The following is a 70,122-nucleotide window of genomic DNA, read 5'->3' on the forward strand; positions in this document are numbered from 1 at the left end:
TGGCAAGCACATGTCACCCTTGCCACTGCTGCAGGGGCTGAGGGGATCAAAGCAAGAGAGCAGAGGGAAGGCTGACTTCCCAGCCTCAGAGCTCCCAAGCAGCAGCAGCTGGCTGTGACACACCCTGAGCTCCAGGGGACTCCAGCCATTCATAGACTCCACACTTTGGCTGTGGCTTAGTGGTGCCTGTCACCTGCAGCCAGCCATGTGCACTGGAGCTGGGGCACCCTGGGCACGAGGAGTGTGTCATTAGGGCTGAGGGAGTAAACAGCAATTCACCTGAAACCAGCTCAGCCAGCTGAAACCAACTCTGGGCAAGAGGCGCGGGTCCACGCTGTATTTGTTTGGCCTGGTAACCAGAGGCAAGCATGGCAGCAGGTGGACTTAGTGGAATTCCCCCATCCAATGGCATTATGGGACACTCCCATTACTGTCCTGATAATTACTGTTAATCATTACTATTACTGAAGTGACCAAAAAAAAGGCTGTCAGGACCAGGCCTTCATTGTTCTGGCTGTTGTCATGAGGAGGTGATGAGACAACCTGCCCCAGGGAACCCATAAACACGGGTGCCCGGTTCAGCACCACGGTCATATTGCAAACTAGGACACTCTGGTCCTCCATGAAGCTCCCCTACAACCCAACCATGACAACAAACCATGGCACTCCCTTGGGGTCACACCAGCTTGGAGCCAGGCTGCTCACACCCCACTTTCTGTCTGCTGAGACGCAGCTACAAGGGGACAAAGTTGACCAGGAGAAACAGTCTGGGGTGGCATCACTCAGGATCCTAGAACGGCTCAGGTGGGAAGGGACTTCAGAGATCAGCTACTCCAACCCCCCTGCCATGGGCAGGGATGCCTCTCAGCTAGACTTGATAGCTCAAGGCTTCATCCAACCTGGCCCTGAGCACTTCCAGGGAGGGGGCATCCACAACTCATCAAGACATTCCCATTCTGTGTTTCCCCTGTCTGGGCCCAGCCTGCTATAAAACTCCCAATTCTTTGATCTCCAGTGAATTGAACACCTCCAGCTCCCAGGAGCCAACTGTGACTCACATGGCATGAGGAAACCTCTGGGCTTTGCTTTGGAAATGACCAAAACTATGTGAAATCATCTTCCAGTCACCTTCTCCTCCCATCCATGCTCTGAACACCACCTCAGGTATCCAAGCCTCCCTAGACACTGTTCCTAGGTCACAGACTGAAGACAAGGATTAACCAGCTTAGTCACGGGCTGGGCACCAACAGGGAGCCCCAGGGAAAGGCTGGGGGCCCCTGTGGGGCCAAGAGGGGCAGAAACAGGCACAGGTGGGAACCACCTGCCTGAAACATTGTTTTTTTCTCCCACAATTGCAGGACTGGCTGCTATCAGCCACCAGGACAGGAGACAGACCTCACTTTTCTGGTCAGAGCTAGCTGCTCCCCAGTCCATCTCAGAAGTGCAGCCTAGTTTCCTCCTGGACTAAAGAGCACAACAAAATGTGTTCAGACCCCACACACTCTCTGCTTGCCCAGCAACGAGCTGTGGGTTTACCCAATGGCCAAGGGGAGGCAAAGGCCTAGGCCTGCCTCCCAGGAGCTCTTCACCTCTCCGCCCATGGAAGGGTGTTGGTGTCTTGCAGCGTGCATGGTAGATGGGACCAGGAGAGGAACCTGGAAGTGGACGTCCTTGGGGAGAGGTGCCAGCAGCTGGTTGGCTGTGACACTTCCTCTGTGTGGTACAACACATCCACCCCCTTGCCCTCCTTCCTGCAGCTTGGTGTTATTTAAGAGGTGCAGGAGATTTGCTTTATGTAAATCAAGTGAGACAGGACAAGGCCAGGGCTGGGTTTAATTAGATTGGTGTTGGTTATTAAGAGCAGAGCTAAGCTGGGGATGGCAGTTCTTGATTGATGCTCCTGCAGCCAGGGTCTTTGTCCTCTGTATAGAAAGAAAGGGCTATGGGTCAATCAGCACATCAATTACACAAAAAAGGGTCAATTAGCCAAAGCTGCCACACACAGGCAGTGGCTTTGACTCCAGTTCAACTTCTCAGCAACAACAGTTGCTCTACAGGACTCGCAAAGAAAAGGCATCCTCAAAAACTGCATTTTTGGAAGAGTCTGGAACAGAGGTTCTGCATCAGATGCTGAGAATGAGGCTTTTTTGGTCCCCAGCCTGTAGCAGAGGTCACCCCTCCACACACAACACCGACACTGCAGCTTCACATAATCCATCCTGCCCAAAGTGAGGGCACCAGTAGCCTGCCAGCAGCCAGGCAAAGAGCATTGTGCCAGAGCAGGAGATGGCCTCTCTCAGGTGAAGCGTGGCAGGCTGTGCAGAGCACAGCCCTGCTCTTCTGACTCCATCCTGCTTTCCTGAGCCTTCTCCTCATTTTGATCTTGTAACACTGCCCCTTGTGAAAGCAGGAGAGAGGCTTCCAGGCAGGGCTGCTGTACAGAGCTGATCACCCATCCTTCCAAAGCAAGCACTTCAAGGCGCCCACAGGTTAACTGTGCTAAAGATGAGGCCTCTCTGCAAGCCTCTTCCCCCTGTCTCCTGGAGTGTTACGCAACACACTGCTGCATGGGTTTGATTGCACTGGGGCAGCTTTGATTGCCACGTCAGGCCCCACCACTGCCCACTGGAGGGGCTGGAGCTGCCTTTTACGCAGATGTAAACACCGCCGGAGCCTGCGGGCAAGGCTCTTCGATCGCTGGCCTGGCTTCCATAAACAGGATGTGAACGGCTTGTAAATATCCTGCTGCTAGTGCTCAGCTGCACTCACAAGCTGACAGCAGGCCAGGCTCACAATTGCCCATCTTTCTGCTGCAACCACACTGGTCCCATTGCACAACCCTTCCTGACCACAGCAATGGCCTCCAATTGCATGGCCCAATGCTTCTGCTTCATGGCTTCTACCAAGCGGGCTTGGAGTGACAGGCTAAGAGGGACTGGGCTGGAGCTGGAGGAGGGCAGATTGAGACTGGAGATTAGGGAGAAATTGGTGACAGTGAGGGTGGGGAGACACTGGCACAGGTTGCCCAGGGAGGCTGTGGATGCCCCCTCCCTGGAGGTGTTCAAGGCCAGGCTGGATGAGGCCTTGAGCAAGCTGGGCTGGTGGGAGGTGTCCCTGCCCACGGCAGGAGGGTGGAACTGGATAATCTTTAAGATCCCTTCCACCCAACCCATTCTATGAATCTAGGAATCTTCAGAGCACTTGCTGGGGCACTGTCAATGAGGGAAACGATCCATGACTGCTGCCAGCATTTTCCTCCCCAGTAGTCCCCAGCATATATCAGAAAAAGGCACTGGACTTGTGAGTCTTGCTCATCCTGCACAGAAGTACAGGGAGACCAAGATAAGCATTTCATCACATTCTCATTCTGCCCTACACACCCCCAGTCTCTGCTAGAAAGGACATCATTCATGCTATGACACAGGCAAGAAAAAACTAGACCATGGCTTGTTTCAGTCCAGTTCCCAGAACAGCCTCAGTGAGGCTGGTGTCACCAAAAGCTTCTCAGACAGGACCCCACCTCCTCCTCCTCTCCCCCTGTGCCAGTCCCTTGGGTGAGGGAGCAGGAGAGGCTGCTCCTGATGTGCTCGAAGTCACTGAGAGCAGCCTTTGCCTTGGTTGGAGCCATGTGGGGACACAGCGTGCTCTGCTGTTGTTCTGCTGCCCCAACCAGTGGGAAATGTTTGACCTGCTATTCACACCTCTGACCCATCCTCAGCAGCACCTGCACAGACAGCCCCATCTGAGAAAGGTGTTTGCTGGGAGCTAAATGGCCATCAGCTTCTCCTGCCCTTAAAAGCCATCAGGAGAAGGCAGTGCAGTCCTGACACACTGCTCCCTGGGCAAATCACTGTCTGCTGCACTCTGAACTCAGTTGGGCTTCAGATTGCTTTGAAGATAAAGCAGGAGGAAACTAACTTACACCCACTGCAGGAGTATCTACAGCTAGGGAATGAGATAACTCAATGCCCTTGAGGAGATATGAGAGGCATTTAAAGCATAAAAATTGCTAACCTTTCCCTTAGCAGGCAGGCAGATAAAGGCAAATGCCTCTGCTCAACAGAGCCTGAAAGTCTGATGCAAGTCCTCAAAAGCAAAGGAAATGAAGGCTTGGAAGCAACCAGGGTGTTAGGATGTGCAACCACAATGACAGAACATTCCCCATCAGCTCTAAACCAAGCAGCTCTGGAGAACTGCAAGAGCTGGCAGAGACCATGGGCAAAGTGAGTACAGGGGAGCAGGGGCTGGTGCCCCTGTGCTGGACAGAGCCTGGCTGTTCCCCAAGGACACTGCCCCTGGAGGTGCTGAAGAGGCAGAGATATGGTGCTGAAGGACATGTTGTAGCACCAGCCTCGAAAGAGTTTGAGAATGGTTGGACCTGATGATTTTAAAGGGCTTTTCCAACTGGAACAATTCTGTGATTCCATGATTTCCAGGTGCTTGCTGCCCAGTGTTCAGGCTCTGCCCCATGGCTGCTGGGCCAGACGCTGCTCACCGCATGCTAACAGAGGCTGGCAGCTTCGCTGCTCCTGCCAAAAGCCTCTGCTGGTTATCTCATGAAAGCTCCAGAGATGCAAAACAGACCTGAACCCACTTTATTAAGATGAGTAATGCCTGAAACTCCCCCCAGCTGTTGATGGGCTGCAGGAGGCAAGCAGCAGAAGCTGGCAGAGAAGCCTTCACTGAGTGTGACAGGCCAGGGGAGCCTGCCTCCTCCACCAAGCACACTGCAGGTCAGGCCACTTCTCCATCCACAGATGCAAGATGTCACTTGAAGACTAAGGTTGGGTTTGCCATCCCCCAGCACTTAGCAGCTACCCTTGTAGTCTGCACCACTTTCATCCCCATGGCATCCTTGGAGCTACTTTGACACTTCTCCCATGGCAGCATCAAGACATGCACAGTGCCCACAATGTACTGAATCATAGAGCCACACAATGGGTTGGCTTGGAAGGGACCTCAAAGCTCATCCAGTTCCAACCCTCTGCCACGGACAGGGACACCTCCCACCAGCCCAGCTTGCTCAAGGCCTCGTCCAACCTGGCCTTGAACACCTCCAGGGAGGGGACATCCACAGCCTCCCTGGGCCACCTGTTCCAGTGTCTCCCCACCCTCACTCTCAAGAATTTCTTCCTAATCTCCAGTCTCAACCTGCCCTCCTCCAGCTTTGATCCATTTCCCCTTTTCCTGTCACTATGAGCTCTTGCAAAAAGCCTCTCCCCAGCTTTCTTGTAGCCCCTTGTGATGGTTTGAAACGGTCTTTTTAATTTTTCCTTGCAAAGTTCAGAACAGAGAAAGTGAAAGAATGTAAATAAGTCACTATTGGGTGTAAGAAAGCAAAATAACGATTGTTCTAAACACTTCCATTGGATAGATAGAAATGTTTAAGAACTATTACCCAAAACAAAGTAGGCATTCTGCACATTCTGCACTCTGCAGTGGGGGCAGTTGCTGGGCTGTCTGGCTGCTGTTTTCTTCTTCTTCTCTTCTGGATGAAGATAACACACTGACCTTGGCAGCTAAGTTAACAACTTTCTGCTTAACTAACTCTGCTTCTCTGTCCAGGGGGATCTGGGGGGAAGCTCCTGGGAGAGGGAGGCCCCTTTGGGAGGGTCCCCTTGGGGGGAAGCAAAGGGAGATCGGTTGTGCTTTTTCTGTTGATTGTATATATTTGTAAATGTTGTGAATTTTGTATATTTGTACATATTCATTGCATTTCATCATAGATTGTAGACTCTGCTTGTAAATACAGCTTTCATTTGCTTCCAGACTGGGCTAGCCTGGTTATTGTCGGTAGGGGGGGAATTTCAGCTCACACTGACACACCCCTTCAAGTACTGCACATGTAGAAGCAGAGACCTGAACTTGCAGCTCCCAGGGTCACTCCTAGCAATGTCCAACACATGCTTACATTTATGAGCTGTTACTGAACACCCAGCTGCCTTGGCTCTTGCCTTGCTCTTCCACATCAGGCAACTCCTCACTAAAGAAAGCACCACAAACTAATAGGAGCTTGTCAGAATCCCACGGCACTCAAAGGACTCAAGCACTCGAGGACAGTGCAAGCAGCCCGAGTCTGCACCCACCGAAGACAGCACAGGTTTCACTATAGCCGGCAGCAGGGCTTGGAGTTTGGCCAGAGCTAACTGGGAAAATCACAGATTCTCCTGAAAAGCCTTCAGTGGAGGCTCCAACTGCTACAGAAGCTTTCAGTGGAGACCCTAAATGCTACAGAAGTCTTCAATGGAGGCTCCAAATGCTACATTTCATGAATACTCAATGGTCTAAACAACAACCTACACAGCCCCAGGGCTCTCAGTCTCTCTTCACAGGGGAGATGCTCAAGTCCCCTAATCATCCTCATGGCTCTCCCTTGGACTCTCTAGCAGGTCACTGTCCCTCTTGAACTGGGGACCCCAAAACTGGACACAATACTCAAGGTGTGGTCTCAGCAGGGCAGAGTAGAGGGGGAGCAGAACCTCCCTAGCCCTGCTGGCCACACTTTTCTTGCTGAACCCCAGGATCCCATTGGCCCACTCGGCCACAGGGGCACCTTGCTGTTCAATGGAGAACTTGCTGTCCACTAGGACTCCAAGGTCTTTCTCCACGGAGCTGGGAGGTGTGTGAGTGGCCACAAGGTCTGCCTGACTGCCCCTGCTCTGTTTCCCCAAGGTCACAGCCTCAGAACAGTGTGTGTGTGGCTGGTCATGCCCTTTGCCTGCGTCACTGCCTGCTCCTCTTGGCAGCTGTCAGGAAGAGCCTCCTGGTGTTTCTTGGCTCCTGCACACGTTTTTCACGCACAGGGGAGCACCTAGCTCATAGAGAACATTTTTTTTGCTGCGGTAAACTTGATGGAAAAAGTAGTTAGTGATGTAGAAAGGAATTCAGGAGATGGCTGAGAAGTGCCCGAGGGAGGAGAGCTTTCAGATGTATTTGCACATGAGAAGTCATAAACATGCCACCAGAAACGTCAAGTGAAGAATTAACGAGGCAAGGGGAAAGGGCAAGGGAATTTCCTGCCTTTCAGCTCCTCAGGAGTCCTGCCTGCATCTCACTGGGGTGAAACCAGACAGCCAAGAAGGCACTGCCCTGACAGAGGCAGCTTCCTCTGGACCTGCGTTATCCATGGCATAGGAGATCCTCAGCACTCACAGCTCAGCACCAATGCTGCCCACATCAGTAAGGCTGTGCTCACTGAAAGCAGCCAAGGTTGGGACCAAAGCATACCCAAGTCCTGCTCATCTGAACAGGGTAGACATGATGCCCTAGTCAGCAGTCCAGCTGCAGCATCTGCCTTCCCATCACACCAGTCATGAGCATGGAAGAGAGAGGAAGGGCTCTTGCCTTTCACTAGGGAACCTTTATAAGGAAAGCTGATGGCCAACACTCACCAGACAAACTCAGCATGCAGTTTTTGTTCACTATTAGTGTTGAAGTGACTCAATGTTAGATATGGAATCAGAACCTCCTGTTTGGCTGCCTCTGGCCTTTCTAGGAGTTGGAAAACTGAGCCCAGAGCTCAGCTCAGTTTCACAGAGGGCTTTATTTCCACACACACACAAAAAAAACCCCAAACCATCAGAAGGAAAACCTCCCAAAATGGCTAAGCAAGACATGAGTCAATTTTCAAGTTCTGCTCATGTTGAACTGCTCCAGAGAATATTTAAACCAGTTTTTACCCAAATTTGTGTGTGGTATTTTTTGTCATTGACTGGTGTTGTGTATAATTAAATCACAACTTTAATTTGACTCAAAGAACCTAACAGTTGGGTCTGACCTCAGCCTCTGTGTTGTGATGTGAACTGTTGCTTCTAGGTGAACTTAGCAGCAGGTTGTGGACCATAACTGCTCTTTAAAATCCACCACACAGAAAACTCCACCACAGAAGCCTCCTGAGTGCTATGCTTTGTTTTGTGTGTCACTTACTGCTTACAGTTGGACTTCTCTTCCTTTATCAATTTGAAGCCCCCACAGGATGGATGAGATCTAGCCTTTGGTGCTCAGTTTCTATCCTTCCACTAACATGGTGTCCACCAAATCTGACAAAGGGCAACTTGTCTCTCTGTCTGTCTGTCCAGGCTTTAGGCTTCTGCTGTTTCCCTGAAATATAAAGATGAAAGTTGTCTGCAAGCAGGAGGAAAGCAGGCAGCTAGATCCTGTCGAGGCCCATGGTCGATGCCAATGTCTGGCCTCATGTAGCTTAGAGGAAGCAACTTGCCATTTCCTCTGCCTCCCGACCTCAACCAGTCCCTGCCCCTGCTGAGAGTGCTCTTCCCACTGGCACAGCAGCTGGCACAAGAGCCTGGTGCAACACAGCTCCCAGCAACAGCACAATAAACAACCTCCTCTGCTGCACAAGGCAGTGGTGTGGGCTGTGCTGTGTGACACCTCCCTCAACTTGCTGAGAGCTGCTGCTGCTGCTCTTCCTCCCATGCAGAGCAGCCCAAAGCCCTGGCACAGTGCAAGGCTTTATTGCTGCCATGCTCACACTCAGCTCTTAATGAGCACCTGCACTTTGTTGTTGGACTGGGTCTCAGAGGAGTCCCACAGGGTTTGCTGGATTTGTGGTACAGGAGGGACCTCTACAGGCGTCTCCCTTTTCAGGGCAAGGCTAAACACAGGGCATGCAGCAGCAGCTGATGCCACACAGGGTCCAGAAGCTGTTCAGCCCAGGAAGTTTCAGCTCCGTGTCAGGAGCTCCTGCAATGAGCAGGGCTGAGGAGAACCCCACAACTCCAATTATTTCTCTGCACCAGGCAAGTGGCCTTCTTGCAAACACACCACCCCACATCACTGCCTTGCTCCCAGGGATGCTCTCAGGACAAACCCACCAAGGTCTGCAGGCTGCAGGGCTGATGGGTACTGCTCTGAAGGCAATAAAATCAGCTCCCTTGCCCAGTGAGCCTGCTCTTCGTGGGCTCCTTTTCCAGCTACAGCCATTTCACAGAGCAGAAATGAAACAAAACATGAAATGGGTGTACAGAATGGCAGAGCTGGAACATCACACTGAGAGCCACCTAAGGTTTTAGGGTTTGTTTCCTGTTTTTTTGTTTGGATTTGGGTGGGTGTTCTGCATAAAGTCCAGGGTCATTGGCAAGTAACCAGTTTCCCAGTTAGCTCTGAGGACACAACCCAGAGCTTACATCCTTACACCCATCCCCATGCTTGGTAGCCTTGTGCTGACCACATGAGCACAAACCACTTCTGTGCACTAGAAGAAGCTGTGGGAGGGGGGCAAGGTAAGTGGGAAGGAGCAGAAACGCTGTTGTGCTATTATGCAAAATATACTCCTGGTTACCAAGGATAAGAGAAAACCTCTAAGGGAAAGCTGTCTCCTACCTGCCTGCCTGCCACCAGAACTCTGAGATCTTCTGCAGCAGCCCCTGGCACTGTCTGCAGTCACTGGCTGGCTGTGTGGCTGCTGCTCTTGTGCCCTTCCATCTCAGATGGCTTCACCAGCTCATCACAGGCACTGCTGGTACTACTCTGGGGCAGGCAGGACACCAAACACCAGCTATCAGCATGCTTCCTGACATCTCCTTCCAGGGCTAAAGGTAGAGTTCTCAAAGGCCAGTCCTTTCCCACAGCCTTGCACCTCGCCACTTCCACAGAGCTTGCTGGGGCCAGGGAACTGCAGGCCACCCACACAGCTCAGCAGAAGCTGGGTGTTGGATTCAGAGTAGGGATTGGAGTCCCAGCCAAGCATCAGCAACAAAGTACAGCTGCGTGGTGGCTGCAGGTGCCAGCGAGGCAGGCTGAGGGCTGGGTTGCTGGAGGGCAGTTACGCTGGAGATGTGCTGCAGGAAAAGCCAGTGTGGTTCCACCAGCCACACACAGAGCAAGGCTTTGGCCCTCAGAAAGGCAGGGCCTAGTCTTGAATGCTTCTCTCTTGGCCCTGCTGAGCTGGGGCTCCATCAGAGTTGACACAGGGCTGCCTAAAAGCCACACAAACATGGGGGTCCTCTGGAAGTGACGCTGCTGAGCACATGCAGCTGATAGGAAGAAGAAGCTTACAACCCTGGTAATGATGCCATTACTGAAGGAGTCTGAGCCTGATAAATGAGCCAGGTAAGATGATCCTGATCCTCTGACAGGCCAGTTCTGCAGGAAATTCAGCCCTGTAAGCAGCAACACATGATACTGGCCCAGTAGCATCTGTCACTTATCAAGGCAGGGCTCAGCAGGGCTGACTCCTCAAAGCCTTCCCCAGCCAGGTCACTGCATCAAACAGCAGCATGATTCACTCCTGCAGCGATGCCCCAAGCACAGCCTGGGCTTGCTGAGTCCCTCAGAATGCAGTGACAATGCCCTGCTCCTGCATGGGCTACAGCTGATGGAGCCCCAAGACCACACAGAAAAAGAAAACTAAAATAAAGCAAGGACCTCCTTCTCCTTCCTTCTCCTCATTTTTGTCTCTCTGTTATAGTCTCATTCTGTCTCAGAGTCTCAATTTTGCATTGCACAGACTCCTCTGGTGCTTCACTCTTGAGCTTTCCTTCCACTAGCAGCAAAAGCTCCTCTGGTGCTTCACTCTTTTCTTCCACTACCAGCAAAAGCACACCTTCACTGCTGGCCCTTCCAAAGCTGCCTTGGACCAGAAGCCAAACTAGAAAAAGTCTTTCACTTTTTAGTCTCCTGCTAAATTGTGGCCTTGAAATAAGCCTTCCTTGCAAGCTATGTTTAAGCAGACATTTACAGCAGGAGGACAGTGTGTATTCTGTAGGCACAGTCCCACTGCCACCAGTCAACATTTCTGCAGAGGCATTTGACCTGCATGGCCACTGGTATGCAAAGGGTCTTCCACAATTCAGGCAGATGGTTAAACCCAAACAAACCCCATCTCTGCCTGCCACCTTTGCTTTGGCCTAGTGCAAGTTCAGTTGTCTGAACTCCTGCCCTTAGGTACCCCCTGAGCAAGTTGCATTCCTGTGGGTCTGCTCTGAGCCAAGTCTCTGTGCTGCAAAGCCTTGGTCCTCTGGAAGGGAAGGCAACACTCACAACATGCAGGAAGGCAGAGACAACTCACTGAAGAGGAGGAGACTCCCTCCAGCACAAAAGCTTGGAGGCTTTGCATCCTCTGGCCTGCCTAGCTCTAAACTGTTCTCTGGGATGGCTGAGGAGGTGTGAGCTCCACCTGTGCTGTCCTGAGGGCACACGTTTCTAGCAGGCATTTCCCCTCACCCTGCCCTGGGGCTGCAGGGGATGAAGGGTGGGTCTGTGTCTGTGTGTGGATGCACAGACTGCAACTCACATCCAATTGCCCCCTCTTTAGGGCAGCTACTGGGAGCTGACTGGAAATGATGAAGAGCAGAAGCTGCCTCTTGGTGGATGCAGCAGAATGGACAGGAGCAGAGACATCTGAAGATTTACTTGAGATGAAGAAAACAAAAGGGCTGAGAGTTGGACAGTCAGCTCCATGCCTTGCAGAGCTCCCAGGGCACAGAGGACAGGACTGGTGCCTGTCTCCATCCAGCTCCTCTCCAGCCCTCCTGTCTGTGTCACACAGGGCAGCCTGTTGCAGGGGGACTCCAGCCAGGTGTGTGCTGTGATCTTTTACTGACTGCCACCAAATGGAGAGCCAGGAGGGCTCAGCTACTGACCAGGGCCCCCTCTGTGAGAAGCCCACAGAGCTGCAGCCCACCAGAGTGCCAGAGGTGCAGTGGCACTTTCCAAGCCCAGCCTGCAGACATGGTCTCACAAACACACAGGGAGTTTCAACAAATGACATCCATCCTGTTGTGAAAACTCCCTTACAGAACAAAGCAGCTGAGCCTTCCAGCAGGGTACCTAGGAGCCTCTGTCACCCCAGAAAATCAGACAGCACCTAACTCTTTTTCTCACAGGTGACAAAGCAGAGCAGATGTGTCTGTGATGTGCAGCAGCTGAACTGAGACCTCCTCAGAGCCATCCCCAGTCTCACCAACACTGGCAGACTCTCCAAGTGCCAGTGAGGAGCCACAGTTAGTGCCACCATCTTCAGAATCCATTTCCTCCCCTATTCCTTGAAGAAAATCTTTTCACTTTTGTGATTCTTCACAGACCAGATGAAGAAAAACCATCATCAGAGATGTTCCCTGTTTGTCCAGCGTGGAATAAAATCCCTGTGGTCATTTTTTTCTTCCTTGAGTGGTCCATCACGCAGAGAATGCGAGAGCAGCATAAAGGGAGCGTTTCCTGAGCAAAGCTACACTGAAGTTTCACAGCAAAATGCCAGCTTCTCTAGCAAGAGGAGTCCTGTGCTGCAATCACACAGCAGCCAGCTCATGTTCTGCTGAAGTTCTGATGAGCTGCTCCATGGTGTCAGGGAAGAGCAGAGCTCCTTGTTAGGAGCAAACTCTATAATCCGTATGGGGGAAGATGTCCAGTTCCTCTGCTTAGGACAACAGGCCCAGAGGTGTCCTGAGCTTTCCTGATTTTCCAGGAGTCGCTTGCTCTCTGTTGTAAGTTCAGGTAAGCTTTTGAGAGCCATCCATTGCCCTCAGTCCAAAGAGTTTGATGGTTTTGTCCTTCATGGCAGGAGAAGCCTACACCCTGCTTAGCACACTGAATCATAGAACCATTTAGGTTGGAGAGGACCTTCAAGATCACTGCTGTGCTGGAAGAGGGCTCTTTATCCACACACACACAGGCAGCAGGCACTGAAATCAGAACCCAGCTGGCTTCTTGTCAGCACATGGGGTTCAGAACACAGCTCTGCTGTGGGACAGTTGTGATTTTCCTCCAGAGGAGACAGAAAGGAAAAAAAAATATTTAAAAAAGAGAGAAAAGATCAGAGCAGAACACTGTAGGAGGGAACACTGTAGGAGGGCTTGAAATGACTGAAAACAGCTGAAACCAAGCAGCCCTCCCTTCAGCAACACCAATGAAGGGGAGCACTGAGAGGGCTGCAGGTATCCTCAGCTGCTGGGACCTGCTCATCTCATCTCACAGCCTTTACTGCAAAGGGGGAGTCTGTCTTCAGAGGCAAAGGGAGCCCAGCAGTTCTGCAAGAGATCCTTTTAGGTACTCCTGCTGTCATTCCCTTCATTTCATCCCACCAGCCAGGCTGGGGTAGCTGCCTGAGGGCGCAGGGTGGCCTCCAGCAGGACTTGCACTCGTTGCCAGGTGAATTGATGCCAGCTCCTCACAGTGCTGTCTCGCCCATGCAGACTTTGTAGGGGGATTTCAATTTCCTGCATCTGGAATGGACAACAGAAGGGGATTTAATTACACAACCACAGAATGGCAGGGGTTGAAAGGGAGCTCTGGAAATCATCCATTCCAACCCCCTTGCCAAGGCAGGGTCACCTAGAGAAGGTCACACAGGAACACAGCCAGGTGGGTTGGGAATGTCTCCAGAGATGGAGGCTCCACCACCTCTCTGGGCAGCCTGCTCCAGGGCTCCAGCACCCTCACATTACAGAAGTTCTTCCTCATGTTTAGATGGAACTTCTGAGGCTCAAGTTTGTGTCCATTGCCCCTTGTCCTGTCACTGGGCACCACTGAACAAAGCCTGGTGCCATCCTCCGGCACCTCAGGATGTTCTTTTCCAGCCTAAACAGCCCAAATTCTCTCAGTTTCTCCTCATCAGAGCTGTTCCAGTCCCCTCAGCATCTCTGCAGCCCTTTGCTGTCCCCTCTCCAGCAAGTCCCTGTCCTTCTTGAACTGGGGAGCCCAGAACTGGACACAATGCTCCAGATGTGGCCTTAACAGTGCAGAGCAGAAGGGGAGGAGAAACTCCCTCAACCTGCTAGCCACCCTCTCCTTGATGCACCTCGGGGTGCCACTGGCCGCCTGGGCCACAAGGGCACATTGGTGACTGTTGTAAGATCAGCAGATCTTGTATCACAGCTGCAGTGCCCTCAGCCCCCTGCCCAGTGTGCCTCCATGCCCAGCCTAACTGGGCTGAGTGAGAAGGCCCCAGCCCAGCAGGTACCTTTTCCTGACGTAGCAGTAGATGATGGCGAGTACCCCGCTGGTGAGGATGCCCACCCCGATGCCCACGGCGATGTAGCGCTCGTAGGAGTTGTGTGCGTAGGAGTTGAGGGTGAGGTGCTCACACCTCTCTCCATTGTAACCTGCCAGGCACCTGCAAAGCCAACACACAGCAAGCAGAAGTTACTCACAGCTGCTTGGGCTTCATGCCCCAGAAGGACACCTTAGTTTTCATCAGCTCTAAATGATCCAGGACAAGTCTAAAGGAGGAGCCTGGTGCTCCATCAGAATCTCTTCACTCCACCATGGCTGCCAGCTGGCCCAGTCTGTGTAGCTGAAAGCCAGCTCAGGTACTGCAGTGACAGCAGCCAGCACAGCCTAACCATACCCTTGTCCTGGAGGGTGTGGAAGAAGAGCACTGTGCTCTGCTGACCCTTAGCTGCTGCCTCCAGAGGCCAAAGCTGCCCAGGATGGAGCCTAGAAAGTCTTGAGGACACCCTAGTGCTGACTGGTGTGTAAGCAGCTGCGGAATAAGGGCGTTGCAGGTGACATCTTGGAAGATCCTGCCTCCTTCATTGTGCCCACTGTGAAAATCTGCTTATTCTTCTACTACTTACTCCAGCACCAGCTGTGACTTGAGATGCCACCACAGCAGGGGTGAATTTCCCCTCTCCCTTCCCCTAGCCCAGCACTAGTGTCTCATGAAGAGTCCTGAGGGACCACACTCAAGCACTCAAGCCTGTGCCAAACTGGAAGCTTGCAAATACCTGACTGGCACCTGAAAGCTGTGCTCTGCTGACAATGAGTCAGAGTAGATCAGTGAGAGGCAGCAGCCCAAGAGGCAGTGCCACTGCTGCTATTCCCTAGGAGGAGGTTGTAAGGAGCTGTTTACTTGCAGATGGGTTTCCTCAGCTCGCTGTGGAAGGCACAGAGCCCGTTGATGCAGTAGCTGTGGTGCTCTTCAAGGCAGGTCTGCATCAGCTTCAAGAGCTTTGGCTGCTCTGTGTAATCTGCTGTGAAAGGGGAAAAAGCCACGTTAGATCTAGGCCAAAACAGACCTCTGGAGGGTGTTCTCACACCTCAGGTGGAGTAGACACTGCCTGCAGAGGACACTCAACACAGCTTTACTGTGACATGGTAGAACAAGCTTCTAAGCCATCCCAGCACAGCTGTAGAGAAAGCACAGCCTGGACCTGCTCTTGAGAAGTGGTGTAAGAAATGGCTATGGCAGATTCATCCAGGGAGACATCAGCACAATCCAATCTGCAATCCAACCAGAAATCCACCCCAGGGATCCCATGGGTCTAGGACACAGGAAGAGCATTGAATTGTTCTCACCATGCTTCCCAGCCTGAATGCAAAGAACGAGTTAATTTCTTTTTTCTTTCCCCTTACTATTACATTTCTAACCCCCCTGCTGGTGTGAGTCTAAGGTTAGCTGAGTGTCCAGTTATCCTTGCAAGCAGCCAGGACTGCCCAGATGTTCTTCCCATGCAAAACCACTGTCCACAACTCTTTAGTTTCTGACCCTGTGCAAAGGCATGCAATCCCCAGCCACCACTCCTCAAGCCTGCATTGGCTAGATTCAGAGCAGGACACCTCCTCCCACACCACACTGCTGCCGAGAGGTGGCAGCCTCCCGTCTGCCAAGGGCTCGGAGAAGCCTCGCGGGGTGCAGGCACAGGAAACCTCTTCCCTTAGTGCCCTGGAAGTCAGCACTGTCATCCGAGACAAAGGTCAGCCAGGAGCAGGAACCTGCCTAGAAAGCATCTCGCTAGACAAACACCTCTGTGCTGCTGACAAGTGAACACTTCAGTTCTCTCTCCTCAGGAGCAGAGCTTTGTCCAGCCTGGGCTGCAGGATCAGCTGTGAAATGTGCTCACAAAAATCCCAACTGCTGGTTATTTTGGCACTGCAGGAGTACAAATTACCTCTGAAAGAATGATCACAGAATCACAGAATTGTCAGGGTTGGAAGGGACTTCAAGGCTCATCCAACACCTCACACTAGATCAGGTTGCTCAGAGCCACATCCAGCCTGGCCTTAAAAACCTGCAGGGATGAGGCTTCCACCACCTTCTTGAGCAACCTCTTCCACTGTCTCACCACCCTCATGCTGAAGAATTTCTTCCTAACTCTCCCCTCCTCTAGCTTGGATCCATTCTTCCCAGTCCTATCACTACCTGACACCCTAAAAAGTCCCTCCCCAGCTTTTTTGTAGCCCCCTTCAGATACTGGCAGGCCACAATAAGGTCTCCTCAGAGCCTTCTCCTCTCCAAACTGAACAACCCCAACTCTCTCAGCCTGTCCTCACAGGAGAGCTCCAGCCCTCTGCTCATCCTCGTGGCCTTTCTCTGGACACATTCCACGATGAGTCCTGAAAACAAAAATGAGGACTTTCTAACCCATCCCAGAGCATTATGCTCAGTCATATCACACCATCCACCTAGATACTGCATGGGCTGTTGAATAAACACATCCATGTGCCCTTTCATGTCACGTGAGGAGAGCCAAGCATGCTGTGTAAGCACTTGACAGCACCTGCCCTGAGTCACTCTCACAGATACACTTGGCAAGACCTGACACGAAATCCAAACTGCAGGTATTTGGGAGCCTGGGCATGCCAAAACTGACAGCCCTGCCACTGAGGGCAGGACAGCTCAGTCCTCAAGTATGGTGTGTCGAGGAGGAGCAGCAGAGTCAGAAAGGGGAGGGAAGGAAAGGGTCAGCCCTAGGGTCAGGGCCTGCTGTAGAGACTGCAGCTCATGGCAGTGAAGGGATCTCATTTTTGCCCCAGTGAAGCCAAGCCCTGCCCTACTCCTAGCTGCCCCTTTTGCTACACAGACTCCCCTTCAGCCCAGACAGCCTCAGAAGTTCTTCATCCTTGCTATTCCAGCTGCCAGCCAGGCATCCTCTCCATGTCCTTTCTCCCTCTGGCTGATCACTGAGCCCAGCATTTCTCAGCCCCAGCACTGGTAATGAATAACAGAAAATAAGGAAATGGGAGGCAAACAAAGTGAGCAGAAATGAATGGTTTTCCAACAACTGTCCCTCAGTCTCCTGAGGACTTGCAATCCCCTGAGAAGCTGCCAGTTCTTCCAGTGATGCTGAACCAGGAATTAATTTTCTTAGGCTCCTTGGCTATGAACCTTACTATAAACCTAACTTGCACAGGAACAGGAGCCACAGGAAATCTTCAGAGGCACTGGCAGGTTTTTTGGTGACTAAGCATTTCTTGACAACTTTCTTTCTGGAAATGCTGTTTTACAACTTTCTAGTGGCTTTGTAAAAGATCTGCTAACCCAGACTGCTAACTGCCCAAGTGTGCCTGTAGGCTTGTGAATCTGCTCCTGCCTTTGAGGGGAGCACACTCCTGGTGTCCAGCTGACCTGCACAGCCACAACTAGCAGAAAGGTCCAAGGGACAGTCACAGGCATGGCTGTGCCCTGGAAATAGGCCTCTTGTTTGTTAAAACATGACCCGTGACTCCTGCTTTCTACAAATCCTACAAAGGGGGTAACTAAACCCAGTAACCCAGCCCAGAGTGCTACACTGCAGCCAAAAATCAGCTGCTTCTTCACTTCACATCCAGAAGTGTGTGTGTATTATCCATGCTTTACATACAGAGGTGTGAAACCCACAGGTGGATGAATCTCTACCACTGCACCGCTATGACAAATTAAACACAAGAAAGAGAACAGTTTGTCTTCTTTGGAGAAAAATAAAGTCTGTACATCTACTAAACAAAGAGCTGTTAAGACATCCTGTGCTGACTGACAATTACAGCAGATGCTCTGTATGCATGTTTTTGTCCTTTTTAAAGTACAAAATACTTTGTACTAATACTAATGAGTATCACAGTTCCAATCTTTTCCTCCTTTACTGACCTGCCAAAACCTCATCTCCAGATCTTACAGCTCTCCAAAAGCAATGACATCACTAGCACACCTCAAGTAACATCAAGAATGCAGCTTGCAGGATAAACACCATGCTCTGGTCTCAGGTGCTGGCAGGTAAACAGCTTGAGTTCACATGTCAGTCAGGAAAGAAGACAGAAAAGAGAGAGGCAGCACTCTGCTGAGGGCTGCGGAAGCTGTGATAGCCAAGAGTAAAACTGCAAGAAAGGAAGAAACTGCTGAGTAACAGCAATGAGAGACATCACTGCTGGCTGTGCTCTCACTTGTGTGCAGAAATATTCACACTGCAGACAGCTGCAAACCAAGAGCTGGCTCAAAGGCACAGACATGGCCAGCAGAAGCCCAGGGCAGCCATCCCAGTTAGCTGTTTCAAATGGCAACTGGCTTTGGACCCTCCAGCTGAGGAGGATCTGTCTCAGCTCCATGCTGAGCCTACCCAGGTGAGCAATAATGGCTTCAGAGAGGTTTTTAAGGCTCCATGAAACAAATCAACTACAGCAAGAATTCAGCAGCCTCTGAGTGACAGGAGCATTACAGCACCTAGCACCCTAACAGATTTTGTTGGAGATTTTTTGGTTGGGGTTCTTTTGCTTGTTTGTTTGTTGGTTTGTTTAGTGACAGATTAACAGAGACACACAGAAGAAAGAGGAAATACCTTCAGCGTGGTTTTTGGTCCAATTATTCCATAAGTCTGTGCTGAGGGATGGACCAGTAACAGCTGCCTCTTCGCTCAGTGCCCCCATTGCTGTGCAAAGCAAACAGATGCTTACTGTAAGGGAAAAACTCAGCATCTCCACTCCAGCTGCATTCCACCCAGAGAAGCTGGACCTGCTCAACACAGCTCTGATGCCATGCAGCAACACAACTCATTTCAGTCTCGCCTCAAATTTCCCTGTACCACATAATTAGGATTGTGGGGAAACAAAACTGTTGTTTGAAAATCTCCAAACTATTTCTCCAGTCTCTTCTCTCCTCTATTATCTCACAGGGTTTACAACACAGCTACTACAGTGTTACACCTATTTACCAGCCTAAGTAGCTTCTTTTCAAAGCACCTAAATTACAGCCTATCAGTTCAAATCTCAGCCAGGTTTAAAACTGCTGAAGCAATTCTGTCTCTGCACGCTTCCCACCCTTCCCCACCTGCTGCTTTCAGGAAGAGCCAACTCTTGTCCAACACAGCCTCCTACCTCAGGACACCCAGCAGGCTGCTTCAAACCTACCTTTCAGCAGGATGTAAATTAGCATTCCAAATGCCATGGCAAGCAGCAGCTTTAGCACCTTCTCAGCTCTCCTCTCCAGATGGCTGGCTTGCTCAGCTTATCGCTGCTCCCGTGTTGTCTCTTGCACTTATACGCCAGGAAGCGTCATCTTCTCCTCTCACCAATCACAGAGAGGTGCATCTGGCAACAACCTCACCCCTGGGGCAACCACACATTTATTTAGGAAACTGCTATTATCTTGCAATGGGATCGGGTTTTCTTTTGAAACCCTGGTTTCCTATTACCTGTGGGCATCGTTGTGCATGCGAAGGGAGAGTTTAGAGAGGGAGAGCGAGCTGGTATCTGCCAGAGCAGAGCAGCGAGGTGCAGCACACCAAGAGGTGAGCAAAGTGAAAAATGAGGTGTGGTGAGAAGGGTGAGCTCTCCTGCCCCTAGCACGTGCCTCTCTCACTTCCAGGAGGACAGTCAGCATTGGAGATGCTGCTCTGGAGGTCAGGGTCCAGGGATCAGCCCCTGCTTTTCTTCCGGTCCTTCCTTGGTCCTCTTTGTGCCTCAGCTCCCTGCCATCCAGAGGCGGCACGGTGAGAACAGCTAGTGCAGAGATGAGAAGTGATCAGACACAAAGATAATGGATGATGTTCTCCACCAGTGACTGCCAGCAAGAGGCCTTTGATCCCAGGCTCTAGTGAGCACATTATCGCTGCATTCAGCCCTGCCACCGGCCCTGCACAGAGCCTGGCTGCAGCTCCACACCGTTGTGCAGAGCACTGGCAAAGCAGAGGCGCTGAGAGAACACACAGTGGAGATCAGGCAAGCTGTGGCCTTCTGTGTTAGGTGATCCCTTCACTGCTCCTGCCACAAAAGCCCATCTCTACCTTCTCAAAGCAGATAAACATCATGAGAACAATCAAGGTCATACACAAAGTGTTTGTAAGCCGTACCTGTGGTACATGTCTTGCACTAAGCCTCTCTCCACAGCCCGAAACCCTGCCCAACTTCCTCAGTCACAGGCAGCTTGGAAGGAGAGGGACTGGTCTCTCTGGAGGGTTCTTTGGTAGGCAGACACATGTGGCAGTTTTAGGCTGACACCTAGGAAATTTTCCACAGATCCTGAGTAGGAAGTGGTAAAATGTAAATAAATTGCCACCACAAGCCAGCAGAGCAGAAAGGCCCAGTTCAGTGGAGCACACGCTGAGGGCTGACTGTCAAGAGGGTGGGGACAGGCTCTTCTCCATTGCACCCTGTGACAGGACAAGGGGTAATGAATATAAACTATAGTACAGGAGGTTCCACCTCAACATGAGGAGGAACTTCTTCACTGGGAGGCTCACAGAGCACTGGAGCAGGCTGCCCAGAGGGGTTGTGGAGTCTCCTTCTCTGGAGACTTCCAAGACCCACCTGGATGTGTTCCTGTGCGACCTGTGCTGGATTCTCTGGTCCTGCTCTGGCAGGGGGGTTGGACTTGATGATCTTTGGAGGTCCCTTCCAGCCCCTAACATCCTGGGATCCTATGATGATGAACAGCCAGCTCTCACCAGAGGAGAGCTGCACTCCTCACCCCACTGGCAGCTCTTACTTTCTCACCTGCGAGCTCCAAGCAACACAAGCATGCCACCCTTTTTACATTTTCAAGCCCAAACTCTTCTGAGAAACGCTCCAACAGCTCTGGTGGGCTCAAGCTCTCCCTCTCCCCTGCCCTCTGCTCCGAGGCCTGCAGGATTACACCGAAGCACCTCCCGCGTCAAGGGACAAACACAAGATGGTTATGCACACTGTAATTATGCCCTGCTCAGGGACTGCATTCCAGGAGGCTCTTCCCTTCCATGGCAATGTGCTTGTGTGCTGCTTGGAGCAGCTTCTGCTCTGCCAGGAGTGTTTGCGCTGCCTGGACACCCCCTGAGTGGGACTGAGCCCCAGCAGCTCTGCTTTCCACACCAGGCCACACAATGGGAGCCTAGTGCTGCCTGCAGCCCTGGGAGCCCTCAGTGCTGGGTGCGGCAGGCCTGGGAGTAGGCTTCGGTGGGTCAGGTCCTGCCTTTGCCCAAGGCAGGGCACACCAATGTGCCCTGGGGGTTGGTTAATCAGAGAAACACAGAATGGTTTGGGTTGGAAAAGCCCTCCAAGGTCATCCAGTCCAACCAACAACCCAATACCACGATAGCCACCAAACCCTGGCCCCAACTGCCACGGCCACAGGTTTCTGGAACCCCTCCAGGGATGGGCACTCCACCACCTCCCTGGGCAGCCTCTTCCAGTGCCTGACACTCTTGCAGCAAATACATTTTTCCTCATCTCCAACCTAACCCTCCCCTGGCACAATTTCAGGCTATTTCTTCTCCTTCTGTCACCTGATCCTGGGGAGGAGAGGCCAACCCCACCATGACAGAGGCAGACTCACTCAAGCCATGTAAGCAAAACACCACAAACTGTTATTCCACCCCAAAAAGGCAGAGATGAAGGCAGTTAAATCAAAGAGAACAAACACGGATCTAGCAGGGCAAACATGAAAAAATGACTGCACAGGTAACAGAGCTGCATTTGCTCCATCTTAGCATACTGACAAAAAACAACCAGCCACTCCCAGAACAACATTAAAACTTGTCACCAAGATGAGCATCACAGTGACCAAGGTTTGTTCCATCTTAGCCAATGGTGGGCTGACCAATCTAAATATGATCTCCACAGGCACCTTGATCCTCCTGACCTTCACCCTTTCAACAGCTAAGCAAGTGTCTGTACTACTGGTGCTGAATACTCAGCGAAGATTCTGTCACCCTCTTTTGATCTTGGACCAAGCTCTCAGGAAGTCCACCAGAAGAACAATCAACACATCAGTGACAGGCCATCTCATTTCTTTTATTACAGCAAGCACATTCTTTGTTTAACAGCAGTAGTATTTAGCCACAATTTGGATTTTTTTTTTCCTTTCAGTCCTGCTGGCAAACCCCTAAAGCTCTCAATGAAAATAAACCACAGTTACCCCAACTGAGATAAACCACGAAGAGTCCAAACTGGCTCCCACTGACACCAGAGGGAAGTGGGTAGGCTCTTTGTGTCCATAGTGCACACCCTCTGTTCAGCTGGCATCTTAGCAGTAACTCCAGCTGTTACACTGCATGGGACTATTCCAGATCCATCCTGGAACTAACATTTTTGGGAACAGAAACATTTTTGGGAATAGAAACATCTTATTCTCTCACACAGTCCTTTCTAAGCAGCAAAACATGGTAGCCAAGGATTCACAGGGCTGAGCCTTACACCATGGACTCCAAAACACCTCTTCATGCAGTTTCAGAAAATAAGAGAATAATTAAATGGCTTAAAATTCCAACACAAAAAGATTTCAGCAGGATAAACTTTTGTTTTCCTCTCCCTCTTCTCCCCCCACTATACATCATGTACACACAGAGTAGTTTTAAATACATTCTGTCCAAATCATGCCCATCCAGCCCACCCAGCTGTTCAGGTTTCTTTATGGCTACCGCACACCAAAACATTTTGTCAAGCAAATCCAGACACAGAAAGAAAAGAATTCTGCCCTCAATTTTAGTCACCTCTCCTGTGTATGTTTAAGGTCAGAATGCCACCAGTGCTCAGGTTCACTTGACTGTTTCCACAGAGATCTGCATTCATGTCAGCACTGCTGCCTTGCAGTCAAAACAGAAATTGAAGCCTTGTACCCTTTCTGGATCCAAGATTTCTGCTGCTGTCTCCAAGTACTTAAAAAAAAATAAAAAAGGCATTTTCAAAACTCCAAACTATACCCAGAGCATTTCATGACCTCAGAACCCAAACCATGTTTTTAAAGGGTAACTAGCCTGTTGAAACTTCTCATTTTCATACTGTTTGATCAAAAATGAGGGTCTCAAGTGCTTTAAAGCCCTTGGTAATTGCAGCCCCTCCCCAGATACACAGGCACATGTGTAATTCATGCTTCAGGCTTCATTCCACACACACCACCAAGGTATCTGCACAACTCTCCCTTTGAGCTTTGCTCACAGAAGTCCGTAGGAGGTTACACAAAGTATCTAACTGCTTGTAAACCATCAGGTTCAGTGCACTTCACATGAAAAAATAAATACAATGTAGAAATAAATAATCTTTGTAGTAAAAAATAAATATTTTGTGTGTCAATAAATAGAACAGCTTGGATTCCTCTTCTGAGGCAGCCCAGGGGCTCTAGTAAATGAGCTTTTTAGCAACTAGGAGAGTGTTCTTCAGAAGCATGGCCACAGTCATAGGTCCTACCCCTCCTGGCACTGGGGTGATAAAGCCAGCCTTCTTCTTCACTTCTAAGAAAAAAGAGAAAAAGGGATTGACTCAGAACATTTCCAAAGCCACTGTGTCCCTTCGGTTGCCCACCTATGCCCAGCTGGCAAGGAGCACAGTCCAAGTGCTGCAGGATACAGGAGAAGTTAAGGCAGACTCCTGCTACAGCCACGCTGGGCACAGAACACAGCCAGGACCAGGGCCGCAAGGCAGCTCTCTTTCTCTGAGCATTATCACCCAGGGGTTAGTTTGGTGTCACAACCTGTTCCTGCTGATCTTCCTGCAGCAGGCTGCCCTGTGCTGATGGGAACAACACACACTCAAGCAGCCCTGTGCTCAGACAGATGGGAAGTGAATGCTGTTCCACTTCTTTGGCAAGGGGCAGTGTTTGTTTGACCTGCTGGTCTAAGAACATCTGGGTGACACAAGGGTACAGCATGAGCTTGCATCACATCCACCTGCCAACAGTGACACTGCACCTTCAACAGCCAGAAGAAGCATGGAAGCTGGGGATCTCCTGTAGGGAAAGAGGTGAGCCTCCCATCACACATTCCTGAGAAGCAGCATGCAGAGAGCACAAACAGCAGAGCACCAGCAGAAGCTAAGTCACCTGCTCAGCTTCTTTCCCCCCACTCTGGCCTGCACCTTCTAACAAAGATGTTCTATGATCACAAAAGGGAAATTAAACCACAGAGGGTGAAAAGTTCAGTCTCCTGGTTGACTTGTTTTGCTGCTCCACAGTTTGGACGAGGCACAGAAATGAGAGCTGTTTCCAAGGGAAAAATAAAAAAGATTCTCCTGGCAAAATTCCCACTGCAACTTCAGCCACCAACACTCAGCTCCTCCAAAAGCCTTTTTTTTTTCCTTTCTTTCTGAAAAGTTGGAAACAGCTCCAAGCACCTCAGACTACCCAAAGTTAGTTCACACTTTGAGTGCTCATGTTTAGAAGTAAAGAGGTAGAGATTATTGCTTCTGAAGCATTATTTGACACCTGTCAGGCTCACCTCTGTGCACAAGGAATTCATCTAATGGAGCAATAAATCTCCACTCCATATCCTTATCTGCTGCCCCAAATGCAATCAATCCTCTGCAACTGCAGGTTACTTGCAAAGGAAGGAGCTGCAAAGGCTGGGAATTCATTCATTGCATGACAAGGGCTAATAAGCAGCTATTTGCTCATAATGGTTAGGCCCAGTGGCATCTTACTAACCTGGTTACTACAGAGGTTTTTTTTTTTCCTGAGTGCCACCGGCAGAGGCTTTTTGTTTGTTTGTTTGTGGGTTGTTGTTTTGGGGTTTTTTTGCTTGCTTAGAAATAATTTCATGGAAACTCACACCCTACTTTTAAAAGCATTGTTTATAGAAAGGCAGGCACAGAGAGAGAGGAGAAAACTGAGCAAGCAGAACTCTGACACACAAATATATTTGCAGTGAGGTCACTACAGAGAAGCTACACCTGGCTATGGGAAGAGATCAGTGGATGGGAAACTGGGCCCCTTCTTCTGGAGCAAAAAAGCCAACCTGCTGCTGCTTTAACTGCATCCAACTTGTGTGCATGTGGCTGCTGTGCTGTGGAGAATTCAGGGGCTCACCAGAAACAGCCCAAGAGCATTGAAAAGCTTGATAGTGGGGCTTGGGGACAGAATATTTGCTAATTTCAAGGGGTGAAAATGAAATAACCTCCCCTCTCCCCACCATTTGAACCTCAAGGCAGGGACCTAAAGAGGGCACTAGCAGAAGTTAATGGTGAACATCTCACTTTGCTGAAAAACAGCAGGTCCTGCATCTGGGTCTGGCCAACCCCAGGCACAAATCCAGCCTGGGTGCAGAGTGGGTTGAGAGCAGCCCTGAAGAAAGAGACTTGGGGGTGTCAGTTGCTGAGCAGCTCCCCATGAGCCAGCAGTGCCCTCACGCAGCCCAGCAGGCAGCTGTGTGCTGGGCTGCAGCCAGAGGAGTGTGAGCAGCAGGGCAGGAGAGGGGATTCTGCCCCTTGGCTCTGCTCTGCTCAGACCTCATCTCCAATCCTGCCTCCAGTTCTGGTGTCCCCAGCAGAAGGACACAGAGCTGCTGGAGAGAGTCCAGAGGAGGCCACAAAGATGATCCAAGGGCTGGAGCAGATCTGCTGTGAGGCCAGGCTGAGGGAGCTGGGGGTGTGCAGCCTGGGAAAGAGAAGACTCCAAGGGGACCTTAGAGCTGTGTTCCAATAGCTGAAGGGATCCTGCAGGAAGGCTGCAGAGGGACATTTCCTGAGGGTGTCTAGAGCCAGGCCAAGGGGGAATGGTTTGAAGCTGAGGGAGAGGAGGGTTAGACTGAGGAAGGAGTTCTTCATTATGAGAGTGGTGAGACTCTGGAATAGGCTGCCCAAGGAGGCTGTGGCTGCCTCCTCCCTGGGGGTGTTCAAGGCCAGGTTGGATGAGGCCTTGAGCAGCTGAGTCTAGCTGAGAGGTGTCCCTGCCCAAAGCAAGGGGTTGGAGTAGGTTGATCTTTGAGGTCCCTTCCAACCTGAGCCATTTTACAATGCTAGTTACACCTGGCACATGTTTAATTACTCAGCTGCCTGGTACCCCCAGACACACTGTCACAAAATGCAGTGTGGGATCTCCATGCAAATTGCAAGCAGTGCCTGAAACACTCAAACACAAATGCTGTGCCTTTTCAATAGTGAGGCTGTTTGGAGCTGCCTGCCACTGAGGTAGGAGCTTATGGTTAATGCAGTTACTGCCAGTTCCCAGATCCATGTGATAATTACTGAGATGCACCCACATCTGAGGTAACACAGGGGTATGCTGGGCACTTGGAATGGCAACAAGCTTGTTTCCATGGCAATGTTACAGACCTCTTCCTGTAGTGCTATTCAAACTACTCCTATCTTAGAAAGAGCTACAGTGCACAAGTGGAGCAAGCCTTCCCCAAGGAGCATCACACACAGCATTCATTGCCTCTGGTGTCAGGAACAATGCTCAGCACAAACAGCAGGCAGCTTTCACAGCTTGCTGGGGAATTTCTCTAGTCCTGCTCTGTCATTACGGAAATCCCTGTGGGGAATGTGGCAGCAGACCTGTTTTGTATCAGTGTAAAACCACCTGGAGAGCTCCTGCACACAAGCTGACCCACATCTCTGAATGCACAGCAGGGGCCTATGGATTTTTCTCTAGGGTTAAATATTGTTCTGGTGAATGCCACTGTCCATGAGGAATGCCAGCCACCAAAGGGGCAAAACCATCCTGGCCCTCAAACATGTAAATAGATTTTTCCTTTCCTGCTGGAGTGCAGCAGGTACCTCAGTGTGAGCAATCTCATGCTGACAAGTGGGGTGCTAGTACAAGAGAGGCTACCAGGAAGATGGAGACTCCCTGTTTCCAAAGAGTCCCATGGAAAATACAAAGGGTGATGGGGAAGAGTTACTGCTGTGGAGATTCCCACTGGACTCCAGAAGAAAATGTTTGCCCATAAACACAGTCAGACATTGGAATTATCTCCCAGGGGAAGCAGGGGAGTCCCCTACACTGGACAGTTTTCAGCCTCAGCTTGACAGGGTGCTGGGCCAGCTCATTTCAACTCCCCTTTTGCCTGGAAAGGTTGGACCAGATGAGCCTTGGGGTCCCTTCCACCCTAGCATTCTGTCACTCTGTGTGCTGCACTGTGGGCTCCTGCTGGAGTCCTTGTTTCTGCTGCTCAGCAGGGTAACTTTGTCAGCTCTAAGTGCTCTCTCTGGCTGCGTGCTGCTCTCCCAGGAGCTTCTCTGCCAAGTGGAAAATGCTGGGATGCAAATCAGCTGCCTATGGGGGAGGAGCTGCTATTTTGCAGCTTCTGTAGAACCTTAAAATCTTCCTTTGATTCTTCAGAAGAAATGAAATGTAGATTGTTTCCTTGAAAAACAGGATCCACTGCTTTGGAAGCAGCCCTTCATTCCTAGGCTCCTTTAAAGCTAAGGACATCAGACACCAAGCAGGGTTAATCACACAAACCAGAGGGCAAGTCTCAACCTGAAGGCAGGTCTGGGTCTGGTGCATCTGCACTAAGTGATGCAGAGCAGTTCCTGCCTAAGCACTGTTTCCACACAGCTTTATTGCTCCCTGTAAAGCTCCTCTGGATTGCTGCAGCCCTGCAGAAGTGTCTATCACGTGCCCAGCAGTTGCAGTAAGCCCAAGTTCTGCCCTGCACATTCTGGGTTTCTTCTATGCCACCAGCATAGTCTGCTCCATTTCTCACCCCTGTTTCTCCTACTGCAGCTGTCTTAAACAGCAAACCAAATGAAAACCAAGGAATTATGGCCCAAGGTATTACTACTGTAATTCCAGTAGTGCAAACATCTGTCCTCCTCCAGCACCTCCAGAAGCCAAGCAACAGAAGCATCTTGGGCAGGAAGATCCAGTGCAAAATGATGCACAACAGCTTCTTTGTGTTCAGCTAAGCACAGGCAGGTGGCTGGGATGGCCTCTGTGCCACCTGTTGAAGGACTCTCTTCTGGGCAGCCCTCCCTGCTGCTTCCCTGGGAAGCTGCTCCCTGCACCATTTTCCAGAAGCTCTCACACTGCTTTGGGCTGTGCAGAACAGAACAACTCTTCTTTACAAACCCCTCCACTGGCCCCATATCCCTTGGGCCTTTCCTAAAAGATTTCTTCTCTACAAAGGCACCCAGCAAAGACTCCAAGCCCAGCATTACTGTGTGCTTGTCCAAGGGCTGGGAAGAATCATCAGAAAGCAGAGGCAGCACTTAAAGCAAAGACCCCTGGAGTCCTGCATGCTGTGGTTTCATGGGCATTGCCAGTTGCAGTTTCCAAGGTTAGCTGCTGCACTGGCCTGTTGCTACCCTGCTCTACCAGCCACTACTGGAAGGGCTGCTCCACCCAAAAGAGCTGTTCCAGCTAAATGCTCTGTGTGAGCTGTTGCTTTATTTCATGTTCCTGTCTCTGTAGCCCTCCTTAGTACTGCTGCTGTGGCAACAAAAGCCCTGTAAACCAGGGCCAAGAACACCCACACCTGCATCACCCTGCTCACACAACCACCTCTCCCTTCCTGAGACTGAAACTTGCTGCCCCAAAGGAACTAAAATGGTGCTGGCTAAAACCAAGGGACACCACCACTTCTCCTCCTCTCTGCCACTTCACCCTCAGAAGCTGCAAAGCATCTCCCTGCCTGGACCATAGATTTTGGCTGATTTTTAACAGAAACAGAGGTGCACTGAAAGTGCTGGGTTGGTGATGTATGGGGAGATGGCCAGACAGGTTGAGATGCCCCAGCAGTCCCAGGCTAGGCACCTCAGTGCCTCACAGTGAGGTTTGCCTGTTTGTTCTTCATTACTGCAGAGTGAACTATTCACAACTCAAGAGTCCTGTTGCTCCTCATCTACTGGAGTTTAAAGGACAGCCAAAGTGTGTTCCTTGGCTTGAGAGCATGTCCACACCAGCAGTCAGCCCTCAGCCCACTGGTGGAAGTGGACAAGGGCAAGGTCCCTGGGCTGTGGGTGACTGGATGCAGCTCAGCTGCCTGCAGCAGGAGTGGATGGGACTCAAAGAAATGAAGATTTTAGCTCAGATTTCAAATCTCGTTTTTGAGCAGCTATCAAATTCTCCTGGCCTGTGGTAGGAATTTTTTTTTCCTCCAGGCACTTCTCACATGGAATTTAATAATGAACAATGTTAAACCCCAAGAAATTGCACTGGCATCCTTTTGTGGTTAAAGAGATAAAAATAAACTTCAGTGTCTAACCTAACCCCTGGAGATCAGAGGATGGCTTCCAAGTATTGCTAGGATCTGGCAACTGAATCAAAACAGTTTCCACCCATTTAATAAACTTAACTTCCACTACAGGAGATTTTTCATTCAGATGACCAGGTGAAGAAAGCCACTTTTATCTCTTCCTTGTAAATCTAATGTAACCTCTGCTTGGCCACTTAAATTTCTCCTCCTTCCGCAGCCAGGTGTTGGTGGGCTACAGGAGGTTAAATGGGTGCTGCAAAAGTCATTCTCACTTAGGCTGAAATCAAAACTGGGACTTCTTCCAGGGCCTGAAAGGGGCTTACAAGAAAGCCAGGAAGGGATTTTTGCAAGGGCTTGTAGTGATGGGATGAAGGGCAATAGCATTGAGCTGGAGGAGGGCAGAAAATGAGGGCAGCCAGCGTCTATCCCTCACTGTCACCCTTCATAGAAGGATAAGTACAGGACTGAAGCTTGAGGAGGGCAGGTTTAGACCAGAGATTAGGGAGAAATTCTTGACAGTGAGGGTGGGGAGACACTGGAACAGGTTGCCCAGGGAGGTTGTGGATGCCTCCTCCCTGGAGGTGTTCAAGGCCAGGTTGGAGGAGGCTTTGAGCAACCTGGGCTGGTGAGAAGTGTCCCTGCCCATGGCAGGGGGTTGGAACTGGATCATCTTTAAGGTCCCTTCCTAAACCATTCTATGAATCTATGAATCAATGAAATTCAGCCAAGTGACCAGACAGAGGTCAAGGCTGAAACAGTTTGCTACATGACAACCCAGCTGCTTCCATTTCCTCAGTGCCACATCCAGCAGCTGCCAGGGGTGTGCTGGCCTGCAGAGTGTCCAGGGCTGTGCACCCCAGGATGGGTTTTGGTGGTAGTGGTGACTTACTGAAACTTTCACCGATACCAGCGAACCAACAACAATTTCCCTTTGGCAACGCACACTGAAATGCTACTTGCAACTGTAGTGGCATAATCCCAGCTGAAGTTCCTCCCTTTTTTTTTTTTTTTTTGGATCTTCCCTCCCCCCAGGTAAAATCCTGAGCACAGCCCACAGCAGACATGACAAGACAGATACAGAGCATTGCTGAAACTCTGAGTCACGGCCCTGCCGCTGCATCTACACCTAGGTGAGATGGCAAGAGAAACAAACAGGAGGCTACAATTGCATGTTTCTCAAAGCCAGAGCTTTGCTGCTCCCACACCTGCTAAACAAACCAAAAATCAGGAAAATTCTCTGTACTTCAGCTCTGCAAGCAGAAAACAAAAACAGGGATTCCAGCACCTGAAAGGAGCTACAGGAGAGCTGGGGAGGGACTTTTGACAGGGGCTTGGGCTGACAGAATCACAGAAACATTCAGGTTGGAGAAGACCCTCAGGATCACCAAGTCCAACCAACAGGATTAGGGGCAATGGATTTCAGCTGGAAGAGGGGAGATGAGAATCACAGAATTGTTAGGGTTGGAAGGGACCTCAAGGATCACCTAGTTCCAAGCCCCCTACCATGGGCAGAGACACCTCCCACCAGCCCAGGTTGCCCAGAGCCACACCCAGCCTGGCCTTAACCTTCAGGGATGAGGCTTCTACCACCTCCCTGGGCAACCTGTTCCAGTGTAAGACTGGAGATTGGGAAGAAATTCTTGAGAGTGAGGGTGGGGAGACACTGGAACAGGTTGGCCAAGGAGGTCATGGATGCCCCCTCCCTGGAGGTGTTCAAGGCCAGGCTGGATGAGGCAACCTGGGCTGGTGGGAGGTGTCCCTGCCCATGGTAGGGGGTTGGAACTGGATGATCTTTAAGGTCCCTTCCAACCCAACCAATTCCATGAATCTCTGAAACTTTCACTTGTGGTAGCACAAGCAGGAGAAGAAAGCCAGCCAAACATTCCAAGGTGTGCTCTGCAAGTGCTTTCCTGCTGGAGCTCCGTGGAGCACACACAGTTAGATGCCAGGACAACCACCTAAGCTACACTTGTGCAGGTAATTTCTTCTGCTCCAACAGACAGGGCATCAGATGTGATGAGTAAAAGAAGCAGGAACTCAGGGAGTGATGTAATTACAAACACATACTGCTGGCTAGAAACATTTGGAATATAATTAGGCTTTGAGACATTCTGACAGCCAAAATGTTAATAGCTGTGGAAAAAAAAAAACAAAACAAACAAAAAACCCCAACAACCAACCTGTGGGTGATTTTCATACTTATCAAAATAAGGAACTGTTGAGAACCATTAATAATGTGGGTAAATGCTGTCTAAGCTTCCCACACTCAACTCTGCCAATAAGCTTTAATTTTCAGCTGCAACAATCCTGCTATTCCAGTCTGGAGCTCCTCCAGAGCAGAGATATTTAATCAAGTCACACTGTGAACTTGCTCTGCAATGCATCAAACATAAAAAGATCAATGTGGAACACCAATTTTTATCTACTAGGCTTGCCTGGACCAAGATCAACAGCTGAAGAAGAACCCACACTAAACCCTAGCATGAGGGGTACTCCTGAAGCAGAAGGTAACATTTCCACACATTAAGAGTGAGGGAGGTTTGAGAAGCTGTGGTGTAATGACTTTTGCTGTGAACAGTGGCAGGCCCTGTGCTTGTGAAAGAACAGAAAGCATTTTTATTGCTTACTCTTGAAAGCTTCACAGACTCTCAGAGGATTACAGAGCAAGCATCTTCTGCCACCACACTGCCATAAGGGCTCCTCCGTGGGTGTCATTGCAAGTGACCCTTTCTCTCTCCAACAGCTCACCATTTCTGGAGAGCAGGTACACAAACACACAGTTTGTTTTCCTATTTAAGTAAATAAATCAGCAAATATTCCTGCAAGTGCTGTTCCATCTGAGCCAGTGGCTGCTCCAAGTGTTTAGCATGAATGAATCCCACAATCTCCAACCCAGCAGGCTCCCAGAGTGTTTCACTGACCTTCAAAGTCCACGTCCCCAACTAATTTGGTCTTTCCTGTAAGAGGATCATGGATATGGTTGATGCCTACATCGATCACAGCTGCACCTTCTTTGACCATATCAGTAGTAATCAGCTTTGGGATACCTGGAATCATCAAGAGATATTCGATTAACATGGCCAGGCAGTCTTAGGTCAGCAGTTTCAGACTATGCCAAGGGGTGTGCATGCACCTGTATGTATGCACAAGAAAGAAGACAACTCTTTCCCTTGAGTTTTTCTTGATACATCACACAGAGTAAAAAAACCAATTGCCTCTCACTTGGGCAGCTTCTACAAAACAGCCTGTCCTGCTGCTTCAGCAAACTGGGAGACCTCCCTACTTGATCTGAGGGCCCGGCCTCAACACTACACCCCTTCAGCACCTCTCAGTGGGCTACATCTGTGCAGTGTCCTGGGCTATGAAGAAACTCCAGTTAAACCAGAGTGCTGCCACAAGCTGCATCCTGGGTGAGCAGACATCTGGAAGTCCATGCTTGGACAGCTGCAACAAGCCAAGTGTCTCCTGGAATGCTAAGGCAAAGCAGCATTGGAGACCAAAGTCATTGCGTGCCACTGGAGAGCCAACAGCGCCAGGTCCTTACACATCTCTTCCAGCAGCCCATCACACCTTGACTGCAACAGTTGTGATCTTCACTCTGTATTCACTTCAGATGACCTCCTCGATTTCTTTCCTGCTGTGCAGCCTCCAACTCTGACTGATGGAAAATTCCAACTTTAGGATTCCAATTTGCCTTGCTTCTTGAGCAATTCTGTGAGGACAGCTCATACTAGGAACAGAGCTCTCCAAAGGGGGAATCTAAGCTTCCCTGTCCTCACCAAAGCAGCTTTCTCTCAGGTGGAGAGATGAATAAAAAGGCAGAAGAAAGCAAATCCACAGGGTTGGAGCCTGTGGCTTTACTGAAGGCAAGCACTGGTCCACAAGGACTCTGGCTCCATTTGAAGTGCTGGATGACAGCCAGGCACTCAGTGCGATACAGGCAATACAAGAACCTTCTTGACTCTGCTTTTCTCACTCCCCCATAGGACACAAGCTTGAAACTCTGCTTCTACTGTTGAGCAAGCCAAGACCTCAACTTCTTTCCTGTGCCATCTGATAACATCTGGCTGCGTCTCCTCCAGTGTTGCGCAATCAGCCGGGGGCTGGCTGCTCCCTGGGTCCCGGCTCAGCCCAGTAGAGGGGAGCTGATCCGGGGCCGGCAGGGCTGGGAGCGCCTTAACGGAAGCACCACAGTTACACCCTTTGTGAAAAGGTTTGATAATAGGCCAAATACTTAACAGCAACAAATAAACTAACCCCCAAACCAAATGAGCAGATCTGTTTACTTAAGCCTGCTTTACATAGCAAGCAGGAAGAGATAAGCCTGGAGAGCTGCTGTTCCTCAAATGCACCGGCTGGAGGACAGGGAGGAACCTTGCCCTGGTCATTTTTGTAGGACATGATGAATCAGGTTTGCAACAAGAGGAAACAAAGCCCTGCTTAATCCCATCGTGGGGACAGCGACAGCGACAGCGTGGAAAAAAGCCAACTCCTGGCATGGCTAATCAGTCACTCACTGCCTAAGTAAAAGGGGCTGACAAACCAGCAATCCCTGCTCAAGAGGATCACAAATCATGTCCTGAGGGACAGCAAGTAGCCCCAGAGGAGTTTCATCTGGCATTTAGCACCCCAGCTCCTTCTCCTCTTTATCGCCTCTCCAAACCCAGCAGGCAGATGAGTCTTCTCCCTCAAGGCAGACAGCAGAAGCAGCAGGTTGACTGTCCACTGCTTCCATCACTGCCCTGGAAGGACCTGGGGCTGTGGGGGGGCTATGTAAGCACCACAGGTGGAGCTGCATTTACTCTTCTACTACAGGCCTGGGATGATGGCAAGAGGAACAGACTCCATGAGATGTCTGTATGTGCAGGGACAGCAGGCAAGGGTAGGAAGCTGTGGTGAGGTGCAAAGTACCAGGCGTGTTCAGGAGGAAACATCCTGCTTTGGCTAGAAATTCAAAAGCTGCATGGTACTGAAGGAGCTGAGAAAGCTCCACCTGGAAGTAGAGACACATGGATTTTTAGGGAGGGGTAGGCTGGACAAGAGCAGCATTGTTGGAACTTGTGATGCAAGAAGCTGGGAGGGAATGGGAGGGAAGGAATAAATTACATGGATAGTCATGACAAAAGGAAGCAGGAAAACAGGGGTCCCAAGGCTGGGGGCAAATGAGAGACAACTGCTGAAGATGGGTATTGTCAGCTCAAGAGAAAAATCAGAAGCACCAGAGCTGAAGTGTTACAAAAGCCATGAGTGCAAGCAGACAAAAACTCTCAGAATGCAGATGGCTCTTCCAGAAGCACTCCATGGGCAGAGAGAGTGAGAAGGGGAATCCTGCTCCTACATGCAGCCATATGCAGAGAGCTGCTTCCCATCCAGCAGCTGGCAGGGTAGAAGTTACTTCTGTTTGCAAGAGCCACTGAACAGGTCCCACATTCCCAAGTACTGTGTGATCCCAAAGACACAAGCTGCACAGTCCTCAAGTAGCAGGAGGCACCTCAAAGGGTTTCCACCTTCCTATACAGAACCCACCAGGGCAGGGCTGCACTATCCAGCCCCATTTTTTTTTTTGTCATTTCAAGTCTATTTCCTGCTCTGTAATGAGAGCTACAGCATGCTCCTGCTACACAGGACACCAGAGAACCAGGCAAAGAACAAAGGTGGCTGGATTGCTATGGCACCATTTGACTACGAGCACAGCTGCTGACAAACTGCTTATCATATGAAGTGAGAATTAAAGTGGAAGTTTGGATGCAGAGTTACTCCTTCAGTTCCAGGTAGTACACAGGTTACTATCCTTCATTCATGGTGGGAGTTCTGCTCAGGCCCACAGCTGAGTCACCACCTGTGGGACAAGTGAGCTGGTTCTTGTTCCTGACCTGGCATGAGAAAGAGATAGTGCAGTGAAGCCCTGAAGCAAAGGGCATCTCACCTCAGCAGGAAGTGATGAGCTTCAGACAGGCACCTATCTGTCTTCATCTGGAGGATAAGCAAGCAAGAATTTGGTTTTGAGGATGATGAAGAGGAAGGAAGGGAGGAGAACAGAGGAAAGACACATTCCTCTTGTAGGCTTCCTAAATGGTATGGGAGAAGGAGGACACCCTGAGCTATGAGGGGACACAATTTAGCCAAGGTCTTCAGTGAGCTGGCTTGTTTAGTTTGGGTATTTTAACGCAATTTGTATTTGTAATAACCATAAACAAACCCCAGAGGTTGCTCAGCAGCAGAGTTCTGCCTGTTCCTTTGTTCTAGCCTAGTTAGACTGCAAGAGTTTCACTCTACATTGCTTTAAGAACATGGACACTGATCTTTCTGACCCCTTCCTCCAGGCCATTCCCACTCCCTTCAGAGGATAATGGCAACAGAAGAAAAAGGAAATTCAGGCATTAATCACAAATGTTCCCAAGGCACAGCAAGGGAATGATGCCATTGTTTCATGAAGGCAGCCTCCAGCTGGTAGAAAGAAACCCTCCTGTCCAAACGTCAGTGACTCACAGGAACATTTGAATTTACATAATGAGAGCTGTGTAAACTATGCAGGGACTGGTTCCCAATCTGGAGTTCACTCTCAAGTCTCCCTAAGGGAAAGGTGTCACATGTGAGGAGAAACAGTTTATGAGTCTGCAAATGTGAAGGGCAAGAACAAAGCACCCAAACCCTCACCCTCCTTACAGCCAGAAGCCCTGCTGCTGTGACACCCTCAGCAAGCAGCAGCACCAGCTGCCTGCTGAGACGTGAAAGGGCTGGCAGTGCCACCAGCACCAAAGGCTGCACTTTGGGTGTCAAATATTGTGGCTGGAGCAGTGACAACAACCAGCATTACCTGCAGCCACTATGACAATGTCAGCCAGCTGCGTGTGGATCTTGAGCTGCTCTTTCGGGGTGTATCTGTGAGTGATGGTCACCGTAGCATCTCCTGCAATGGAAGAGATTGGCAAGGAGCTGTCACAGAAAAGGCCTGCAGAGTGCTGACTGCCAGTGCAGACGACTCTGGGACACTGACAGCAGTACAGATGCTCACCAGAGTTGTCTCAGGGTGCAGCACAGGCAGAACACTCACATCACTTGATGGCCACACACAGGAAAAAGCACATTTATACTTAACAATTCCCACAGGATCAATTCACTCAGAGAATCAGAGACTCACAGAATTGTTTTGGTTGGAAAAGACTTTTAAGATCATTAAGCCCAACCACCAACCCATCACCACAGCCACCAAACCATGTCCCTAAGTGCCATGGCCACACAGTTCTTGAACACCTCCAGGGATGGGCACTCCACCACCTCCCTGGGCAGCCTGTTCCAATCCCTGACCACTCTTGCAGCAAATGCATTTTTCCTCATCTCCAACCTAAGCCTCCCCTGGCACAATTTCAAGCCATTTCCTCTCCTATCACCTGACACTAGAGAGAAGAGACCAACCCCCACCTCACTACAAACTTGCTCCTTCACTTGCAGAGATGGTCTCTGGGCCTGCCTACACAATGCCATCTGGGTTGGTAAGGGCTTGAGCAGGGATTGCACCTGAGCAGATGTTGCCATCTGCAGGACACTGCAGCTTCTACATTCAAAACATCCCAGGAGCAGACTCCAGATTTTCAGTTTTGTTTAGAATCTGTAAAAGAAACAACTAAAAGTGACACCAAAACCCAAGCCCAAGATCACACCAGGCACATGATCACGGAACCCTTGTGCTCAGTAACGACCTTCAAGAGGAAACACAGGAGCAGGTTGCCCAGGGAGGTAGCTGAGGCCCCATCCCTGGAAATACTCAAGGTCAGGCTCAAGGCTCTGAGCAACCTGATCTAGTGGAGGATGTCTCTGCTGACTGCAGGGGGGGTTGGACTGGATGATCTTTGGAGGTCCCTTCCAACCCAAACCATTCTATGACTGGACTACATGACCCCCAGAGGTCCCTACCAACTCCCACCTCACTCCACACCTCAAAAATAAATCCATTCCTTCAGAATAAGAAAGGTATCTCCAAGGAGTTAATTCTTTCCACATCTAGATTCCAGTATCATTGTTTTTAAGGGAAGATCTGAATGTTTTTCTGGTCCTGCAGTGAATACCCAGCACCAGTGCCATGGCTGCAGGTGAGGTGTGACATGTCAGCAAACAGAATGGAGGCAGACGACTGGGAAGCACAAAAAAGCTCCTCCACAGGCCAACAAACTCACAGACTAGCCCCTCAAAACAAGCTGTACTGGCAGGCAGTCAAATCAGAACTACAAACCTAGGATACACGCAAACAAAACTGAGCCAAGGAGCCACCTAACACCAAGGCTGACACCTACAGTGTTTAGCTACAGCCAAAAACCATCCAGGCAACTACTGAGGGGATTGTAACAAGTTGCTCCAAGAACTACATGTCACTGTCTCCTCATTTCCAACTGAGAAACTGGCAAGTGGTTTACAGCACCCCTCTGTGTGGCCCAAAGCCTGTTTCAAACACAAGCTCTGCTCTCAGTAATGAACACAAGCAAAGGTCTGCAGCAAAGGGCAGAAACACTGCTCATTTGCCTGGGAATGGGGATGAGACCAGAACCATGTGCTGGTGCTAATTACAATTCAAACACTGAGAGAAGTTGCAAATAGCCACTTTCCCACAGAGGCTGAATGGGAAACCCAACTCTGTGATTAGTAAAGCAGCTTTTAGTGTTTTATTATATTAATAACAGATTTCACTCCACTCCTATTAAATATGCCTAGGATGAAACATTCCTGTTTACCTCATTTGCACACACCACCAGGGCAGCTTCTACTAGCACAATGGAGCTGCAAAAGGTCAGTATTCTATGTAAATTACATTTGGGTTTCTTTCTGCAGCACAATTACAACAGCACATGCATGCATCTCTAAGTAGAATTACTTAAAAGTATTTCAATTCCAGCCACCAATTTCCAGGGAGATATAAAATGCACTGCAGGAAAAAAAATCCCTCAAGCCAACACGAAACATCACAGAGCTCACACTGAAAAAGGCACTTGGTGGCTCACTGGGATGTTTTCAGTCATCACCTAGCCAGCACAGCACAGGAATCATGTCAGGCAGATTTTTTTTATATGTGTGTACCTAGAAGAGTGCACAAATCTATTACAAGCCTGAAATGGAATACTAAACAAGCAGGAAGATAAGGCAAACAGCTCTGGCTCTGCATAAACACCACACCAATCCCTGAGGGTGCTGCCCTCAGCCTTCAGGGCTAACCATCTTCATCTGTTTCAAATGGAGGACAAAATGATAACACAACACCACAGAAAGTCAAGTCCAGAGAGTGAGAATACATCAGAAAATGTATTACCACATTTATTTCCTTGCTCTGGTTGCAAATATTGTACAAGAAATAAAAGTTTTCTCTCTTTATCTGAATCCTCTGGTCAGCTTTAAAGATTTGAAGAGTCATGGACTTACCTCCAGGCCTTTCATGCTCTCCATCAGTGTGTAAAAGCATTGAAATTGGCATTCCAACATTCTTAGATCTTCCAACTACAACAACGTTTTTTCCAAACGTTTGTATTCCTTGTGGGGAAAAAGGAAAAAAAGAGGAAAACAAAAAAGTAACACAAAGAAATTGCATCTCACTGTGCTGCTGTACCTAACCTCTCCTTTCAGTCACCAGGGTACAATCACCTGCTGTCAGGGACTGTTGACATCAACACGGCTGCAAAATCCACATGGCTGAACTTAAGGGATGAATCCACAAAACAACTTTCAGCTTTCAGCTGAGAGAAACACAACTGGCAGCTCGTTCAGGTTCTCTGAATCATCACTCCTCTTCTCTTGCCACAAAGGGCATGGCAGCTCTTAGATCTCTCAGTAAGAACTTGTGTTATACAGTGACAACTACTAAATGCTTCTGTACCCTTTATCCCTTTTGGTGCTAAATTAAATGCTCCCAGTTTTGTTGTTGTTTCTTCCCTTTCCCCACAAGAATTCAAACCTCCTGTTGGATAATCTCACAGGAAGCTGCCTGCAATGTTATAAAGTACAGAAAATAAGCTACCAAAGTATTTCCGCATGTGTTCTACACAGAATGCTGTCTACACTTAATTATAGCTATGCTGCTGGCAAAAAGATCTCATCTGTTTGGCACCTCATTATTATTTAGATTAATCCTCTAAATATTTGTTCTTCAATCAGCCCAATATATTTAGGTAACCCACACCTTTTAACTCACATCTGACTCAATCCTTCATTCATTCTCTGAGATAAAAGGAGCTTCACAGCATCACAAACTTCTGACCTCTAATGTTTTGTGATTCTATGATTTGCTTTGGTTGGAAAAGACCTTTAAGATTCCTAGATTCATAGAATGGGTTGGGTTGGAAGGGACCTTGAAGATCATCGAGTTCCAACCCCCTGCCATGGGCAGGGACAGCTCCCACCAGCCCAGGCTGCTCAAGGGCTCATCTAAGCTGGGCTTGAACACCTCCAGGGAGGGGGTATCCACAACCTCCCTGGGCAACCTGTTCCAGTGTCTCACCACCCTCACTGTCAAGAATTTCTTCCTAATCTCCAGGCCCAATCTCCCTTCTCCCAGCTGAAAGCCACTGCCCCTTGTCTTGACAAGGGCTTGCAGTGACAGAGGTCCCTCTCCAGCTCTCCTGTCACCCCTTCTATCTGACTGTCTCAAGGCCAGCGCTCTCCCTGCCCCTCAGCAGTGCAGCCCTGTGTGTGTTTGGGTGCGGCTGGGGCTCTCACCAGTCCGCTGGATGATCTCCCAGACAGCAGCAGCAGTGGCAGGGATGATGGAGGGCTGGTCCAGGCACAGGCGGCCGACGTTCATGATGTGGAAGCCGTCCACGTCCTTGCCGGGCGCGATGGCGTTGCAGACGGCGCGCTCGTCGATGTGACCTGCGGAGCACAGCGCGGTCAGCAGGCTCCTCACACCCAGGCACACCAGCTGGGGCTACCCAGGGGAGCTGCCAGTGTTCATCGGGAGCAGTCTGCACTCCGCCTGCACAGCACAAGTTGCAACCTCCCTTTCCAAAGCCACCTGCTGCACAGGAAATGATGCCCGGTGGCAGTCACTGTGGTGACCTGGTCAGCCCCAGCCTTTCACAGCACAGGGACACTGGGCCTGTAGTCAGCTGCCTCACAAGTCTTTGCTGCTTACAGCTGAGGGAATGGAGACTTTTTCATGCCGTGTCTCAAACAAACATCTAACGTTTCACAGCCATCTTCCAGGCAATGAAAGGAAGACAGAGGGAGCCCTCCACCAGAGCATCACCACATCAGAAGTCAGGCACTCCAGAGGTGCCTGATATTCGCTGCTTCTATTTTTTATCCCAGTGTTGATCAAAAGCCACACCTGTATGTGGTTGAGTGCAAAAAAACCCCAAAACCCCACACAACAATCTCAGCTCTAGAATAAGCAGCCTCCACTGATGAGACTTTCACAACTTCCAGGCTTTGTCTTCCTCCATTACAATGCAAATCAAAAGAATTTTGGAAAAAGAGCAGGACAGAATAAACTATTTCAGTTGGAAGGGACCCACAAGGATCATCTAGTGCAAGTGCAAGAGCTGACCTAGCCCCTCTGTTTCCAAAGTTCCTTTGGGAGAAATAAAGTGACTCAGTAACTGGAGCTCTATCTGACATCTATTGGGGAAAGAACTTCCTGAGCATCTTCAGTTCACAGTAACTTGGACATTTAACAATGCAACACTGAAAAAGTTCTACTAGTGATTAAATTGTTCCAAGGATTTTATAAGTCAGGCCTCAAGCTAGCAAGTTTTAGAGGCTGGAATAAGGCTGACTAGCCTTCAGGTACCTGCTGTGAGAGACGGGCTGCAGCTTGACAGGGATCCTCAGTATTTAAATATTTAATGTCTAGCATCAGACATTTGAACTGACCCAGCTGGAACGATCTCCAGGTTTGGGTTTTTTAACTTTCAAATGTTGAGCAGGTTTAAACTCACTAAATTTCAAGACATAAGTGGCCAGATTCTACTTATTTGGTGTGCAAGAGCTCCTTACTTGGTGTGCAAGATGCCACGCTCCTCACTTGGGTTACACTTCCACCTTGTGGCCAACTTATTTCAACAAGTGGCTGACTTCAGTTTGCTTTTGGCTAAAATGAAGTTTAATATACCCTTAAACACCCTTAAATACCACTTTGCCAGCTACTGCCTACTGAGATTTTAGTGAGAGCTGGTAACAAATTAGGAGAAGGGAAAAAAACCCCAAGAACACAGTAGATGCTTTTAGGACCTTAGCACAAAGCTCACCTGGAAGATTAGGGACAGCACAGAAAACATGAGCAAGTGTTTAAGGCAAAGCCTGGAATCACTGTGAGAAGGGCCATGACGAATGGGGGGGGGGGTGGGGGGGGGGTTGGGGGGGGGGGGGGGGGTGGGGGGGGGGGGGGGGGGGGGGGGGGTGGGGGGGTGTGGGGGGGGGGGGGGGGGGGGGTTATTTTTTTGGGGGGGGGGGGGGGTGGGGGGGGGGGGGTTTAGGGGTTGGGGGGGGGGGGGTGGGGGGGTGGGGTGGTGGGGGGGGTATTTTTTGGGGGGGGGGGGGGGGGGGGGGGGGGGGTGTTGTGTTTGTTGTTGTGTGTGGGGTGTTTGGTGGGGTGTTTTTGTGTGTGGTATAATTAGTGTATATGGTTTTTATTTGGAGGTTGTTGTGTTTGTTGATTGAAGGTTTTAATGTGGGTTTATATAATGTATAATATTGGGATGAGAAGGGGAGTATGGGGTAGGTGTGTGTTATTTTAGGAGGAAGGTAAGTTGTAAGTTATTTGTTAATAGTTAGGTTGAAGGTAGTAGATGTGAATTTAAGGAAGGTTTTGAAAGTAAGATGTGTGAGATATGTAGAAGTTTTTTAATTTAATGGGTGGTGAGTTTGGGTAAATATTGGCCCTATCTCGCCGGCTTCCTTAAATAACTATGGAAGACTTGCTCACAATTCTGCTTCCCCTACCTGGTCTTCAATGTTCTGTTTCTAGATGTCAAGCACAAAACACAGGAAAAAAAAGGATCTTATAGTTGGACATAGGAGCTCCAAAATTAAACAACAGTTTAGGACTATGTGGAAAATAAATCCATTAACTCTTCCATACACTGACAGCAACCACACTGAAGGTCCCTCTTCATAGTGTCATAGATCAGTTGGAAGAGACCTTTAACATCATCGAGTCTAACCTTCAACCTAAGACCACCATGGACCATCACTTGATGTTTCCTTTTGTCCCTTTGGCTTCAGAAGACGGAGAGGTGCCAGGCAGCAAAGCACTTGAGCAAATCACTATTTGACTTGTCCTTACCAAAGGACCACTTCTGAGCTGACACATACCTACAGCTGCAGCTGCTTTGATCTTGTTTCTGACATAGATGTGACTAGCTGGGTTGTCTCCTACTAGTATGACAGTCAGGTGAGGTCTCTTGTTTCCAAGGGATACCCAGGATTCTACATCCCTTTGAACTTCTTTCAGAACTTGGTTAGCAAGTTTTGTCCCTGAGATAACGGTTGCTTCATCACTAGAAAGACAAAAAGATAGGTCACGTTTCAGTCAAAAATGTCACAGACCAGACACTTTCCAGCATGAGGTTTTCAATGTTAAATATTTGCCAATGCTTTGATTGGTTAATTTCCTGGTATTCCAAATATAATTTCAAGTAAATAAATAAATAAATAAAATTAATAATAGAATTGTTGGGGTTGAAGGGACCTCAAGGATCATCTGTTTCTAAGCCCTTTGCCATGAGCAGGGGCACCTCGCACCAAATCAGGTTGCCCAGAGCCACCTCCAGCCTGGCCTTAAAAACCTCCAGGGATGAGGCTTCCACCACCTCCCTGGGAAACCTGGTCCAGTGTCTCACCACCCTCATGGGGAAGAATTTCTTCTCAACATCCAATCTGAATCTCCCCATTTCTAGTTTTGTCCCATCGCCCCCAGCCCTATCGCTACCTGACACCCTAAAAAGCCCCTCCCCAGCTTTCTTGTAGCCCCCTTCAGACACTGGAAGGCCACAAGAAGGTCTCCTTGGAACCTTCTCTTTTCCAAACTGAACATCCCCAACTCTCTCAGTCTGTCAGGCACCAGGATGAAGCCCCCAGCATTCTAGTACCTCCAAGAGCCTGGAAGGACCAGGGGAAGGGTAAAGATCACCCCCAGGACGCCGCCGGACGCCCCTCGGGGCCGAAGCAGGGAGGGTTACAGAGTCAGCGGTCCCCAGCTCCGTGCACCCCTCAAATCCCCCCGGGATCGGCACCGCCAGCGCCGCAGCCCTCCCTGTCCCCTCCGCTCAGCCCCTCCGTCCTCGGGAAGGGCCGCGCCTCACGCCGGAGGCCTCCCCTAGGCCTTAGGCCCCTCTCATCTCGGGGCCGCTCCGCCGCTCCCGCAGCGCTCCCCGCAGCGCTCCCCGCCGCACCGGGAGGAGAAGGAGGAGGAGGTGGAGGCGGGAATGAGGATGAAGCCGCCCCGAGCGTACCTGGCCGCGCTGCGAGGGGAGCTGCTGGTGCTGTAGGCGGCCCGGGGCACGGGGCGAGAGAGACTCCGCCACCTCCTCAGCGTTGCCAAGCCCGCGCGCGGCACACAGCTGGATGAGCAGAAGGCGGCCGCGGCCGCCGCCGCCATGTCGCGCCCCACCGACGGAAGCGGCGCCGCAAACCAGCGACGAGGGGAGGAGCAAGGGCGAGTAGTGGGCCCGGGGCGGCCGCCCGGGGGGCTGGGCGTGGGAGGAGCCGTGGCGGAGCACGGGAGGAGCCAGGGCGGAGCGAAAGGGCGAGGGCACCGCCCGGGGAAAGCACGGCGGTGGGCATCGCCTGGGTGACAGCGACAGCACAACGTTAGGGCCTGGAGAATAAATCTTATGATGAGCGACCCAAGGAGCGGGGGGTGTTCAGTTCGGAAAAGAGGAGGCTGAGGGGAGACCTCATCGCTCTCTACAGCTACCTGAAAGGACTTGTGGAGAGGCTGGTGCTGGTTTCTTCTCCCAATAATTAGTGATAGAACAAGAGTGAATGGCCTCAAGCTACGACTGGGTAGGTTTAGACTGGACAGTAGCAAAAAGAGTGGTCAGGCATTGGAATATGCTGCCCAGGGAGGTGGTGGAGTCACCAACCCTGGATGTGTTTAAAGGTGGTTTGGATGTGGTGCTTGGGGCTATGGTTTCAGGGTGAACCTTGTAGAGTAGGGTTAATGGTGGGACTTGGTGATCCTGAGGAGCTTTTCCAACCTGAATGTTTCTGTGGTTCTGTGATTCTGTTGCTGGCAGCTGTACAGCATAGGGGGCAAGGAGCCTCCTGTCCCTGGTCTTGCACCCTGACAGGACAGAGCAGCCCTTTTTTATTGCTTAAACACATGCACATGCGTTGGGTTGTCCGGGACAGGCATGCATATGCAGATTATTTCCTGAAGCTAACCAATAAATGCCTATTTATTACAGTGCACCTCTGGAGTGTCCTCTGAGGCATCTCTGGTGGTCTTTGAGGGGTTTATGGTGGCCTCTGAAGGACCTCTGGTAGCCTTTGAGGGGTCTCTGTTGGTGCCTGAGGGGTCTAATATGGTGTCCTTTGGTTGAATTTTGGTACTGAGTTTGCATAGTTAGCTGGAGCTTTGGGTTTCAGGCTTCAGGTTATCTGAGGATGGCCTGATTTGGGCCAGTTTGCTCCCTTATCAAAGAAGCAAGGTTCCTCCCTATCTGCTGTTTGTGGTGAGAACAGCTTTGTCCTGTCCTTGGGAATTTGGTTTACGTAATTTCTCTTTGCTACAGTCTTCATTTCCACTGGGCCCATTTTTTTTCTCTATCAATAGCCTGAGGCTGGTGGACCCTGTGGGTTTGTGTGCTGGGCTGTGACTTTTTGTCCCTACCCGTGGGGACTTTTTGTCCCTGCTCATGCCACCTCCAGGGCAGATGCTGGTGGAACAGGTGGTTTGCATTCACTTCCTTTGGGTCATTTAAGACGCAACCCCATTACCCTGGGGAAGTTTTTACTTTCAAACCACTCGATTGCTGGTCTTCTTTTGCTCTCTGGAAGTCCTACCCCTATCTATAGCCTCTCTTCTTGAGGGACACCAGTAGTGGGGATGAAGAATCATAGAATTGTTTTGGTTGGAAACGACCTGTTAAGATCATCAAACCCAACTGTCGACCCAAGACCAGCATGTCCCAAAGCACCACGTCCACATATTCAATGAGCACCTCCGGGTTGAAGTTGTTCACCTTTCTCACGGTGCCATGACCTGGCACTTGCAGCACCTGCTGCGGACTCAGGCTGGGTGTAAGCTGGGCGAGTATCCGCCTGCCCTGGCCAGCCATGCCATGTGGAATCAAGAATCAAGAAGAATCAAGAATCAAGAATCAAGAAGGTTGGAAGAGACCTCAAGGATCATCGAGTCCAACCTGTCACCCTACACCTCATGCCTATCTAAACCATGGCACCAAGTGCCACGTCCAATCCCCTCTTGAACACCTCCAGGGATGGTGACTCCACCACCTCCCTGGGCAGCACATTCCAATGGCCAACCACTCTCTCTGTGAAGAACTTTCTCCTCACCTCCAGCCTAAACCTCCCCTGGTGCAGCTTGAGACTGTGTCCTCTTGTTCTGGTGCTGGTTGCCTGGGAGAAGAGACCAACCCCCTCCTGGCTACAACCTCCCTTCAGGTAGTTGTAGACAGCAATGAGGTCTCCCCTGAGCCTCCTCTTCTCCAGGCTCAACAGTCCCAGCTCCCTCAGCCTCTCCTCACAGGGCTGTGCTCAAGGCCTCTCCCCAGCCTCGTTGCCCTTCTCTGGACATGCTCCAGCAATTCAACATCTTTCCTAAACTGAGGGGCCCAGAACTGGACACAGTACTCAAGGTGTGGCCTAACCAGTGCTGTGTACAGGGGTACAATGACCTCCCTGCTCCTGCTGGCCACACCATGCCTGATGCAGGCCAGGATGCCATTGGCTCTCTTGGCCACCTGGGCACACTGCTGGCTCATGTTCAGGCTGCTGTCAACCAGTACCCCCAGGTCCCTTTCCACCTGGCTGCTCTCCAGCCACTCTGACCCCAGCCTGTAGCTCTGCATGGGGTTGTTGTGGCCAAAGTGCAGCACCCGGCACTTGGACTTGTTGAATGCCATCCTGTTGGACTCTGCCCATCTGTCCAGCCTGGCAAGGGCCCTCTGCAGAGCCCTTCTACCTTCTAACAGATCAACACCTGCTCCCAGCTTGGTGTCATCTGCAAATTTACTGATGATGGACTCAATCCCCTCATCCAGATCATCAATAAAGATATTGAACAGGATGGGGCCCAGCACTGATCCCTGGGGGACACCACTAGTGACAGGCTGCCAGCTGGATGTGGCACCATTCACCACCACTCTCTGGGCTCGGCCCTCCAGCCAGTTCCTAACCCAGCACAGAGTGCTGCTGTCCAAGCCACAGGCTGACAGCTTGGCCAGGAGTTTGCTGTGGGGGACAGTGTCAAAGGCCTTGCTGAAGTCCAGGTAGACTACATCCACAGCCTTTCCCACGTCCACCAGGCTGTCACCTGATCATAGAAGGAGATCAGGTTGGTGAGGCAGGACCTGCCCTTCCTAAATCCATGTTGGCTGGACCTGATTCCTTGGCTATCCTTCAGGTATGCAGTGATTGCCCCCAAGACAATCTGCTCCATGATTTTCCCTGGCACTGAGGTCAGGCTGACAGGCCTGGAGTTCCCAGGTTCTTCTGTCCGTCCTTTCTTGTGGATGGGCGTCACATTGGCCAGTTTCCAGTCTTCTGGGACCTCTGCAGTGAGCCAGGACTGGTGGAAAATGATGGAGAGAGGCTTGGCCAGCTCATCTGCCAGCTCTTTCAGCACCCTAGGATGAATCCCATCAGGTCCCATGGACTTGTGAATATCCAAGTGACTCAACAAGTCTCAAACTAATTCCACATGGATTTCAGGAGTACAACACTGCTCCTTGACCCCATCAACCAGCTCAGGAGGCCAGTTATCCTGAAGTCCTCCTGCCTTACTGTTGAAAATGGAGGCAAAGAAGGTATTTAGAATCTCAGCCTTCTCCTCATCCTTAGTTACAATGTTACCCTCCACGTCCAATAAGAGTGGAGGCTCCTCTTGCCCCACTTTTTAGCATTAATATATTTATAAAAATGCTTTTTGTTGTCTTTCACAGAAGCGGCCAGTTTAATTTCTAACTGCTTTTGCCTCTCTAATTTTTCTTCTACATGATCTAGCAACATCCTTAAACATATCACTAGTTGCCTCCCCCCCTTTCCAAAGGTGATAAACCCTCTTTTTTTCCCTTAAATCCTTCAGGAGCTGCTTGCTCATCCAGGCCGGTCGTCTTCCCCGCCGGCTCGTCTTACGGCATGTGGGAACTGCCAGTTCCTGTGCCTTTAGGAGCTCCTGTTGGAAGTAGGTCCAACCATCCTGGACCCCTTTGTTCTTAAGGGCTGTTACCCAGGGAACTTTCTGAATAAGTTGCCTGAACAACCTGAAGTTTGCCCTCCGGAAGTCCAAAGTGAGGGTTCTGTTACTGCTCCTCCCTATTTCCCTGCATATTGAAAACTCCACTATCTCATGGTCGCTGCACCCTAGACAGCCTCCAACCATCACATCTCCCACCAGCCCTTCTCTATTTGAGAACAGCAGATCAAGCAGAGCCTTGCCCCTGGTAGGTTCACCTAAGAGCTGCATCAGGAAGTTGTCATCCATGCACTCTAGGAACCTTCTGGACTGTCTCCTCTCTGCTGAATTAAGTTCCCAGCAGATGTCTGGTAGGTTAAAGTCCCCCACAAGGACAAGGTCTGATGATCTTGAGACAGCTTCCATCTGCTTATAGAATATCTCATCGGCCTCCTCATCCTGGTTGGGTGGTCTATAACAGACTCCAACCAGGATGTCAGTTTTGTGTGGCCTCCCTCTGATTTTAACCCATAAGCATTCAATCCTTTCATCTGCAACCTCGAGTTCTGAGGCATCAAAAGATTCCCTAATATACAGGGCCACCCCTCCTCCTCCTCTTCTCCCTTGCCTGTCTCTCCTAAAGAGCTTATAACCCCCCAGTGCAGTACTCCAATTGTGAGAATCGTCCCACCACGTTTCTGTAATGGCAACTACATCATAGTCTTCCTGGTGAACCAAGAGTTCCAGTTCCTCTTGTTTGTTGCCCATACTGCGTGCATTGGTGTACATGCACTTCAGCTGGGCTGCTGATTTCACCAGTTTGTGTGGTCCTCCCTCCTCTCCAGGGAGACTGGTTTCCACACCCACCCCCTTCAGACCTAGTTTAAAGCCCTCCCAATGAGTCCTGCCAACCCCAGTGCCAGCACCCTCTTACCCTTTCTAGATAAATTCAACCCAACTTGGTCCAGCAGGTCAGGTGCAGTAAGAGTTGCCCCGTGATCAAAGAAGCCAAAATTCTGCTGCTGGCACCATCTCCTAAGCCAACTGTTGATGGTGTGGGTTTTCCTGTTCCTCTCAGTGTACACCACTGCTGCTGAGGGAACTGAGCAGAACACCACTTGAGCTCCTGCCCCGTCAATTGATTTCCCAAGGGCCTTAATTTCCTTTTTAATCTTCCTGGTGCTGCTCTTTTCAATTTCTTCACTTCCAGCCTGGATTACCAGCAATGGGTAATAGTCAGAGGGCTGGATTAGTTTAGGTAACCTTTGGGTGATGTCCCTCACCTGGGCCCCAGGTAGGCAGCACACCTCCCTATGGGATGGGTCAGGACGGCATATGGGTCCCTCTGTTCCCCTCAAGAGAGAGTCTCCAATAACTATAGCCTTTCTCTTTTTCTTTGTAGCACTGGTCCTTAAGGTTTGGGGGAGCTGCTTCGTCTTTGGCATCTCCTTGATCGGTTCCTCTACAATACTCTCATCCACATTGCCCTCAGCCTGCAGAGTCTCATAGTTATTGCTCAAGGGCAGCGGGGGAGGGGAAGAGGGTCGGGGTGCATTCCCTTTGCTTCCCCTGACAGGGACCCGTATCCACCCTCCACTGCTCCCCTCAGCTGGAGAGGGTTTCAAAGCCTGTTCCCACAAGGTAGCCACCAGGGGGCACTCATCCCACACCTTAGCCTCGCTCATCGCTGCTGCTGCCGACGCGCTGCTTGGGAAGCCGAAGCTGGTTCGGAAGGTCATGGTCATCACTAAACGGGAAGAGGGCACGTTTAGGCTGCAGATTAGGGAAAAATTCTTGACATTCGGGCTGGGGAGACACTGGAACAGGCTGCCTCGGGAGGTTGTGGATGCTCCCTCCCTGGAGGTGTTCAAGGCCAGGTTGAATGAGCCCTTCAGCAAGCTGGGCTGGTGGGAAGTGTGCCTGCCCATGGCAGGGGGGCTGGAACTGGATGACCCTTCCCAACCCAAACCCTTCTATGACTCTGTGATTAGTGATGGCATTAATTGCATCCAGTGCTATGTACCCACTGCTCTCAAATATCAAGTAGGAGCCTCCAGTCACCCCACTTATTTTAATCTTATTTTCTCTTAGGACCTGTTCCTGGATGGTGGTGGCAGGGAAACAGAGAGCAGCACAAATTCTGTTCCCTGTAGCTGTCAGCTGAAATAGAAAACACAAATTGTTTGTAGGAAATGGAAGAGAAATAGATCCAAGATGGAAATTCATGTTTAGGGTCTTGAAGAGAAAGGCATCAAAGCACAGGCAATATTTTGGAAACTTTTCTCCTGTGCTTACCATTAGGAATCCTCAAGCTACCAGGCAACACTGCATGGCTGGAAAAATCTTGTCTCAAATACAGTTTGAAGGCAGACACTGAAGATCTAAATACCCAGCCAAGTCTGTTTAAATGAGAGCCTTTGGCCTCCCTTTGTATAGATGTCAGTACAGGGAATTAGTGGTCTCAGGATGCTGGAGTTTGTGGATGGGTGAATTTGTGATTAACAACTGACATTTATTGTCTGGCATGCTCTGACTCTGCAGTGACTGACGTGAGTGCCATCAAAATCACTGGCAGACAGTCATGGCTGTTATTAATAGCAATTCCTAAGCAGTAATAAGCCCCAAATTCTATAACTTTAGCAGAAGTACAGAATATTTTTTACTTTTTCATTGCTTTTAATTATTAGTCTATTTGAATTGCAAGGAGTGTAAAATGCTCTGTCAGTTGAAGCAGATCCTATTCAAGTTGCACCACTTCCCAATTAAATTTGTGATAGGAGCATCTGCTCTGCCAGGACTCTTTTGGAATACTGTGATTCATTCCAGAACTTTGCCAAGTCAAAATGAGGTATCTAGTTGATGCCTGAGCTCCTTGCTATGAGCACAACAGCTCACAGCAGGGAATGTGGATTTTCAGCTCAGGGAAGCATCTCTTAAGCTTGCTTGACAGATGTTGATTTCATTTACAACCTCTTGTAGGCTCTTTGGAAATAATCATTAAGAGTTACCAACATTGCCAAGACTTTTGGCATGTGGTCTAACCACATGTTCCCAGTTAAGGCTGATAAAGGGATGTTCCTGTGGCTCTCAGTTAAAGCTTGTTCTGGTAAAAGAAGAAAAGCACCAATTAAATAATTTTTTAAACAACATACATCAGCAAAACACAACCTCAGGATTTTCTTTTGCTTTTACTTTGCCATGCAGATACCATTTGCACTGTTCCTGAACTCAGCAGAAGTCTTTGTGAATTTAAAACAAAGTGAATCCCCACTGAAGTTCCCAGAAAACCCATCCTAGGTACCTTCACTCCTGTCACTTGCCAGACTGTTCTTCAGCTGGCTTTGCGTTTGACAGAGCTACTCACTAGATTTTTTTTTTTTTTTGGTAGAACACTCATTTGTAGACAAGACAAGCCCCAAAAGTAACTTCTCTCCAGTTCATTGGCACAACTAAAGAACCTGGAAATTAAAACAAGGCAGGGCACAACTTCCAATTTTGTTCTCATGTTCAAAATGCAGCTAAGATCACAGAACTGTTTGGGTTGGAAAAGCCCTCCAAGATCAGAGTTCAACCAACAACCTAACATCACCATGGCCACTAAACTATGGCCCCAAGTGCCATGGCCACAGGTTTCTTGAGCACCTCCAGGGATGGGGACTCCACCACCTCCCTGGGCACTGAGTCTGACCACTCTTGCAACAAATATGTTTTTCCTCATCTCCAACCTAAGCCTCCCCTGGCACAATTCAGGCCATTCCCTCTCCTTCTATCACCTGAAACTAGAGAGAAGAGCCCAACCCCTGGTGCTGTATTGCTGGTGTTACGTGTCACACTCTCCAAGCTTGTGGCATTTTCTTTACTGAAAATGTTTGTGTTGTCCCAAAGCTGCCTGAAAATTATGTGGACTCCACATTCTCTCATACATCTGCCCAGTTTCACCATCCTTTGTGAGGAACTGGGGACATGGCAGCACTAATGTGCCACTGGTGCAAAGTTCCTCTCTCTTTATAGTTGGTTTTGGTGGTTTTATAGCACAAAGTTTCTGTCCAACAGAGCTCAAATTCTCTACTTTTCCATCACTAACATTTTGTTATGGATTTCTATTCCTTCAGGCCCAGACTAATGGTTGCTACCTAAGGTTTGCTTCTGGAGGCTGAAGAAGTGTTTCCTTCTGAGCCAAAGGTGGAATGCTGGTGCTCATGGCTGAGGTGAGAGCTGATTGAGTGTTACGAGCAGGGCTGGAAAGGGCTGGAAATCACCTGGGGAGAAGCTGCAGGTTAACTTGGTGGGCTGGGGTTGGGGAAAGACAGAGGCAGATTTGTGTTAGGTTGCTCTGAGCACCCTTTAATTTGTGACACACCTTTCTGTGCTGAGGAGGGCTGGTAAATTGATCTCCATGGCCTAAGGGATGAGAGCGTGTCACTGTTGGAGAGCCTGTGTGCTGCCAACAGACTAGGAGAGTTACAGAAAGAACACTGCAGAGGGTCTGTGAAAATGTGTGTTTCATCCTGGGTCTTGTCTCTTGGAGAGAGGGGCATTGGAGAAAATCATAGAATCATAGAATCAGTCAGGGTTGGAAGGGACCATAAGGATCATCTAGTTCCAACCCCCCTGCCATGGGCAGGGACACCTCACACTACATCAGGCTATGTATGTACAAAGAATTATCTGAAAATGTTCTAGCTTGGTTTAAGTAGAGAAAGGAAAAGGATCCATTTAGGTGGCAGTAAAAATCTAGTTGGATCCCCTCATGCTGAGCAGTGTGGTGTTCCTGGAAAGCAGAAGATGCTGGTCCAAATGAAAGGGCCAGAAGTGAGAAAAGTCTACAGGAAGCAATCTCTAATTTCTCTGCAGCTGTGGAGAACAAAGCACTTAGTTCACCATCCCCCTAAATATCATAGAATCATAGAACTGTTTTGGTTGGAAGAGACCTTTAAGATCATCTAAGCCCAACCTTCAACCCAAGACCTCAGTTCATCAGGTTCATCACAGCACAGCACAAAGCCCCTTAAGCTAATCACTCAAAGCTGGAACTTTACTTGGAAGCCCTCTTTCTGGCTCCGCTTTTTACACCAAGTATCTGCAGGGCTTAAATCCAGTGCAACAATAGTTGCAATGTGATGGTCTGTAGGAATTTATCTGAAACTCTTTAGGGTCCTCTCAAGCTTAACTTTCTTAGTGTCTGGAGAGTTTCAAAGGCCTGATGCTAAAACATTCTAAATCCCTTGAGAACTTAAAATAAAGCCAGGCTTTTGATGTCTCTTGTTTTACTAATTCTCTTGTTGGGCAATCTATGTCCATGCTGAAAATGGGTTGGGGAGGCAAAAATCCAGAGTTGCACAAGATAATTCCATTGCTGTTTCAGTAGATTAAGTACATCTGAAGGAAAAGAGATGACACAGAGCAGGAAGGGAAGAACTGCAGCAGTCTGCACTGAGCCACAGTTTTCCAGAGTAACTTCTATAAACATCTCTTCCAGGAGGTAACTTAGGTCTGTGGACTCTTGGAGCAGTGATTTCAGGTCACCTGTATGGAATGGTGGGAAGGAAAGGGAAGAAGATGTTTCCTACTGTCTGCTTCAGCACTGTGAGGTCAGGGATGGCTTTTGCATACCTGCAGTGATTCCCTAGTGCTGGTGAAGGAGGCAGGTTTTCATCTGCCTTAGTTTGCTCTGTCCTGCCTCATCAAAAAACAGAGTCCTTTGTTGTTGCAATGCAGCAAGGTTGCCACCTATCCATGTCCCTCTTTTCCGTGACAGATGAGGAGGGTAAGGGATAAATTTGACTTCTAACAGTGATAGACTGCAGAATGATAGGGGTTGGAAGGGACCTCTGGAGATCACACAGCAGAGTGAAGTACACATGGCTCCCATAGCAACAGCCACTCAATGGGACTGAAGATCCATTGAGCCCAGATTTCTGTCCAAAAACTTACTTCTAGGAGAAGGTTGAAGAACAGGCTGGGCATTGGCAGGAGTTTCCCAGAACTGCTTCTGTGCTACCAATGACTTTTGTCTCATGGACTGCCTGAGCAAGGCAGCATCTGGGGGTTTTCTGCCTTTTGTCTGCACATTATCCATAGGAGACTCCTGTGAGCTCCTGCTGTTTACAGCATCCTTTGCTTAGCTCCGAGTTCTGTGACAAACCACCTTGCCTTGGGTTCCAGCCTGTCTGCTGCAGTCCTGAGGCAGTAAAACACCAGAGGTGAGGTCAGTTGGTGCAGTGGCTGTTCAGGGTACACCTCTTTGTGAAGCACTGTTTTAAAAGGGATGCCCTTCCTTCTCCACTCTCCTGGGAGTGTCATGGTGCTGTCCTAGCAGAGCCTTGTGTGTCACTCCAACCTGAACTGCTGCATTTTGAACCTCTCATTGCATGAATCAATGCACTTTGCAGCAGACAAGTGGGACAAGATAGGGACTGACCCTGTTAACATTTTAACAAAGTCCTCTGTCAATGTTTTTTATGCCATAATACAGAATCACAGAATGCCAGGGGCTGGAAGGGACCTTGAAAGCTCATCCAGGTCAACTCCCCTGCCAGAGCAGGATCACCTACAGCAGATCACACAGGAACACATCTAGGCAGGTTTTGAATATCTCCAGAGAGGGAGACTCCACGACCCCCCTGGGCAGCCTGTTCCAGTGTTTTGTCACCCTCACAGTGAAAAAAAATTTCCTCATGTTTCCATGGAACTTCCTATGCCTCAACTTCCACCCAGTGCCCTTTGTCCCGGCACTGGGCATCACCCAGCAGAGCCTGGTTCCATCCTCTTAGCACTCACCCTGCACATCTTTATCAACATGAATGAGGTCACCTCTCAGGCTCCTCCTCTCCAAGCTACGGAACCCCAGCTCCCTCAGCCTCTCCTTGTAGGGAAGCTGTTCCACTCCCTTCATCATTTTTGTGTCTCTGTGATGGACTCTTCCAAGCAGTTCCCTGAGGTCCTTCTTGAACTGGGGGGCCCAGCACTGGACACAGTATTCCAGATGCAGCCTTACCAGGGCAGAGTAGAGGAGGAGGAGAAACTCTCTCAACCTACTAACCACAGCCCTTCCAATCCACAGTGAATCACAGAATGACATTAGTATGCTGGAGTTTTCAACAAGAAAAAAACATTTTTATTGCAGTCTATTTCATGACATGATCTCTTCATGAGCAACCCACCCATTGATGTAAACACAAATTTCCAGAGCAGAATATGGGAAACTGCTCTTTCCCTATTGGTTCTGACAGTATGTCATACAAGTAGACACAAAATATTTCACCTCTTCAGAACATTTACTGTTCCCTTACAGCTTGTGTATAAACACCAAACAATTCAATGTCAACTTGTCTGGAAATGAACAAACCACCCAGCCCCAACAGGATTTTGCTAGAAACCAAAACCATCCCAGCAGGAAACCTCCCAATTTCATAGAATCACAGAATCGTTAGGGTTGGAAGGGACCTCAAGGATCATCTGTTTCTAAGCCCCTTGCCATGGGCAGGGACACCTCACTCTAGATCAGGTTGCTCACAGACACATCCAGTCTGGCCTTAAAAACTTCCAGGGGTGAGGCTTCCACCACCTCCCTGGGAAACCTGTGCCAGTGTCTCACCACCCTCATGGGGAAGAACTTCTTAACATCCAATCTGAATCTACCCATTTCTATTTTTGCTCCATTCCCCCCACTCCTATCACTACCTGACACCCTCAAAAGTCCCTCCCCAGCTTTCATGTAGCCCCCTTCAGATACTGGAAGGCCACAAGAAGGTCTCCTTGGAGCCTTCTCTTCTCCAGGCTATACAGCCCCAACTCTCTCAGTTTCATGGAAGTTCTCAAAGGTCTTAAATGTTGAATAGAAAGAGAGACTTAAGGAGCAAGCTTCCTGTCATTCCATTGTGCTAACAGGTCCTAAGGGGTTCCACAGTAACTGCTAAGGAGCTGCAGTGGTGGGAGAAGAACATTCCAAGCCCAAGGCTCCTTCAGGCACCTGAGGCAGCATGTTGAGCATGGCAGCATCACGCTGCACTTGCTTCAACCATCTCATTTCAACCACACCATCACCTAGGAAAGCTGGGCCAGATGATCCTTGGGAACCCTTCCAACCTGGCATTCTTGGATCCCTTTATTCCCATCTAACCCTAAGCAGGCACTCCAGTGCCAAGAGGCAGGCATCAGTCATAGCAGTGTGCTCCCACTCCAACCTCTGTGGTCAGTCTGTCTGCAGACACTGGCACAAGGGTCTCCACTATGGCCCCATCTTCTTTTTGGGTATTAATGCTGTTTGTAAGAACTTGTTGGGAAATAGTATTTGGAGAGGAGGAGCTTGTGCAGAAGTTTTCACTCAGAGGTATCTAGCAAGGTCTGTGTTGCCTTATCAAATCTCTTCAATCACTTTATCCTAGTTAATAAATACATAGGCAGGAATGGGCCTATGTAATAAATATGAGGGGAAGAGAAGGAGGGTCTCAGGGGGATTGAGTATAGAACAGCTGGTCCATAAACTCATCAGAACTAGAGAGCTGGGCTGTGAGCTTCTTCCAGCATCCATCTTCACCAGTAGCTTCTTTTGGGGATGTTTCCTCCTCAGAGCTGCTTATGTGAACTGCAACAGGCATTAGTCAAGCCACAAAGCCAGTCAGATCTCTCCTTCTTGCATGACCTACACACCAAGTCCCACAGGAGATGTCTCCTGGAGAGGTGCCTGGTGGTGGTGGTGGCACAACCAGGCAGATTGCTCTCCAGAGACCAGTGACAGTTACTCCTGGGACACCCAGGCTGATTTCACATCCAGCCAGAAGCTACCTTGGCCTCTAGAAGGGCTGGAGTTAGGGTTGGCGCCTGTTGGTTCTTGCTGAGGATCCTGGTGAGGATGAGCTTGACCCAGGGTGCGGAGGGGTTCAGGCAGAGTGTCTGTCCCTGCTTCGTTGTGGCTCTGCAGGGTGACAGAGGGGGTGAGGATCAGGACAGGGATCAAGGCAGGAGGAGGACCGTCCCGGGTGAGGACTGAAGCCGGGATGAGGATTGGGACCGGATGAGGATTGGAACTGGGATGAGTAATGGGGCCGGGGTGAGGACCGGGTCCGGGATGAGGACCGGGTCGGGCACTTACATGACCTCGGGCACGGAGCAGTGCGGCCCCTCGGCGAGCAACTCGATGCGTGCCAGCCTCCTCGGCGAGACGACCTCGGACACGGTTCGCAGGCAGCGGCAGCGCAGCTCCCCGGCCAGCGGCACCCCTGCCAGCGGGAGGAGACACTTGAGCCCCGGCTCGGGACCCCCGCGGCACCCCCCGAGCCCCCGGGAACCTCCCGCAGCCTCTTACCCCGGCAGACGGTGGCGGCGGCGGCCAGCAGGAGTGCGGCCAGGAGGCGAAGGCGCTGGCCCATGGCGGTTCTGGCTGCGGTGGGGCTGCGGTAAAAGGCTGGGCAGCCACCGTGTCCGCGGGGCTTTTATCCTGCTCCGGGAGCTGCCGGGCAGGAGAAACATGATTCAACCGCCGTCACGGACACTGCCTCCTCCCTGCGGGCGGCCGCTGCTCGCCCGCTCCCCTGCCTGTCACCTGCCGGCTTGGCACGGCACGGCTCGGCACGGGTGCATGGAGGGGCTGCGGGGTCGGGTTCCGTGCCCCGCCTGTCCCCGTGCCCACCGCTTCTGGCTGTCCCAGTGGGCTCCAGTTACTGGGAGCCCAGCAGTGCCGGTGCCAGCTGTGGAGCTCATACAGGGACAGACTTTCGTTTAGATACCATAATTGGGAGGCTAAGGACAGGGACTTGCTGGAGATGGGACAGCAAAGGGTGCAGAGATGCTGAGAGATCTGGAACAGCTCTGTGATAGGGAAAGACTGAAAGAATTGGGGGTGTTTAGGCTGGAAAAGAGCAGCCTGAGGGGAATCTCATCAATGCTGATCAATACTTCAAGGTGGGTGGCAGGAGGATGGCACCAGGTTTTGTTCAGTGGTGCCCAGTGACAGGACAAGAGGCAATGGGCACCAGCTTGACCCTCAGAAGTTCCATCTAAACATGAGGAGGAACTTCTGTAATGTGAGGGTGCTGGAGCCCTGGAGCAGGCTGCCCAGAGAGGTGGTGGAGCCTCCATCTCTGGAGACATTCCCAACCCACCTGGAGGTCTTCCTGTGTGACCTTCTCTAGCTGACGCTGCCTTGGCAAGGGGGTTGGAGTGGATGATCTCCAGAGGTCCCTTCCAATCCCTACCATTCTGTGTGACTCTGTGTGTTACATTTAACCCAGCCCAAGTTTATTTAAGTTCCTAAGCCTAAAAGATGCAAGCAGAAACTGAGACATTAAATCCTTTGTGTAAAGAAGTTCCCATTCCATTTGGTTTCTCTGCCAGGCACACAGATCCAAGCAGTGTGGGTTTAGTTATTAGCCAAAAACCAAAGAGCCCTGACTGCTGTGGGAGCAGGGAGTAGTAGGGCCATCTCCAGCCTCCTGGAAAGTGGTCAAGGCTTAAAGTCAGCCAGAGGATCCAGGGGTGCCTCTGAGCAGCAGGTGCAGTGCAGAGGTGACACAGCCATCCCACCCTTTCCTCCCTGTCCTTGGAGACCATGCATTGCTTTATTTCAGTCCTCCTGCTTTGCTCTGGGCTGCTGTTGGGCTTTCTAGGCCAGTGAAGACTGATCAGGTTTTTCCCCCTAAGATCTTTTCAAAGATGTAATAATTGTATGATTGTTTCCCCCCTTGGTCTGGGCATCAAAAGAACAAATTTGATGTTAGGCAATGGATACCTCATTTATTTTGGCTTGGGCAGGTGGAGCTGACAGCAGAGACTGATATATTAGTGTGGTGTCTGCAAGCTTGTAAATCAACTCCCTGCTTGATTGCAAAATATCCCCAGGAAGAGGGAAGTTGTGAATAGTTTTGTGTTCATAATTTGCCTGTCAGGTGTTGCCCAGCACACCAACCAATTTCTCTGCCTTCCTGTTAAAATACCTAATTCCTACCTATTTGTAGTTCCTTTTGCCTTGCTCATGAGGTTTCTGAGGGAACTGCAGGTTCTAGCTCAACAGGTAAGCACCAAATGCTAACCTGGAGGCTAGTCCTCGCTCCAGACTGCCCAAACTCACCTATGACCCTGCCTGTTACTGTGAAATTTCCTTACAAGGTGCCATGGAAGAAGGACATTTTCTAGCTGAGAATCCCATTTCTCCAGAACTACTCAGAGCAGAGCCTGAAGTGTGTGCTGGGTGTGCCAGATGCAAAAGGATTGTGAAGACACCGTCTGTCTTCAAACACGTGGCCTCAAGTTGTGCCAGGGGAGGCTCAGGTTGGGTATGAGGAACAATTTCTTCCTAGCAAGGGTAGTCAGGCACTGGAACAGGCTGCCCAGGGAGGTGGTGGAGTGCCCATCCTTGGAGGGATTTAGAAGACACATGGCTGTGGTGCTGAGGGATGTGGTTCAGTGGCAGTGGCTTACCAGCAGTGGTGGGGTTATGAGCTCTGGGTGAGTGGTTGGACTTGATGATCTCAAAGTTCTCTTCCATCCTCCACAGTTCTATGGCTCTATGATTCTATGAAGGGAGTCTCTGGGAACTGGTTTCTAGCATTTCTCTCCCCATATTTTACGTTCCCAACATGGGTAAGCTGTCATCCTGGCTCGTGGCAGGTTCTGTGATGAGGTGATCTGTGCTGGCTTTTGTTTATTTGGGAAAGCCTTTCCCATGCTCCCAGTTTGTGTTTCTTGCTGTGGTGTGTTCTGTGCAAACAGGCTTGCTGCTGCGGCTCTCAGCTTGGATTTCAGGGTAAGGACTTCACTTGTTGCATCAAGTCCTCCTCACACTGACGTCAGTGGCAGCTTAGATGAAGCTGGTTTTCACCCCTGGCTTCCTCTGTCACTCTAAGTAGACCAGGTATGGAAGAACAGTTTGGGCTGGCCTGCATTTTACCCTTTTTTTTAGCAATTCATGGAGGGCATCAGTGGCTGAGCCCTTAGGAAATTTCTGTGGATGGTGCACTAAGAGCCCATCTCAGGTAGGAGAAGGATTCCTCTGTTGGGCAGAGGCCAGTGCCTCCTGTCACATAGAAATCTGCAGGAACAGAGCAGATTTCCCTGCTCTGAGTAGCTGCTGCAGCCTTGCCCAAATCTGTCAGCAGGAATGTATGTGCAGGAGCAGGCTGAGCTGGTGACATCTGTAGGAACAGCAATGGCTGCATTGGCTTGGCAGTTAAACATGCAGCTGGGGAGCCAGCAGTGAGGAGCTCCTCACTGGGCCATGGCTTTCAAACTGTCAACTCCAGCAACAGCACCTTAAACTGCATTGCCTTCCTCTGCCTTCTCAGTCATCTGGATAGCTGCTTCCTACTCTGCCTTGTCTCCAGTGAGAGGTTTCATAACAAATCATCCAGAGGGCCTTGAAAAAAACCCCAAGCTATCTTCTCAGCTTCTTGTGAGCTGGACAAGTTTCTGTCTATTGGAGTGATTTGGAGGACAGGATTTGGAACTTAATCTTTTCAGGGCTCAGACAGTGTGGCCATGTTCTCCTGGGCCAGCTCCACCTCCCTATGCCAGTACAACTTTTCTAAGCAATCCGTTTTATTTGCAAAGAGTAAAGCCATAGAATCATGGAATTGTTTGGGCTGGAAAAGCTCTCTAAGATCATCTAGTCCAACCCATCACCACTATGGCCACCAAACCATGGCCCCAACTGCCATGGTCACAACTTTCTTGAACACTTCCAGAGATGGGGACTCCACCACCTCTCTGGGCAGCCTGTTCCAATCCCTGACCACTCTTGCAGCAAAGAGATTTTTCTTCATCTCCAACCTAAGCCTCCCCTGGCACAATTTCAGGCCATTGCCTCTCCTCCTATCACCTGATCCTAGGGAGAAGAGACCAACCCCCACCTCAGTGCAACCTCCTTTCAGGGAGGTGTAGAGAGCAATGAGGTCTCCCCTCAACCTCCTCCAGCCTAAACACCCCCAGTTCCCTCAGCTGCTCCTTACCAGCCCTGTTCTCCAGACCCTTCACCACATTTGCTGCTCTTCTCTGGACCCACTCCGGCCTCTCAGTGTCCTCCTTGGAATGAGTGGCTCAAAACTGACCCCAGGATTTGAGGTGTGGCCACATCAGTGCCCAGTACAGGGGCATGATCACTTCCCTACTCCTGCTGGCCACACTATTTCTGACACAGATCAGGATGCTGGTGGCCTTCTTGGCCACTTGGGCACACTGCTGGCTCGTGCTCTTTGACATGCATCACTCTGGCTTGGCTGTGGTGTGAGCTGTGCCATGACTCAGCACCCATTCAGCAGCTGAGCTGGGACAGGATTGCTTCTGAGGGGAGCTCTGAGCACGGAGCAGCTTGTGACAGCAACACCATGATGTGTCAGGGAAGCAGAAAGTCACTGCAGAGAGAGGAGAAGCAGCTCTGAGATTGCTTCACCATGCCAAAAAGGAAATTCTCCTCAATCAGCAAATGTGCTTGTTGACAGATGTGTAACATCTGCAGTGCTCATGAAGGAGCTTTGCCCAGTCATTTCCCTGTGATGTAACTCAGGGCTTGCTTTGACGTTCAGAAGAATATTTCTTGAGGGGCTAGAGTACCTCCACTCTCTGGTGTACCAAACTCCTCAAGAGCTGGCCTGACCTTTGGCCCAGACTAGAGCTTTGGGAAGTCTTGTGCAAACACCCACCACACCAAGAGAGCAGGAGTGGGAGGAAGCTCAAGATGTAACAAGACTCAGAAAAATGCCTCATGTGCTGAGGAGCACTGCTCAATCACTTCCCTCCAGGCTGTGCTAGGCAAGCATGTCTGCCTCATACTTCAAGGGGCATTATCAGGACATTGTTGTAGAAAAAAAAAAAAGGCAACACAAAGTCAGATGAGCATCATTTATGTTGCCTCTGTCCTGGGGAGACAAGAACACCTTCTGTTGTTTGCAGTGGTGCTAAGAATATAGGCTGAGGGAGTTGGGGCTGTTCAGCCTGGAGAAAAGGCTCCAGAGAGATCTTAGAGCTGCTTTCCAGTACCTGAAGGGGCTACAGAAGAGCTGGGGAGGGGCTGTTCAGAAGGGCCTGTGGGGACAAGATGAGGGACAATGGTTTGAAACTGAAGCAGGGCAGATTTAGGTGGACATCAGGAGGAAGTTCTGCACAATGAGGGTGGAAAAATACTGGAACAGGTTGCCCAGGAATGTGGTTGAGTTCCCATCCCTGGAGACATTCAAGATCAGACTTGATGTGGCCCTGGGCAGCCTGGTCTAGTTGGAGGTGTCTCTGCTGCCTGCAGGGGGTTGGACAAGATGATCTTTGAAGGACCCTTCTAACCCAATGCAATCTGTGACACTGTTTGGTTCTGTAATATTCTACACCACTGGAGCCACTGATCTTTGGTGAAGGCTGTGATGAGGAAACCACTGAAATGGTGGCTACCTGCTCCACACTGTCACTGTACATAGACTCTGCTTAGAGCTCAGAGGAAGATCACCAGGCTCATCCTAAAGGAATGAATGAGGGGCAATGGCCTTGAGCTGGTAGAGGGGAGATTGAAGTTGGAGATTAGGAAGAAATTCTTGACAGTGAAGGTGGTGAGACACTGGAACTGGTTGCTCAGGGAGGCTGTAGATGTCCCCTCCCTGGAGGTGTTCAAGGCCAGGTTGGATGAGACCTTGGGCAAGCTGGGCTGGTGAGAGGTGTCCCTGCCCATGGCAGGGGGGCTGGATATAGATGACCCTTAAGGTCCCTCCCAACCCAACCCATGCCAAGATCCCATGAGCTCTTTGCAGGGTTATGCCCTGGGTAATTAGCTGAGCTTTGCAAATGGGATCAGCCCAACCTCCTGGCCAGACTTCTCCATTGGCAGGGAGGTTCCCCTCCCTTTTCCACCAGACACAAGTTGGTCATTAGACATGATGGAGGCAAGATGAAGGCCATAGGCAAGCTCTGCCCTTGCACTGCTGCCTCCTGGAAGCAGGGATACAAAAGGGAGGCAGCTCAGATGCTTGCTTTACAGCAGTGAGCATGAATCAGGAGAAGGAGTAACTTGAGAAGCATCTATCTGTGATGAGGTTAGTGTGTCAGCAGGTCTGGCTGGTGACACAAAGCTTCTGGAGACAGTCAGATGTGACCTTCTGAGCTTTATTTACACCCAGGCTTGGTTCAGTCCTGGCCAGAGCACTTTCTTTTGTCATGAGTTTCGGTATGAAGGAGGGTTTTGCATGCCCTTCTCTTTCACAGCTGATCCATTCTCTGCCTTCTGCAACCACCTGGGAGCATAAAGAGCTCACCCATCACACTGCCCTGCCTCAGGCTGCCACGTCTCTTGCCCCAGTAACTCGAGTGCCTCCTGTATCCCTAAAGTTTCAAGGTCAGGTTTTTTGTCCCATGTGCCAGGTTTGGCTTTGGTTAATGTCCTGTTTATGGCTATGCTTAGATCTCCTTCACCAATTTCTAGCCTGTGTTTCCTCAGTAAATATTTCTCTGCTGTAGGAGAGCCATCCGAAACTTAAAACAGTGATGCAGAAGGGGATAGATTTCAGTGAAACATTCTTGGGTTGTGAAGAGATCTGCTCATGAGTCACTGTGGAATGACTTGAAACCAAGGATGTTGCAGTGATCGTTTTGAACTGGCCTGACTTGCTTTTCAGGGAAAAAAATTGACATTGTTTCCTTATAGGAAGACTGGCAGCACACAGCTGGCTTCTTGTAACTCAAGTATGTAGATTATATTTCCTTATTTTTCCAGAGGCAAGGCAGGGAATCGTTGCTTTATAATGACATTAACAGGACAGACCAGGAATTGACTGTAAGTAAGACTGCCCTGGCAGGGATGCCAAGCTGGAGAGTCAAATAAGGTGATCTTTGAGAGGACAAAGAGCTCAGAAATCCCTTTGGGAAATTTACTGACTGAGAACAAAACCAAGCTGGGAGTCAGAACAGGTGAGCTCTTAGAATCATAGAATTGTTGGGTTGGAAAAGACCTCTGAGATCATTGAGTCCAATCTTCAACCTAAGACCACCAAGGCCATTAAACCATGTCCCCAGGTGCCATGGCCACAAGTTTCTTGAACACCTCCAGATGTAACATCTGAATCAGTCCCAGCAGGACCTTCACTAGGAGACAAAGTAGAGGTACAGAGACTCTCACCCCTGAACTTTGTCACCTGCAGCTGAGGTAAGCTGACAGGGTGCTGCCTTTGTCTCTGGGGAGATTGTATGTCAGAAGCAAATGGCAGCTGCCCCTTATCATCAGGAAACAGCCCTTTGGGAATGACATCCTTGGAAGCTCTTGGCTTGTAGCTTGGTTTTAAAAGGAAATGACATGACCCAAATGTCATTCCCCACTCCTCCCCAGTCTCAGTGGTCCTGCCATGCTCTTTGCACAGGTTTTATTTGCATGTGTTGATAGGAACACACACACACACAACCCCTTGAGTGACCCTAACCTAGGGCAATCATGTGCCCTTTCTCCCCCTTTCTCTCTTCTGTGTCTCCATAACTGTTTTTATCCTAAACTTAGCCCTCCCAAGTTGAACAGCAAACCTGAGGCTTTCTCTTTGCTCCCAGGAAGAAGGGTTTACCCAGCTGCAGCAAACTGAGGCACTGGACAATGGGGGTGATGCACAGATAACCTCTGCAGGTCATTGGAACTCTGGTGAGCAGATCCAGCTGTCAACAAACGTGGAGAGCAGATCTGTTGAGTAGGAAATTGTCCCTCCTGCAGTCAGGCTGTGCTTGGGCAGTACATGTGAGTAAGGATGGTTCATGGCAGAGCTTGCTTCCCCTTGGATGACTGCTTACAACATCTGAAGTGTCAGAGCCATTCCACAGTGCTTACTGCTGAGGAAATTCCAGAAGAAGCCTCCTGGGATCTGAAGCAGGAGGCTGTTCTGGACATGGAACAGCAGTGTGTGAAATTTGGTAGTCACCTCTGAGATGAGGTCACAAAGAAGCTGAGATGCAGTAAGCACCACAGAACTTGATCCTCTGAGCCAGCACTCACACCACCAGGCCTGGCACAAGGGAGATGACTATCTCTGGGGGTTCTCCTTTACCTGTGCTCCTTGGTAACAAGAAGAGCATGAGCAAACACTCCACTAGCTGCAAGGGAATGTGTTTGTATTGCTTGGGCATTACCACAGCAAATACAAATGGCTGCCTTTGGAATCTTCCATCTGGGAACCACTTCTCTGTTTCTCAGTTTCAAGAGCCAACTTAGCTTTTTGAGAGAGCTAATGGAGTTTCTGCCATGCTGGGACCTCACTGGAACAGGCTACTCAGGAAGGTTGTGGATGCCCTCTCTGTGGACATGTTCAAGGCTGGAGGAGTCCTTGAGCAACCTGAGCTGGTGGGATGCGTCCCTGCCCATGGTGGGGGGTTTGGAACTGGATGATCTTTAAGGTCTCTTCCAACCCAAACCATTCTGTGATTCTATTCCATGATTTTCAGGTCAAGCTGAGCAACTCATGAGCAGTCTAATGCATGTTTAATTTCAGGGTATTGTTAACCAAGATGAAACTTTTTCTTCCTGAGGTCACCCCTCAGAGAAGCAGTGAAAACCAGGCCCTCCCATCCTTGTACTTTAAGCCTGGTAGCAAAGATTTTCCTCACAGCTGGGAAAGGAGCTGTTTCCAGTTAAATGCTCCCAAATGAGTTACATCTGCAAACAGCTGGAGGTAAAGCAAACAGGAGTCTCCTAAAAAAAATGACCTCTTCACCCAACTGGCAAATGAACTCTTCACTCAAATCTGTGCTATGCCACTTTCAGTTCAGCAATGAACTCTTCACTCAAACCTGTGCTGTGCCACTTTCAGTCCAGCAAGGAACTCTTCACTCAGACCTGTGCTGTGCCACTTTCAGTTCAGCAACGAACTCTTCACCCAAACCTGTGCTGTGCCACTTTCAGTCCAGCAAGGAACTCTTCACTCAAACCTGTGCTGTGCCACTTTCAGTCCAGCAAGGAACTCTTCACCCAAACCTGTGCTGTGCCACTTTCAGTCCAGCAAGGAACTCTTCACCCAAACCTGCACTATGCCACTTTCAGTCCAGCAATGAACTCTTCACTCAAACCTGTGCTGTGCCACTTTCAGTCCAGCAAGGAACTCTTCACTCAGACCTGTGCTGTGCCACTTTCAGTCCAGCAAGGAACTCTTCACCCAAACCTGCACTATGCCACTTTCAGTCCAGCAATGAACTCTTCACTCAAACCTGCACTATGCCACTTTCAGTCCAGCCAAGTCTCACAGGTTTGGTTGAGTTGAGCAATGTTTGAAGCTGTGCTTTGGACAGTTGTGGTCTTTTGACTGATTTGATGACATCAGCTAAGAAAGCAAGTGACACGAGATCGGTGACCACATGAAAATGGGAACACTCACTGGAATCTTCACTGCTTCTTTGAAGCCTTCTCTTGTGACACCTCCACTTTAATCCTCTGTGTAACTTTCATTGGTGGTGTTGCAATGAAGGAGAAGTGAAGAAATCCTTCTTGACTTAGCACCCTAGAAGACAAGAAAGCTGCCACCTCAGGGAATGCTTTCTTAAAGCACCCAGAGTGCTGCGTGCAGGCTCATTCTGAAGTGAACTAATTCCATGGATCCTGGCAAGGTGCCTCTACAAAATGATTGTCCCCAGCAGAAGATTCTAGAAGCTATTAACCTTTTTGTAACTTTCTGCATAGAACCTTCCCCACACATGCACTTTGTGGTCAGGATACACCATCCCTTCTTGCATCAAAATCCTGAGACAACCTCATAACAAGTCCCAAACTGCAATGTGATGATCTCAGTGTCCTTCACAAATCCAAGCAGAGGTCCTGCCAGTGCCAGCACCTTGCCTGTTGGTGTGAAGCAGAAGCAGCAGTGTGAAGCTAGGGGATGAAGGGCTGTGTGGTTAAATAGAGTGGCACATTGTTGTATATTCTACAGGCTGTCCTCTCATCAGCTGGACACTTAATTTGTCAGTCTGTCTTTTAAGTTGAGAACAGAATCTGTTTGTTCTGGGTAGTCTCTTTTCATGCAGAGGAAGGGACCTAAATGCTAGGGAGGGCTCTTCTCTGGCTCTTGTGTCACTTTGGTTTATTCTTTCTCTCTTTCAGCTGTATTTTACTTGAAAGTCAGATTCTGCCTTTTTCCTGGATGACATGGGGGGGGGGGGCTTTGAGAATTACCTTCCAATGCAAAGCGTTTTCTAGGTCTCATTTCTTGGGGCCATGCTAAGGAAGGGTTCCTATAACATATGGAAAATAAAATGCTTCCAGCTTCTGCAAAAGTAAGAGCAAGGAACAATCAGCTTCCCTGATTCCCAGATTGCAGTGGGAGGAATGGCCCAGAAAGTCTCAGAATGCCAGGAGGGAAGGGACACTAAGGATCATCCTGTCCAACCTGTCTAGGTAACAGTCTGGTTGAAATGAGCCAACCCAGCACCCTGTCAAGCTGAGCCTTAAACTGGCCCAGTGGAGGGGACTCCACTGCTTCCCTTGGGAGATGATTCCAATGTCTGACTGTGCTCATGGGGAAACATTTTCTTCTGGGGAAAAGCTTCCTTTAACTTCTGAGCTGCAAGACCTTCACAGTTTTTTTTACTGCATGCTGGGTAGATCCTGAGGCAGCTGAGGAGCCTGAAGCAAGCAGATGCATTCCCCCACATCTGTCTCTCTGAGGTGCTGCCAGCTTCCAGTGAGCTCTGGCTGGCCAGGAAATGCTCAGCCATGCTCTTGTTTTGGAGTTCAGAGTGGGAAAACTCTGCGTGCTACTTAAACAAAGAAGGAGTGGACACAAACAAACAGCTGCCAAACCCACAGCAGCATGTGGTCTGCAGCAGGCTCCTGAGGACAATAACCTGTGCAGGGCTTATGGCATTTGAGAGGGACTGTGACAACTGCAGCTGGCTGCATTTTCTGACCAGCTTTGGCTGTTCCTGTCTCAGCAGATGAAATGAGATGCAGATGATCTTGGGCATGGACTAAAAGCTGTCTGCTGTGTTGCACTTAAAGCAGCTGGCTCTTCTTCTCTCTTCCAGATGCAAAGCATAACTGAGGGCACTCAGAAGAGCTTTGGGGATCTTCCACTGTTCAATGAGTGCATGGGATCCATTTCCTTGTTCCACATCAGTGCTACCAGGTGTGCTTCACTTCTCATCTTTTCACCTCGTGGGACCTCAGAAACCCAAAAGCTCAGTTTTCAAAATGTTGTTTTCCCCCTCGCCATATTTCAAAGCAGGATCTCCCCCAAGATTAGAAAGCTTTGTTTTGGGGTGCCAAATTGTCCCCTTTCACAGACACTGAGTTCATGTGCTCAGGTTTCTGGGCTCCAAGCTCTTATTCCTATTCTATTTCTTATTCCTATTCCCTTCCTTAAAAAACGAGTTTCCCTTCATTGCTCACTGCAGAGCCTGCAGTTTACCCACCAAGACCTGCAGATAACATCAGCAGGTTTTGAGCCAAGGGACAGAGCTAAATTCAGGCTTTGAGGGGGGTGTGTGGTAAATTTAGGAAGCAGGAGGAAGTTGCACTGCAGTCAGACATTACTTTGCTGAGATTGGTTTTGCTTACAACGAAACCACAAAGTTATTGTTTGCCTGGGTGCTAGCAGCAAAACATTTGCTTGCACTATTTGTTTTTTTGCAGACAGCAACTAGCCCAGAGTGTCCCTGCTGCTTCTCAGTGCTTTTCTTGGCCAGACCAGCAGATGTGTTTATTGTGGAGTCACAGAACGGTTTGGCTTGGAAGGGCCCTTTAAAGGTCACCTAGTCCAGCCCCAATCCTGTTTCATTTCCATCTCCAATCTTGTCTTCCTGCTATGTGGGAAAGATATTTTCCAACCTGCTGCCTGATCCTGTTCCATGCACATCCAGGTTTCTTTGACTAGGATATGGCAGGGAATAATGAAAATCCAGTTGTTTTCCTGACAAGTTGGATCATTTGTGCAGCTCCAAGAGTTGGGGGGTGCTCTCCAAGCCATCATTTCAGATGGAGCTGTTGGGAATGGCTATTACCCAGCCTGCCCTCCAGTTCCTTCCATGTACAGTATCTGCCTCTCTAGGAATCCACAGAAACTGTGGCTGCCACTAATTGTTGTCCTCACTGGAAAGGCTCTCAAACATTGGAACAGGCTGCCCAGGGCAGTGGTGGAGTCACCATCCCTGCAGGTGGTTAAGCAGCCTGTGGAGCTGGTGCTCAGGGACATGGTTTAGTGGTGACCTTGCAGTGCTGGGTTGAAGGCTGGGCTGGATCATCTTGAAGGTCTCCTCCAGAGACATTCTGTGATCCTGTTTTCTTTAGTAACAATAATTAACTGTAGGTAAAGCAAAAAGTAATTTTTTTGCTGTGCTTATCAATGATGGAGCTCTTAGGCTTATTTCTGAGGTGGCAGCACTCTTGTCTGGCTTTGGCACACAGAAGCAGGACTCCTGCTTGCTGACCCAGGAGCTTGCAAGGCAGTCTGTGTAACTTCCAAAGGCTCCATTTCCTGCAGGGCAGCTCAGAGCAGCCTGTTGTAAACAAGAATCAAGATCAGTGCTTGGAAGGAGTCTGCAATGCCCAGCCAGCACCAGGGATAATTTTTCCTGGGATTTTCCCTGTGTTATGCGATAACAACCCAAGAAATGCAATCATTCCCAGAGTGGGAAGCAATCCAGAGGCAAAAGCAAGCATAGCAAGGATAATGTACATGTCACCTGACACACAACCAGGATGTTTGTCTTAGCCAATACTCAGCAGAGAGGAGTGGAGGCCACCAAGCTGTGTTTGTGTTCTCTGCTCTAAGGGAGAGGTGCAAGTATTTTCCAGGGACTTTCCAGTATTTCTTTCAGTGACTTCCTCTATCTGCAGCATGTATACATTGGAGAGAAATCTGCTTTTGGGTGTTACAACAACAGTAAATTGAAACTGGAGGGAACAAAATCCAGTTTGGAAAGGCTCCCAGAATGACCACCAGGCATGGGAGGGGTAAGAGGATGGCACCAGGTTGGTGCATGCCTGCTACTGCTGTCCTCTTGAACTGAAATTGTTGGTGAAAGAAGGAGGCGAAAGTGGTTTGGAAGGAAGGAGAAGGAAGGGATGAAGAAAATAACTGAGGACAGAAAGGACATGTGAAGACCTCTGCCAGGTTTCATGGTGCGGAGAGCAGGAGAGAGATGAGTGGAGGGTGATGAATGCACAGGGCAGGTGTGACATGGAATGGACTTGTGACAGGGTTGTAGGAATAAAGTTTAGGGGCTCAATGAAGGAGCAGAAACTTGAGCTTGGGAAAAGGAGAAGATGGAGATGAAGAAGTCTCCTGGCTCATTCCCTGCCTGGATAGCTTGCTGGGACCTCACACATGCACACACACAAAGAGCTGCTCAGCAGTCTGCAGGACTTCAGAGGAGGCTGTTTTCTCCTGTGGCTTCTCTGTGGCCTGGTAACTGGAGGGTCCCAGGGCACATTGTTTACAATTCAGGTGGCTGAACACCTCACTGATGTCAAAATCTTCGGGGTCAGGGAGAGGGCTGACATCAGTCCTGCTGCAAAGGGTCTTCAGGAAGAAGCAAACCAAAGGCAGGTCTTGTTTGATGATCACAAAGTTACCTGGCAGAAACCCTTCTGCTTGTTTAAGAGTGAAAGAAACAGGTACAGACTAGCTGAGAGCAGTAGGCTTCAAACCTGTGCCCTCTCTCTCATTCTCAGTCCTGCCCCTAAAGATGCTCACGACCTGGGACCCCTGCTTCTTGGTTGGGCTTTATCTTTGCATCTGATTTTTGGTTTTGGTGGAATTTGAAAGGTTCTTTCCTGAAAAGGTTAAAAAATTCATAGAATGGTTTAGGCTGGAAGGGACCTTAAAA

At 49.8% G+C, this 70,122-nt stretch overlaps 2 protein-coding genes across 2 annotated transcripts; both read right to left on the reverse strand.

Moving 5' to 3' along the window:
- Positions 1-13,123: 13,123 nt before the first annotated feature.
- LOC128975348 (bifunctional methylenetetrahydrofolate dehydrogenase/cyclohydrolase 2, mitochondrial-like) lies at positions 13,124-43,602 on the reverse strand. Its single transcript, XM_054392206.1, has 10 exons — positions 43,457-43,602; positions 42,312-42,502; positions 39,723-39,875; positions 38,433-38,540; positions 35,842-35,934; positions 31,946-32,071; positions 18,486-18,575; positions 14,807-14,927; positions 13,916-14,068; positions 13,124-13,178 (listed from the first exon to the last, which is right to left on the reverse strand). The coding sequence occupies exons 1-10, from the start codon at positions 43,600-43,602 to the stop codon at positions 13,124-13,126; spliced, it is 1,236 nt and encodes a 411-aa protein (XP_054248181.1).
- Positions 43,603-49,035: 5,433 nt separating this feature from the next.
- LOC128975349 (growth-regulated alpha protein-like) lies at positions 49,036-56,735 on the reverse strand. Its single transcript, XM_054392207.1, has 4 exons — positions 56,672-56,735; positions 56,459-56,585; positions 56,152-56,281; positions 49,036-49,137 (listed from the first exon to the last, which is right to left on the reverse strand). The coding sequence occupies exons 1-4, from the start codon at positions 56,733-56,735 to the stop codon at positions 49,036-49,038; spliced, it is 423 nt and encodes a 140-aa protein (XP_054248182.1).
- Between the last annotated feature and the right edge of the window lie 13,387 nt (positions 56,736-70,122).

This window comes from Indicator indicator, chromosome 25, assembly GCF_027791375.1.
Source record: "Indicator indicator isolate 239-I01 chromosome 25, UM_Iind_1.1, whole genome shotgun sequence".
In the NCBI taxonomy this organism is placed as follows: Eukaryota; Metazoa; Chordata; class Aves; order Piciformes; family Indicatoridae; genus Indicator; species Indicator indicator.

Coding starts and splice junctions, on each gene's coding strand:
- LOC128975348 (XM_054392206.1), bottom strand. CDS start 43,602: ATGGCGGCGGCGGCCGCGGCCGCCTTCTGCTCATCCAGCTGTGTGCCG. Junction 14,928..18,485: donor GACCAAAAACCACGCTGAAG/GTATTTCCTCTT, acceptor CCCCTTTCACAG/CAGATTACACAGAGCAGCCA. Junction 14,069..14,806: donor CTGAGGAAACCCATCTGCAA/GTAAACAGCTCC, acceptor TTGGCTTTGCAG/GTGCCTGGCAGGTTACAATG.
- LOC128975349 (XM_054392207.1), bottom strand. CDS start 56,735: ATGGGCCAGCGCCTTCGCCTCCTGGCCGCACTCCTGCTGGCCGCCGCC. Junction 56,586..56,671: donor CGCCGCCACCGTCTGCCGGG/GTAAGAGGCTGC, acceptor TCCCGCTGGCAG/GGGTGCCGCTGGCCGGGGAG. Junction 49,138..56,151: donor CAGCCCTTCTAGAGGCCAAG/GTAGCTTCTGGC, acceptor CCTAATCTGCAG/CCTAAACGTGCCCTCTTCCC.